Source organism: Seriola dumerili, unplaced genomic scaffold, assembly GCF_002260705.1.
Source record: "Seriola dumerili isolate Sdu_G_001 unplaced genomic scaffold, Sdu_1.0 BDQW01000025.1, whole genome shotgun sequence".
Classification (NCBI taxonomy): domain Eukaryota; kingdom Metazoa; phylum Chordata; class Actinopteri; order Carangiformes; family Carangidae; genus Seriola; species Seriola dumerili.
Window position 1 is genome coordinate 11,041,639 of NW_019174280.1, and position 71,202 is coordinate 11,112,840.

Sequence of the window (71,202 nt, forward strand, 5' to 3'; positions counted from 1 at the left end):
TCTGGGGTGGGAAGTCAGCAACCAATTACTTAAGTTCCCCACGTTCATGTGGGACCTGTCTTGTGTCGATCACATCCCAATACAGCTGAAACCAAACAGAAACGGTTTGGTAATTGTATGTTAAATCATTTAAGAAAGAAATGTGTGTCACCTGTGTGTGTGTGTGTGTGTGCGTGTATGTGTGAAAGCATATGAGTGCAGCTGTCAGTCTAACTTGTTTTTTTTTCTTTCCCTCCCTTCAGGACTTTGTCCGGGAGTTGCTGGGCAGGATAAGGGGAATGAGAAAACTCAGTGCACCAACTAAGAAGGGCCTATAATGGCTTTCACATCAACACCAATCAAACATAAACTAGATCATCTCAGCTCCACCTGCTTAACCCACCCCACATGGACTGTCATCATCACACACAATAACTTATCAAAACATTAGTAACTATTCTGCAACCTGCAAACACACTCCATAAAATCCATGCATATAGCACAACAAGGTGTATTATACTATTTGACTGTTGAAAGGTACGTGAGCGAAACAGAGCCAACGTGGTGAAAAATGAAAATGTCAAACCCTGCAACGTGCCAGAACTGCAAGCGTGCTTTAACATGAATACCACCTAACTCCACATTTCAGAGCCATGTTAAAACTTTTCAAGCCGATGCTGTAATCCCAACAGCCATACAGACTAAAACACTGATAAATCTCAAAAAGGGAGGTGGTGGGGGGAAAAAAAAAAAAAAAAAAGTTTGTACTGCAGTAGGTGTGAAATTAGCTGTAGCACTATGTACACACAGTGCTTCATGGTTTTCTCTTTTTTACTGAGGTGTTTCGCTGTTACTTCTTTTTAAAAATGTACTGTATGTTGCCATTTATTGTTCACGTGATTGAAATGTGGTCTTCAACAGTTTTTATTTTTGTCCTACTTCTAAGTCAACCTCCTTATCCTAACTCCGTCAGTGCTTGCAAGGGAGATGTGAGGGAGATCTGTGGTTTTATTTTCAGCACAAGGCGTTAGTACATCAGTTCCGTCCTTTTGTGATGTGTAAAATCTGGAAAGAGTGGGGACATTTTAGTGTGAAGATTTTTTTTTTTTACTTTTTTCCCACTGTTCTGGTACGCTCTTCATCACAGCGAGGCATGATGGGTGTTGCGGCTCTCTGTATGACGCTACAACACCTGTATGATTGGCAGCCTTTCACTTATCATGTTATGTGATGTTGTTCATTGCTGTCCCTCATCAGAATACATATCAGTTGGTTGTTGAGGTTTAAGCACCAAGCCCAAACATTTTAGTTGTTTCTCACACCCGGCTTCACGTAACTCTGCTGACTAGCCTCTCTAATAGTGGTTGGTGTTGCCTTTAAAGACATTCAGGATCAGTTCACCTTTTACTCAGCACTGAACCTTAACTACTGACAACCTAAAAGGCGAATACGGTTGAGTCAGAACCTGAAGACAACTTGAAACTTTGACATTTAAACCTGTCAGGTCCTGCAAGGGAAGGTGTGCCAAAACTGGGAGTATTACATCCTAAATGTTAGACGTCATGGAGGCGTTAGTGTGACGCAGCGTTTCCACAGAGATTTGTTTGATAGGTTTGTGAAACGTCTTCCGGTAGGATGTTTCAGACTTTTCCAGGTTGCAGAAAATATGTTGTAATTGCATAATCCCAGGTTTAAGAGGTGGATTTAGTTATTTATTGTTGTTAATGACCTTCTCGTAACCAACACACTCAAAAACCTGTAAGCTCTGGTACAATCATGACTCTGTTATGGGGTTGGGCCCAGTTTCATTTCCGAGCAGTCAATCGTGAACCAACAGGAATGGAGCAGAGCTGAACCTGCCATGTGATATAGTATATAGAGATATATACCCTCAGCTGCCAAAGACAAAAGCAGGGCAATGTTTGATTTTAACATAACACTTGCAAAGCACCCGTCTTGCATGCTAACAACAGAGAAAACATTCATAAAGAGTATAGATATTATAAACTTATAATCAAGCAAAAAATACTTTTTTGACTTAGCTACCATGTACGACTTTGTAGAACTTTTTGTGTTGAAACAACGTGACTGTCACGTTGGAGAGAATCCAGGAAATTTTAAAAATGGTGCTGTTTTTGATGTTCTTCCCAGGTTTCGGTTGTATAAAAGGCGTTTTCACTGTCGATTGATGCCAGAGAAATGTGTCTGAAAGAAATGTGTGTGTTCTTTATTGATGGAGTGCAGTCTAGAGTGGCGTCCTCCTTTGCATTTCCACTCCTCGGTCGGAACAGGGCTGGAGCTGTGTCGCCAGACTGGTTGATTTATTTAAAGAGATCATGTGTTTTCTGGATCAGTGAATGGGAAGGAAAAGTCGAAGAGGAAGCCATTATAGGCAGCTGAGATGCTTCCAGGATTCATGTCGAGGTACTCCTTAGGATTTTCTCTGTCAAGAAACAGTTCAGGGGCAATAGGCTGATATTTTATAATTTATGGGATTTCATGTGGAGAGTATTTTGAAAGTGTCCATACTAGAGAGCTTTACATTTGCATGTATTTTTAAAGTAGCATGTTGAAGGGAACATTTTGTTGGCCCAAAGGTTTTTATTTCACAAAATGAAACACTTTCCTTTTTTATACCTTTATTATCATTATTATTATTATTATTATTATTATTAAGACTAAAATATTCAGTTTTTCAGCTGCACTTTTGTTTTTCTGTACATCCACAATAAGCGTTCTTGTTTTTAAAATGTAATGTGATGTGTGGTTTGTTTTTGCTGATAATAAAAATGCAGAATGACTCTGTACTGTTTAAACACATATCCCCCTGTGTGTCTTCATGGATGAAGGATGAGTCTCTCTGGGCTCTATTGAAAGCACTAGTTTGCTTGATTGCTTTCTTGTTGAGAGTTATGCTGCATTCACATGTTCCTCGGATGGTCCCGTCTCCCAAGTTGGGATGTCAACTTCAGTAGATGCTACAAAGAAGATATGCTGTATTTATATATGATAGCTGTTTACAGTATTTGTGTTACTTATTATTGGGGTTACTGCTGATAAATAACTTTCCTAACTAATCTACGTCACTCTACAAGGACAGCAACTAACAGTTACAAACTAACATCATATTACAAATTAATATAAATAAATATTTCTAATAAATTAGAAGAAATTCATATGCATTATGAATTAATAATTAACCAAACGTATTATACCATCAACCAAACATTTACTTTTGTCCACCATATTTCTGCATATATGACATCAAAAACTTGTCAAGTCGTTTACCAACATTTTTTCTGACATTTTTAAATTTTCCCAGTCGGAAACTCATTTTTCTGATGATTCCGCCACCCACTCTTATGTATGGCCGGTAAATACACCATTGGGCTAAGTTACAGGTAAGCCACCAGTTATCTTATAGGCTAGCATAAATACCAGATACAGAGGGAAAAAGTTTTTATGCTAAGCTAACTTAACAGTCAGCTGGCTGTGGCTGCATATCTACAGGACAGATGTGAGAGTGGTATTGATCTTCTCATCTAATTCTCAGCAAGATAGCAAATTAGTGTATTTCCCTATATGTCAAATTCTTCCAAATTAAAAAGGAAGCAATCTGCTTGTATTCGTACAGATGCATTTGTGTGGCTGATTGTGTGCCATTATTCAGATATGTGCATAGTCCACGGTGTGCGAGCGCTTTCACATGCCTGTGTTTCTGCACAAGGGGCATATTAGAGCATCATGGTTATCAATGTGTTCCTCCTCAGCGCCACACAGTGTGGCAGTGGTTTAGTAGGACACTCCTGTGCACTGTCTGATTCTGTAAAGAGCTCATCAGGGTATGACATTATTGCTCATTGTGCGCATGAGTAGCCTTTCTCTGCAGCATGTCTAGCCCCATATGGACTAGCCTACTGGCCTACTGTACATTGTTGCTAGGTAGAAGGTGTTCATTGATCTCTGAGAAAGATTTAACACTTATTTAAAAGGCCATTGTGTGGGTAATCACAATGACACTTAATGTAACATGATCATTACATGTTATTTCTTTGATCTGTGAGGGAACAAGTCGACCTCACGGCAACTCAAAGCTCATATAGTTTTATTTCTAAAGGTAAGTCATGTGGAAGAATATAGGCCAGTTTGCACAGGAGACAGACAGACAGGCAGACAGAGAGAGACACTTGGTGAATGCGCTACAGCTTTCATTCCCACAGAGAATATGATAATGAATGTCTTCTGATTCACTGACACACATTCCCAAACAGCCTTGTGGATTTCACTGGAGGAAACAGAATTGCACCCACACTGCTGCTGCTGCTGCCGCTGCTGCTGCCGCTGCTGCTGCCGCCGCTGCCGCCGCTGCCGCTGCCGCTGCTACTGCAAGTCAAAGTGATGCCAGTGCGACTGTGCAGCATGATAAGGCTCTGTGTGCCTTTAAATTCCATGACCCACTTTTCACAGCTGGAGCTGGCTGGCAGGGAGCGCTCGTGCACGCCGCCTTGAATAATTGGGACTGCAAGGTAAATGTGAGGAGAATAGTTAAGGATGGGAGCCCCCCTCCGCCAGCAAGCGTGCTTGGTTCAGTCAGCTGGCTGCACACCAGCAAATCTCACACCAGCGCAGCCCTCGAGTCGCTGTCGGTCATGGTTTTTCAGAATATTAAAACTGATGTGAATGGAGGCAGTTGTTTGACAGAAGAGAGGAAATTGTATGGAAATGAAATGAGCTTGGCAACAGTGAGGATGTTAAAGCCACTGGAAATTTTAAAGGGATACAATAGCAATACATCATATCTCCTTATGTGGAGTAGCCCAGCAGACCCTACTGTATATTTTATGCCCTCCCATCCCCCTCTTCATTTTACCATTCCCTTTCTTGATCCTATATGTTCCTCTCTGCCCCCCTCCTCTCTTCATCTACCTCTCTCTGTTCCCCCCTCTCCCTTGTGGATGCAGTGATCCATCATGCCAATATTTCAGAGAGACAGAATGAGAGAAGGGGCAGATTGAGAACATAAAAAGACAGACAGACACTGTGTATGACCAGGTTGGCGAAGACAGAGATGAGAGATAGGGTGACACCAGCAGCATCTCAGCTGGAAGATGGATCCCGTCTCGTCTCCACTGCTGTGGAACCCAAGTGCCGTAGCAGACAAATGCTGGGGCGACATGCCACACTGTAATGGCCGGATCATTCATTCACATGACAGGCAATTAAGCCATACAGCATCACTTATTACCCAGACAGAGAGAAGGGGGAGGGAGGAGATGTTTTCTCCTGTCACCTCCATGACACAGGCCTGTGGTTATGCTGCACGCTGGAACTGCTGCATTTTATATAAAGAGGGCACCATTGCCATCATATCCTGAAACTGATCTGCAAATAACATTAGGCTACTAAGACAAGTAAAACGTTATATACAGAGGGTCAGGAGAAGTTACCCCAAATTAATTAATTTCCAGCAAGATTTTCCGTTTTGGATACTGAATATTTTATTCTAGTTCAACCTTAAGTGCAAACGAATCCCTGGGAGCAACCGCCTTTCTTCACTTTATAAATACTATATAACGCACATGCACATGCTCTGCTTACTCAGCTTGCATATGCTATGTGTGGTTGTGTGTGTGTGCGTGTGTGTGTGTGTCTATTGCAAAGCTGCAGTGCATCTCGTGGGAAATCTGTTTAATTTCGCTACACTGAGCCCCTTCAATTTTCCAGCACTCCACATATAAATGTTACAACTCCTGCTCTTCAAGCAAACGAAATATGTAGGCATGTACAACATCACGCGGACTTTGTTGCCAACACTGACTCCCTTACTACTACTATTACTCCTACAGCTGGAGCTGAATACACAGAGAAGATTTGATTGAGTAAGTGGGAATTGCTTTTAAAAGTTCAGCCGTCTAAAGCACTTTTAGTACGAACAAGCTCAAAGCATTTAATATTTAGTTGTAGAAGTATAGTTCCAATGGTAGTTAAACATGAGTTGGACAAAGGAAGAGTGTATCCATTAAGCACTATGTAGTGGTGGAAGTACTTAGATCCTATACTTAAAGTAAAAATACCAACACCACAATTTAAAAATACTCCATTACAGGTAAAAGTGCTTCACTTAAAATCATACTTAAGTAAAAGTACAGAGGTGTTATCAGTAATATGAGCATACAAGTAGGAGTAGTATAAAATTAAAAGCACTTGTTCCAATGTAAAATGGCCCATGTGGTTGATTATATTATTGGATTGTTATTACTGATGCATCAATAGTAGGATTTTACTGTTGCAGCTGCTCATGATGGAAATAGTTTTAACTACCTGATGTACAATTAGTTGATTTAAATCATACAGGCCACGATGATAGATAGGGTAGGACAGAAGAAAAAACAGTTCTGCTCCATAAATGTGAATTAATTTTTAAGACTTTTCTTTAATCTTTTTTTTTTTTCAATTAATAATTGGGTATTTCGACCTCTTTGAACCTCAGGAAGTTATTTAAATGAAGCCTCTGAGAAGTTTAGATGAATAATATCTCTATGGTGGAACTGACAACAATTCATAATTCATGGGTATCAGCTTTAATAATGTTGCATTTTAAAAGGATTAGGACATTTATTGTAAAATCATCTTCATCTAAAAAAGTAACAAGTAACAATAGCTGTTAAGTAAATGCAGTGGAGTAGGATGAAGTATATACAGTAAGTAGTATAAGGTAGTATTAAGTATTATGTAGTAAAATACTGATGCAAGACTCAAAATTGAACTGAAGTGCAGTACTTGAGTAAATGCACTTAGTTACTGTCCGCCACTGTACACTGTGTTATATAATTAACTGAGTAATTAATGAAACATTAGGATCCATAATCAAGTATGCATTTTCGGGAAAGCGCAAACAACCTCGGTTCCTTTGTTGGATTATTATACACATTTGTTGTACATTTACAGTAACATGTAAGGGTAACATGTAGCTACTAAAGAGACTCTTAAGAAGAAACATAATTATAGACATCGTTAGTGCTCATTAGTGTCAGTGTTGTTTTCCCATATCATTAGAATAGACAGGTAGTAGACAGTATCAGCGGGGAGCGATACAGAGCCTACATGTTGTGGATTTAATGCTTTACAGTTTAACCGGCCCGTAAGCCTACCCAGCACAATAAATGCCAGGATATCAGACAGTAAACACTGCTGTTATAAACACTGTGTAGACAATACCACTGTAGCCACCCGAGGGATTAGTTGCAGAGATTTAGAATTAATAGCACTATTTACTTTGGTCACATAGCCATATGTCTGCTGGCCTGTTTGTGTATGAACTCATTGTTTTCGAGGTTTGTTTTCTTTGCCATGATTGGCTCTTTCTGTGCATACCCAGAGGGTTGAGATTGGTCAGCTGTAAAGGGTCTCATACCTAGATACAGCATTACAGTGTACAGCTGAGTGCATGTGTGTAAGTGTGTGCTCAAGGCAGGGCAAGTCTATTTAGACAACATGGGGGGGTGGGGGGGGGGGGGTCCTGGTGGGGGATCTGTCTTTCTGCAGGGGGTGAGTTCAGATCATTCTCCATTATGCCATCTGTTTCTAGTGAATTATGTAGAGATCGAGATAATTAAAGAGGCTATTAGCATCATGCTACCAACACAGACTGCATACTTATGCCTCGTGTACACAAATAGCAACAGAAGTATGTAACAAGAGAAACAGGTTAGAGCTGCAAACAATATTTGAGGTTTGATAAATCAATAATTATCTCATGAAAAGAAAAAAGAAACAAGACAGATCTGTATTTTCAAAGTAGCAAAGCAATGACCAATAGGAAACCACAGAATGGTATTCCCAGGCAGGTTAAAGCATCACGAATCCTCTGATTGGCTGGTTTCCTTTGTTTTATAAATGTGAAATAAACTGGCCTCAGTTGTCAAATCAATGACACGAATGATTTGTTGCTATGGAGAGATGGTCCTGTCTGTCTGCTCCTTAAAAGGTAATATGTGGATAAAGAGACAGGGAGACAGAGGCAGGCAGAGACAGTCTTAAAGGAAAAGTGAAAAGATATAAACACATGAAGTGGAAAATAAGTCCAGGTTACGGTATGTTATATCCAATGTGTGTGGTGCAATCATGGCAATAACAATAATTGTTAATCATCTCCTTTCATCTCTGCTCTGAAAAAAAAAAAAATCCTGTTTCAGAACGTGGGTTTCTAACAGCAGTTAAATCTGTAGCCTACAGCAACGTGCTTCATTATGAATCGTATGTGTGATTTCACCATCATGAGAATGTCTGCAAAACTGAATGAAAGAAAAATCAAACACATTCTCGTCTTGTGAGGCACTGAACACAAGAAAAAGATTATGAGAGTCATGTGAAATCCGTTGCTGAAGTGGATTCACCACTCCACCGACATCTGTTGACTTGTGCTTTCTGTTGATGAGTGTTTTGTAGGTGGTGATGTGTCACTATCGTCAACACAGCGGCATGTCTCTGCAAGCTGGTTTGAAATGAATTTTTGCAGCCTATGCATTGTTTACCTCATTATCTCCTGGATTTTGTTCAGCACCACATAATTAGCTGCGAAGCTGCCTTCACTTGTTGTTGGGAATAATGCAATTACAGGTACAGCGAGATATAATGACCTTGATTACCACGAAAGTTTCATTTTAAATGACACCTGATTTTTGAAGATACGGCATTCTCACTTTCTTTTTATGTTTCTTATTTTGATGTGAATATGTGATGTTACTTAGTAAGATTTGAAAGATCTGAAACCGAATTTTAGATCCTTGACATAAAAACGTGTGATTTGTCTCTGTGTTGTTGATCAGGCTTGTTAAACCAGCCGGCTTAATCTAGGAACTCATCTGACCTATGACGCTTGGTGGCCCGTGCTCTGGGTCCTGTGCGAGAGCGCAAATTAATCCAAATGAATCAGTGAGGAGAAAGGAGGCCGCTTGTCCTCAAAATCAACCCATTCCTCGATCTGCTTACTCCTCAGCAGCCCACCCCCACTCTCAGTCGATTATAGTCTTTCATGAAGAGCCCTGAGCGTTAATCATCAGAGGATCAGCATCCTAAAGTGGAAATGTCTGACATCAATTCCCCACAAATCTTGTACATATTTAGGTCAAGTAACGAAACACAAACTCTTTCAGCTGTCTTCCCTCACCTCAGGTCTGCAAGTAAATACTCTGTGCCATGCAGAGACTCAAGTGTGTGTATTCTTTTCATGGTGAGCATTTATTGATGAGCAATCAAAGCTCTGTTTCTGTATAGGGAAAATCCAGAGATCTTATTCCCTTGGGAACCAATTACAGACAGTTTGGGGGGGGGCTTTCATCACGGACATGTGAGCACACTCAAACACACATGACCCTGAACCTCACTCCAGGGCTTAACCACAACCTACTGACTTAACCCTGCACCTTATGAATAACCTTCAAGGCTTCTGACACAAGCACTAAACAAAAATCAAAAACAGACATCAAGCACAAACACAAAACACACACTAAAGAGGAGAAGAAGGGGGGTTGGCTTCATCTGGAGGGGGTTGTGTCTGGAAAAACAAGCACCACCGTGATGTCCAGAAGTGTGTGTTTGTCTGTCGGTTTGTCAGTGTGTGGGTATATACCTACAGGCCAGTATCTCTTCCCTCCGCTTCCTCCATCGGAGGATTTGCCAAACAGCTGGTTGCCATGGTTGCAGTTTCCTTTGCACCAATCAGTAGCCATTTTACCGGGGGTCCAGGCGGGAGGTAAGCCTGCACAGTCTGGCAAATAGCAACGACATGAGTGGAGATTAGCATACATTCAGCCAGGAACAGTAAATCCTGGCTCATATCACTGGGTTAGTTGAAATAACAGTGATGTGTTTTATTTTTGTCTCACATCTAATTTTGTCTAATTGAAATGCATCTTAACTTTATATTTATATTCATATTCACTCTATTATTCATTGATATTTTCAGCTAAATACAGATTTTGGTGTTTGATTGATAGATTTATAGTCATTTGTGACAGTCTGGAATGAAATGAGAGTTTCTGTTAGTCATGTATAAATATTCTGAGCATTAAATAACACTTCAGTATTCTTTTAACAGTTTTACAATTAGCTGAATTTTGTGATCTAAACATCTTATTGATGTTGCAGTGAAACCTAATGAGAAAGGTATTGAACTCCTATAAAGACATTAACTGTAGTCCTGATGAGTCAAAGACTTTTATTGTAGGAAGAGGGCTCCCTCTGCTGATAGAATAGGATAATAGTAATGCATTCAACATAAATAGTTTGGGATTGGTGGGTTGCCAAGTCAAAACCTCTGGCTTTTGCTATAAATTTGTTTCTTTAGTCACTGTCCAGTGAAAATCATGTGGGCCTATCTCGAAATTTGGTGATTATAAATCTTACATAAAAACAGAAAGATGAAATTCTCCTTTTTGGGTTGAGAAAAAAATATCCAACTTCCTTAACTAAATAATACTTTTAAAAACCCATTGGATTACCAAAAAATGTACACCATTATTATAGGCCTATTTCATGGAGAAATGTTTTAACGTGTCACCATAATAAAAGTATACATTTACATAAAATGAGTGATGGCTGAATTCCATTTGACCACTTGTGTTCGTATTGCACTGGTACACTGTTGGTACAAAATATCACACCTTAACTCGGTGTAATTATACTGTAAGTTGCAGGATGTTATCTAAAGTATTGTGCATGTGCAAGGCCTTCAAGTTAACTATGTCTGCATTTCACTTTCTGGCAATTTTTAGCCCTTTTAATCCCTAGTACCTGTTCTGACCTGGGCACTGGTATGAACAGCTGCTTAATTAGCTGTGTTGGGTGTTAGGGTGTAGACTTCATTGAAATAAGTTGTATCCCATAGTGAACACAAGCTGAATCTTAAAATGTGCATATGCTGACAGAAACTGCAAATTGCACACTAGACTAAACTGGACCAGGAACTGGGCCAGATGGGCCGGTTCTTTTTCCTGCGGAGGCTACGGTCCTTTAATGTCTGTGACACCACGCTGCAGATGTTTCGTGAGTCCTGGCGGTGGAGCTGGACGCTCTGTGTATAGTAACGGAGATGAGGATGCTGTCAAAACTACTCTCCATTGTATCTCTTACAGTGTTCTAGAAAGCCAGAAGAGCATGTTCAGCCAGAGGCTCAGTATGACTAAGTGCTCATTGAACGCCACAGGAGGTCCTGCATTCCTGTGGTCCTGTGTGCCTCTCCTTTCTGCTGTTAAACTAATGCTAATTTACTGTTGACCTACATTACACTTTTCATTCAGTTTAACTTTGCAAATTAAAGTTAACTCACTGTTAATCTGGTTTGACATTTCCATTTTTGCACTTTGTCCATACTGTGATTCTACTTTTACATTACTTTTTTTTGCACATTTGTATTTATAAGTTTTTCTACTTACTTACTGTATATTCATAATGATTACTTTTTTATTGTATAATATAATAATAGCAATTTCACAAAAGTAATTTCCCTGCAGGGATCAATAAAGTTTTGCTAATTCTGAACATTTGGTCATTTGGTTTGTTATGTTTCTCTTGTAGATGTCCTTTTTTTTTTACCTCAATAAACAAACAAAACAAAACAAACCTGATATTCACTGACATGACTGACAATATTACTGAACTTGGGTCAGACTTCAAATCTGTCAACTGACCATGGCAATGATTTCACCATATTGATATAATCTTTTTGCCAGTAGATGTCAGCACAATACTTCACTTTATAGACCTGCAGGCCATGTAGTTTCATTTGAACACCTTGCCCAATCTCAGGATTAAGCATCCATATTTAAAGTAGTAGAAAATTCCTAAAATGAACCAAATTTGCTTTATATAAGTAGATTTCAGCTCTTGCAGGTACACAATTAAGGCCTACATGAAGTTTATGAGGTCCAAACTAAAGTAAATCTAAGGTGTGAAAAGTTTATTCCGCACAGTGTTGTAACTATTATTATCAGCTCGTTTTCTGTTGCTAACATTGATGTGAGCGTGTGGCGCCCCCCACCTGTCCGGGAGAGGGTGCCCGGTCTGTCTCAGGTTCAGTCCAGCAGGTCCCTCCTCGGGTTCCTGCCTCTGATCCCTCTCAGCTGACGTCAGGAGAAATGGCGGACCAGGATGGCAGCGACGCATCTCCTCCCGAGTCCCAAGGTGAGTTCCTACGGACAGGAAACTTAACTTAGACAGACTCTTAAAACGAACAAAGTGGTAACTAAACGATAAGGTGCTTGTGAGTGAGGGGGCTTCTTATAATTGTGTCGGTGTTTGAACGCTGACGCTGAGTTACAGAGACTCAAGTAACTCGGAGCCGGTCGGTCACGGGAGTGGGATTAACTATCAACCAGCTGACTCACCCAACCGGTTTCTTTACGTTTATCAAATACAACCTGCTTTCTAAACTACTCAAATTTGTTTTAGTTTTATCTTTGTTGCCGTTGTTGATAGACATTGTGAGCGCTGACACCTGTTGCTGACATTTTGTCAACTCGTCGAAACGCTCCCTCATTTGACGTGACAGGTGAATTAATGCAAATTAGGAGAGGGCTGTGTTCGGGATGGCACAGCCTAGCTTTGTGATGTGTCTTAGGCTATAACTTTTTTTCTAGATTGTACACGCAATGTAAAAAAAAATTTTTTTACTCGACCCACAGTCGACTGACTTGTTAATACACCCAACTTTTCTGCAACACCGTGTGACCGGACACCTGTGACCCAAACTGTAAACTTATGGTGTCGTCATTTATTATATTAACGTTAGGGCTGAAAATGACCAGTCACAGCCTCCCTGCAATACGTTTTTGAGCTACAGTTTTGTTAGACTTTTGTCTGGTGGTGTGTAATTTTAATCCCAGTTTGCCCTTACATTGTAAAAAATAAACGTTATATAAAAACCTCAAAGCAAAAGTGGTGGTGTGTTCGGCTGTGTGGGAGCCACTGTTAAACTAATAATTTGTTCCAGGGGGAGCCGTAAAATCAACATTGCCAGAGGCGTCGCCAAACTCAAAAAAACGAGATTATTGTGGATAAAAACCTTTTTTTGGATTTCAAAACTGAATTATATAAGGGCTGGACATTTGCCAAGCACAATTATCTGTTGGTTTAAAATTTGCATGTTGCTCCTCTGGCCACACCTCAGTGATGACAGGTGTTTTCCATCAGATGTTAATGGCAAATACTGCTATGACATCACGGATTTGGATGTGAACAGCATGTTTATATTCTAGAAAATGCAGCATTGAATTATTTTTTAAAGCGTAACTCTAACCGTCTGTATGGCGGGGGCTGATTAAACAACAGTTGACAATGCCAAAATTTTCCAACTTCAGCACTGTAGTAGTAAACAACCTCACAAACTTGTTGACATAAGCTGCTCTGTCATTAGATGATCAGTTATCTTTGCTGCAGTTTTCCTTTGGAATTGGTGATGGAAATCAATGACATTTGATAGTCAGAATGTGAGCCTAACCCTTGAATTCATGAATTCAGGTTACAACTTCTGCATGGTCATTTTGCAGCCCGACAAGTTTTCTCTAGTAAAAGTACTGTTTGTAAATGTGTTTTACCTTTGGCATGTTTGGATAGTCTAATCAGGATGAGTTTGCTTCAGGAGTCAGTATACAAAAACAGACTAGTTTAAAGTTTGAGATGAAAGGTTAAGAACGTATGCATTTTGTCAGGGAGTTTTTTCATCTAGATGTGCATGCTTATTGAAGTGAGAAGAGCCATTGCTAATACACAAATTGTGAGGTAAAGCTCCATTATGATATACAGTATTTCAGTGCTAGCATTCACGCAGGAACCCCAGTTCAGATGTCAAAAAAAAAAAACATTAATCCATTGCAAAGTGTCAGTTTGACACTTGTCCGTGATACACGCATCCTCATCATTCAGCAGCAAGTTGCCAAAACTTCCAGATGACTAGTGAAACGCTCTGCTCTCCCAGAGACATCCCATTTAGACGTAGGTTCACCTGCAGTTAGGCTACAGCTAGTTTACAGTTTCATATTTTTACTGAAGAGTTTTTAAAAAGCGATAAGTCAAAATCATAGGCCAAAAAGGAAGCTCACTTTGTTAGCTTTAAACTGTTGATTGAGCAGTTTTATCAGTAGGTGTAGACTAAAAGGACTAACTGTTGTAAAACTGTCAAAAAAAATACAGCCTGTAGTAACAAACAATTTAACATTACCATTGCAGCTTTACTCCCAAGTCACTATTTGTACTCCTCTTCCTTCAGTTTTCCCATGAATGCCTATTTTACCTTGAAATCTAGTATGCATGTCTAATATGTGAGCCCATTTTCTATAGCATGGTGCTTTCAAGCTTTACAATCCTGCTGCTAACATATTATTCATAAACAATCTCCTTCCGTGTGCATTATTTATCTTATATTCCCATGCTGCTGTGAGCTCTACAAGATGCGTGAATCTGGCTTTTATGTTGTGATCACTTTATCCTACAGGACAATCTGTGACATCTCTTAGTTGCCCCACAATATGCCTGCACAAAAATGCTTATTATGTCTTTTCTCACTCTGGAGCAAAATAAATGAACTCCTGACTGGTTTCCTACTGCCAGCATGTTGCCAGGTGCAAATCTATTGCAGTTTACCTCTAATCTCCTCCTTTCAATCCAAATCTTTACTTGTATTCTTTCCTTTACATCAAATGGCCCTTATTTTAATGATAGACAGCATTTATAAACCTTATTGTTTCATCCTGCTGATATATTCATCCTACAGCCATTTCCTTTCTTTATGGGAGTTGCATGTGGTCTTAGGGTTTGCTCTTTAGGTAGCCTCTGGCGTTCAGCTTATTGTTGCTGCTGTCCTGAAGGTATTCACAGTAGTACTGTCCACGTATGCCCCGATTAGCGAGAGGCACAGCCTGTCCTGCAGTCCTTCTACCTACAGATGCACAAAGTCACAGCCTATGTGCATTCACATGAAAGACAATCATGTGCTTTACTGGAAGTAGGCAAATTGACAAAAACAGCTGTTTATCTGTAGATTCAGACTTAATAATAAACATATATAATTGATTTTTTTTTTTTAAATGTATCTGCAGCCAAAATAGTTCATTTGTTCCCATACGTGTGTCTCTCATACACACATTCATTAGGTGTGAAAAGGGTGTGTGGCCTAGCCTATCCGGTTAAAGTCTGAGTGTAGAATTACTCTATCCTGCAGGGACAAAGATCAGATTGCTCTTCCATGACTGTGTGTGTTTGTACAGCATGTGCTCCCCAGGGAGATGAAGTAGCTAATCTTGCCCTGAATTCCTGTATGTACCACGTATGTTTATTAGCACATATTCAGAATGCCAGACTACTCACTGGGCTATTCTCTTTGCAAAAGCTTATGTAAATCTAGGCCAACTACAAGAAGAAGTGCACCTGTAATGTGTTTGAGCCAAGATGCCTATCAGAGGTTGTGTCTGTAATCATTTTATCACCTTGATGTTTTGAGCCACCGCGTCCTAAGTGGCTTTAAGAATTCAAGCTGTCATGCTGGTTGTTTAATCTCCGTGTGTATTTGCTTCGGTAGATGTGAGATAAGCGCACACAAGCACACAAGACTAATACAGGTTGTTCAGGCTGGTGTTTGCATTGGTATTGAACAGGCCTCCAATTATGTGGTCTCTAATTACTGTGGTAACTTAGTTGCCCCTTTATTTCTGCCAAATGAAAGTGAAGCACAACTCAGGTTACTGCAGTGCAGGACGGCAGCTAAAGATGATTTTCATTATCGATTAAATTGTCATTTATTTCTTTGATTGATCAATTCATTTTGAGGATTTAAATATCATAAATCTTCTTGTTCCATGAAACAAGATCTCAGTTGCATGAAACAACTTAAAATGACCTTAATAATAGTCTTAGGGACGAGGGGCGGGGAACAGGGATAATGGGGTTGTTTTTTTGTGTGTGCGTGTTTATATTTTGCTATTTATTTTTCTTGATGTTATTATTATTATTATTATTATTAAATCTTCTTGTTTAAGTTGGTATAAAACACAAAGGTGAATTTACAAATTTAACAAAAGCAGCAAATCCTCATGTTTGAGATGGCGGAAATAGAGAGTGGTTGGTATTTTTGCAACTACTGCTGTGCAGCTGCAACAGTGCTCTCCAGATTTTCTGTAAATACTGCCTATGCTTCATGCTCATTACATTTGTGTCACTCTGTAGCTCTAAAGACCACTCAGACATAAATTGAAGGATTTCCTTATTTACTATACAGCTGTGGTGTATCAAATAGCTGATGGCTCTTTAAGTGGGGAATGGGGTGGGGACCTATACCATGTGCTCTATGAGCACACCCCTTCTACAGATACCGCTCCAGTACTGCATTGTTTGGCTTAGTGTGTGAATAGGCGTGCATCCCAAGTTTTGTGTGTGTGTGTGTGTGTACGTGTGTATGTACGTACACATTTCATTAAAATGTGCCTGTCCTCTGCTCTCTCACTTCCACTCTTCCACTGCGTCATTGGCCCATGTGCTGCTGTTGTTAGGGTAACCCTTTACCGGTACCGGCTCACCTTCCACCGCTGGATACTCACTGAATTATTTAACAACCCTGCTGCTCTCTGTTACCCGTGTATCTGTGGGCCGGAGTGTATCTGTGTGTGCTGTACAGCCTGTGCTTGCGTGATGTTATTTTTCTGACAAGTTTGCATTTGCAGAATAGACCTAGCTAAGGGAGAGTCGAGGAGGGAGGGACAAGTGGGGCTGCAGCAATAATAGTGACAGCAGCAGCATCTCTTGAGGAGTGAAGGAGTCAAGAGAAGTGCAATCCTTCCAGCTCTTGGCCGAGCCAGTCTTGTGGATTAAGTCTTCTTTTCTAAGACAGACTACAAGAGCTCATCCTCAGACTCTGTCGCACTCTCTGTCTCTTTCACTCTCCTCTCTATGCCTGGCACTGCCATCGCAGGCAGTATGGACATGGCACAGTGAGCTGCTCTGTTTGTCTCATTCACACTCTCCCTCAGCATCGCTCTGTACTTTATTCTTTGTTCATCACCTTTACCTTTCTCCTTTTTCTCTCATCTACCACATTTTATCTCTCTTGCTGCTTTTATTCTGTCCTCCCCTTCTCTCTTCCACTCCGTCTTCTTCCTGCTGTCTCAGACACAGAGCTGCAATGTGCAGCCAGAAGAAATTAGCTGTTAGCATTAGCTATTAGCTATTGGCTATTGGCTATTGGCTATCTACTTCTTCACTGAGAGGAAGGCTTTAAGGGGTGACCCCATCCTCCACCATCCACTGGGGTCCATCATTGACCTGCCACACCCACCCACCCACCCACCCTCCGCTGCAGGGTGGGATGGGCAGGGGCTGGGTGAGTTAGCCAGGGGCTCGAGGGTTAGCAACAGGGCGGGCGATGCCAGAGGGTAAAGTACCAGGACAAGGAGGATGTGCAGGCGGGTGCTCGCGGGGCAAGTGGAAACTAAGGAAAGGAGGCAGCCGCTCAGCCATCCCTGCGCTATTCACCATCACTGAGGAAGAGGAGGGACAGAAACGGAAAGGTGCTTGCAGGAGGAAAAAAAAAGGTACGGGGGGAAAGGAAAAAGAGAAACTGAAAGTGGAGAGCACAATGAATTTGAATGCTTGGGTACTTTGTGCTGTCAAAGCTACTAGATTGTGTGTGTTTGTGCACATGTTTGTGTGTCCGTGTGTGAATGAGGACATTAGTATCTGGGACGGAGAGGCTACTGGGGCAGATGGATGTTTAACCAGTCTCTGGAGAGTCACAGCAGCAGACGATTAGAAAAAGATCTGAAATTGTGGGAGCATTAAAGACGAGACACATTGTGGTGTTCCATCAGTGTGTGTGTGTATTTGTTTGCTTGCTGTTTATTTGTGTGTGTGTGTGTGTGTGTGGGTGGGTGTGTGTGTGGGGTGTTTGCAGTTGTGGAGGAAAAGACCTCTCAGCCCGTCATGCTCAGCCATCCAGAGACAGGTGGCTGACGGGTTTGATGAGAAAGCACAGTTTCTGTGTGTGCGTTTGTTTGTGTGTAGAAACCAGCTGACAAGGCAAGATTAGGTGAACACAAGGGCAACAGATGAGAGTGAAGGTGCAGTCCACTTCACGCATGTATGTGGTTTTAATGCATCAGTGAACAGAGCCGTCAGTGCCTGGCAGTCAGTCAAGAGGACGGTGTCTGCATTCATTGCTGGTATAAATGTGCAGCACACTCAGTTTTAACTCTTCTCTTGCTGCATTCGTCCTGTCTTCCAGAACTTCAAACATCTGACTGCCTATATAAAAGATTTTATTTGTTGTTGTTATTTGTTTACATTTTCATTCATTCATTTCATACCTTCTTGTTGTGTCATATTTCCAGGGAGAGATGGTCTCAGGAACCTGTTTCTGTCTGATTTGGGATTAGATTCTGAAGACCAAGTAGAGAACTAAGGGGAGTGGAAAAAAACATGGGCAATGCTTTATGGGTATAGTATTTCAGAGTAACTTTGACCCTTCAGACCTGGCATAAACATGCGTCTTGGGTGATCCGATCACAAGTGGACAGCTCTAAGCACGTCAGTTCACACCTGGCAAAGAGAGAGAGAGCAGCGGGCTGCCACAAATAAATAGATATGTGGGAAACACTGTGAGAAGTGTAAAAGATTTTCAGTTCATTATGAAACTGGCAGGACTAAGTAGACTGTGGCAAAGGATGTCAATTGAGTAGCCCAGGATACATTTGCATTCACACTCCTAAAAGAATGTGGCAGCATGTGGCCTAGACCACCTCCGAATGTTGTCTCAAATGCGTCCTCAATGCATCTTGGGTGCATTCAGAACTGTACTTGGAGCTTTCCACTTGTGATCGAATCACTCGAGACGCATGTTAATGCCAGGTCTGAACAGGGCCTCTGGAACTCGAGGGCGTCAGGGTCTGGACAAACATGGGTCAACGGACGAGAACGAATTGAGCTTTTCAGGCTGCTTCTGAATTGGCAGCACACTGTTGTTGCTCTGAGAACAGAAGAAGTAAGGCAGTACTACTGTTTAGTCAGCAGAGTTTTTTTATGACTTCCTTTCACTTTTATGTCATCTCTCTTGGTTTTAGTGCTATCAGAAGGTTTAGCTTGAATAACAGATTGATTGCGGAAGAATGACGTCTTTTACTGAGGGAGACAGAAAGGCATATCAAATATTAATGTCATGTTTTATGAATTTCACCCATATTATCTTACATACAGTCATACATACAATAGCACTTGAGTTCTGCTCTAGTTTTATATTGTGCAAAACTAACCTGACTCCATCTGACAAATTATTTGTGTTTTCATCAGATATATGACATAGAAACAACAATATGACACAGAAATTGGTCTGATTTATAAATAATTACATTTCCTTTTAGTGGATGACATGATTCTCATACTAAGGGTTTCCTCATGAGATGAGCCTGCATGTGAAGCTCACTTAAACCATAAATAATAGAGGAGTAGACAGAGAGAAGGAGGAGAATGAAAAGATAACTGAGAGCTCTTGCAGCAGTATGCTCTATGAAGTATCAGCTAAGTTGTGTGACACGTGTTTATTTTGAGGATGCCAAGTGTGGAATTGAAATCAACATGTATCTGCACTTGTTCATTCTGTGTTCTGTTTCATTTACAAAGATAAGTTCGGTGGGTGGAAGATGTCATAATGAATGAATTATTTGATGAACCTAGATGGAGTTTTGACAAACATTGGTGGAGGAAAAGTGCTTTTCGCTAATCCTTAATCTCTGAATGTCATCTCAAATTGATTTGGATACAAACTCTAAACTGATATTAATGAAAGGTTGCTAAACAAAGTTTTGATTAATATTACAACTAATTAAATAACATCAACAAAATTTCAATATTGGATGGAAGCAGTTTCTATTATTCATGGCTCTTTTTGTCAAACGTGTTGTCAGAAGCCATAGTAAGTGATGACGCCAGACATTCCTCCCATCAACTGAGCTGAAACTGGGACCTGCAGCGCCCAATCATTGCAGCCTAATGTGCTGAAAAGTAGCAGCCACCCTTCTTGCACCTGTTATCCAGGCCTCAAAGGCCTCTGCTGTCTGGAGCTTAGCGTTTAGCTTAGCATTAGCAGCGGCTAATCCTCTCAGGCCGCAGGGGAGGTAGGAGACACACAGCGTGCTTGCCTGCTACCCACTGGCCTGGACAGCACAGCATTAATCGCTAACTCTGACCATTTAATCTGACTGCCAATGAATGCAGATAGATTGGGGGTGGGGAGCGCACACACACACACACACACACACACACACACACACACACTAGCGCGAGGGGAGGGAGGGCCAGATTAAACAGTCACACTCTCCCTATGTCTCACTCTCCGTCTCTTTTACACACATACATATACACGCACACACGGACAAAAGGATGGGGGTTGGAGAGTCACCACAACCTGTCTCACACTCAGTCGGCTCTCAACAACAGGGACACCGACTACAACTGACCTCTTGCTCTTTCTCCCTTCCTGCTTTCCCCTTTACTTTAGAAACAGTTGAGTTTTGGGTGGTCCCTTTTTTGGCTGTCTGGAATTTTGTCTTTTTGCTGTTCCTCCACCCACCACGTCTCACTGCACCATGGACTTTGGATTTGAGCTTATCTTGCCTTGTGTAGGATGTTTTCAGGAAGTAGGAACGTTGATTTTGGCCCTCTGGTCTGACTTTTCGAAGTAGGAGTTCAACAGGTCCCATCCAGGGATTGACTCTCCTGGAATCATGAACCCAAATCCAGGTAATGACTTGTGCTGAGACATGGGGACCTCTGGAGCTGTCATTTATAAATCAACACAGATTGAACAGGTTGCAGGGTGGCAATGAACACGAGCACAGTGCAGTCTGAAGGTATCATGATAGCTTTGCTTTTGGTTTGTACCCCGGCACACTGGATTGTATAATGACAGTTACCATGAGATTAAAGTGCTGGCTTGAGTCCTACATTGTTTACCCAATAGGGATTTGAACGACCCTAAACGACCTTAAAGCCATTGCTTCATTTGGATTCTGGCCCCAGAGTAGAGCCAGACATGAAAAACTTATTTTCTATGTATGGCTAGAGTTTCTCTAGTTTCTTTCCCTCATCAAAGAATTTGCAGTTCTTCCATGCTGATGCAGCTTGTGTTCTCTTAGTATTGCGTAGTTTTGGTAATATGAAGATGGCTCATATGAAAACATGGCAAAAGGTGGTCAGGGTCTTTGGAGGTTTACTGGTGGACATTTATTACTAGGATCTAGCACTATAGACCAATTGAAATTGCCTTTGGTGTGTTTTCAAAGGCTGTTAAACAGCTGTCTAGTGAGCATGAGCAAATGTACTCGCTGCTATTTGAGGTTTGTTTGTTTAATGACCTCTACAACAGATGGATGAGCCCATGAGGCTACACAGGAAGACACAACTGCACCAGAGATAAAACTAACACATTACACTGTTAAACATCACAGGTGATGGTGTTTTAGGAGGCAGTGCTCCTGTGTAAAATTTCAGTTGAACACCCTGTGCACAATGCAATGATCAAAACTCCGTCATAACTCCACCATTTTGCTTGTGCAAATCATGATGCTGGAACAGATGAGAGGGCAGAAAAAGTAGGGATAATGTAGAAAAATGTAAATTAGGTTAGCAACCCCTTTGTGGGGATGAACACTCACATAAAAAAAAGTGATGATGTGAGTTTACACAGTCCGTTCAGGACTCATGCAGATTTCAGGGTTTATTCAGAGATGGGAGCCAAAGCAGCAGCTTCATTAACCACAAGTCCTATATCAGTCCTAGTCTAATCATCTATCCAACCATTCATCTCCATCTTCTTTTCCCAGTCTCCTCCTCTCTACAAGGCTTTATTTCTTCAAGTCATTCCCTCTGTAGGGTAATAGTATAGCCAAACTAAGACCCAATGCTGCCCTGATCTGCACACAGCCTCATCTGCAACTCTGAGCCACTGGATGCCCTTTGACCCCAGCTGACCTCTTCTACTACAGAATGGCTTCTGTTGCCAAATTGCACTCTAAATATATAGACTTGTTCTTGGCTGGACCATGCAATATGAACACAAATATTGTTGACTGAGTGAGTGACTGACTGACTGAGGGAGGAAGTTACACAATTGATCAACCAAATGCCACGTGACCAAGGGATAAGGTTATACCATTGGTTGGCTGACTGAGTGTTGGAGTTTCTCCATTGGTTGTAGCTCTTTCAAATAGTGCGAACAAGCAATGTTGACAACTTAGCGCCTTTTGTAACTAGATTTATTGACTTTTCAGAAAAGTACCTACCTTTTTGGACAAACCTTAGACACTGTCTTTAGAACAGAGTCACCAGCATTGCCCTGTGAGCGTGAGGTCAGGCTTTCCCTCCATAGGGACACATCTCTATGTTGACTGCACAGCAGCTGATGTGAATGAGCTTCTAGTTTTCTCTCTGAGTGATCATTTCAAGTAAATGAATATAGCCACATTAATGTACAGCACAGTCATATATATATGGTGATTTTGTCAGATGAAGTTGTGGTTATAAAATCAGGATTTTAGCAGTGCAGAGCAGCAGCTTGGAAATGGCTTGGAAGTGACTCCTGGTCAACATGTAGTCTTAATGGGCCGTGTTTCAGTCACTATTTCATACTCCGTTGTCTGATAACAGAAACAGAAAAAACATGTAAATGAGAACAGCTTCATTGGGAATTCAGCTGTATTAAAATACTGTATGTGTGAGCACAGAGAGTAGAAGAGACTGTGTAGAACAAAGCTGAAATGGCTGTAGGGGTTATTAATGAGAATTTTAGATTTGCTGTTCATTCTGTACATGTTTTTTGTAATGTAATATGGGTTCATGCATATCTACACAAGTTAGAATGAATCTTTATATTCTTGGCATCATCAGTCTGCCCATAAGAACTAAGAAACATTCACATGCTACTCACAGAGTGAGTGTTTTATCATACACACACACATGCAAAAACACCTCTGACATGGCATCATTTGACATTCTTTAACTTGCATATTATAGTTTATCACAGAATACAACGTGTGACATATATGCAAACACTTTGATAAGGGGACATCTGGCTGTCATTCAGATTGCACTGGTAAAATATTAAGAGTAATGTGAATATGGGCCACATTTTATCTTGCACACCTACTGTACTTGTATTCACGCTTAATGCACACACCTGTTTTCATGGCTATTTTTTTTCTTGATGTTATCATGTTACTGCTTTGTGCTGCAGTAACCCAAGTTTCCCACAAGAATCATTTACAGCCAGTTTCTGTTGAAGTGGGTATTAGATTTTATTGATCAATCATTAATCATTTCAGTGGTAGATGCATGCATTCTACCTTTTAAAATTATGGTTTTATATATTTTGAATTGCTAGTTGCATCTTTGTTTTTCTGTGCCAGTCTTTTTTTAAAGAAGGGAATTATTTCTTATTTGTGTGGTCAATAGTGTTTCCAGGTCTTTTCAGTGAAGTGCTCCAGTCACAAGCTGTCAAATTAAGGAAAGCGCTTCTGCCCCTTTGCCCGTCACCACTGGCTTATTGTGTAGTAGCCCACTCTGCCTGTCAGAGGGTCCACTCCATCACCCTCCAGAAGTTAACTTGCATGAAATGAGCTCCCTCTTTTGTCTTTTTGATTAATAGCTATATGACCTCTCATTCAGAGTTCATCTCATTTATGCTGTTATTGTACTTAATCTAATGCCCATTCACAAATTCCCAGTTCAATATTTGGCTGCAGGACATTATCCTCCTTTGTCAAAGAGCCAATCTTTTGTTTGAGGAAAATTATTTTAGGCGAAGGAATAGATAGACTAGACATTATTGTAACCTGGCCCAGCCATGCCTTTCCTGTTATAACAATAGCCATTATGAAACCAGTTCCAAGGCCCCGGTGCACCTGAGGCAGGGTAGGCTTGTTAATACTTGTGTACACACCTCTGTAGCTGTCCCATAGACTGACATGCAATACCTCTGCAGCCATGACCTCATGTCTTTGTCCAGCTTGTCCTTTGTGAACTACGTAAGACATCTGAATGTGTTAGGGAGGAGGCAGCATCAACAGTTTGCATTTATATATTTTTCTGCAACATCTCAAATCACAAAGTGTAGAAATAAGCAAAAGTCACCATACTATATTAGATGTGGCAACATTACATGATACATAAATGGAAGGATGCATTTGTTACATTTAAATGCAAAGTGCACTCAAGTGTGTTCATCAAGGCACAAGAGAGTCCACTTGTAGCATAGGATATGAAGTCTGTACTTTGTTCCTCTCTTCCACTTACATCATTAATCATCTGACTGAGCTACCATGTCACTGAAATGAAGAGATAAAGAAGCCATGTAGAAAAAAAAGTGAGAGAGAGAGTGAGAGAGGAGAAATGTGGAATCGGCTGGGTGGCCTGTGCTATTTCAGGTAGAGGCCATCTGTTTTAGTTTGTCAGTTTAGTCTGGATCAGGGGGACAGATTTAATTTGGTCTTCAACTTTCTGGGACAGATTGGTCTCTGTGGAGACTCACTCACTCACTCTTCACCACACTCACACACACACACACACACGAAGGAGCATCATATGTTTTGTATTGAATGATTATTTTGCACATCTACCTCTGCATATAGTATGATTTCCTTTTCATCTTGTGTGGTAACACATATGAGAGTGATTTATTAAACAATCATGTCAGTAAATGATCTTAACATTTGCAGCCCTAATACTGTTTGTCCTTGGGTCCTTGACTAATTAAGCCAGCCTTCCATCCCAAAGCACAAAGGCATGTGCATGTTTTCATTTTGGCACATTTGGGACAGGCCCATCTGCTTCTGCATAAAGCCCAATGTTAAGCTCTCTGTCTGTGTCCAGGAGGCTGACCTGAAAGTGCTGAGTCACCCTGAGCCTGATAGTGCCATTAATCAATAGCCCAGCTCTGAGCTGAGTCGGAACACGGCAACACACTGCTCACATTTGAGAATACAGGAAACATGGCATATATTGTTTCAGCCCGTTTTGTTTCCTGTCGGTCTGCACTGCAGAGAAAATGCTGCAGGGATAGCAGGAACTCTGTCAGGTTGTCAACCCCCTCTTCATACATGTCTGTCATCCACATAGTTTTTTTTCTTAGGAAGACAGAGATGAAAGATTGATTAAAAAAAGAGATGAAAAAATTATTGAAAGAAATAGTGTACACTACTGACTACACTATACTGAGACGGCTAAAATACTGTGTGGGTGTGTAGGTGCTGGGGGATTATAAACCCCTCCAGCAGGGCTGCTAGTGGATCATTGGACATGCATTTGTGATGCATTCAAGAACATGTTTGCATAGTAAATTGTTATTTCTTTTACTTTGGGTTGAATTTGAACGTTAGAAGTTTGTTATGGACACACTATTCTGTTCTTTCCTTCCAGCATCTTACTCCCAGTATAAATCGGAGGATGGAACAGTGTCTTCAGCCACCCGCCCGAGCTCTGCGGGCTCCGGACAGACCTACACTCCCACCCTGACCCCTACCCCCACTCCAACCCCTAGTCGCACCACCACCAGCAACAGTCCCAGTAACAATGCTGCTACCAAAACAGGTAAGTCACACAAAAAAAAACCATGATGAGACATAATACAGGATTAGTTCTGTCCTCAGTCTTTCAACCCAGAGTAGTTTATTCTGCTGTTTAACTGTTGTTTGTGCTGCAGACTCGCTGCTCTTTAACAAGATTGACGAGAGACAGAGGTTGGCCCGTGAGCGGCGGGAGGAGCGTGAGAAACAGAATGGTGTGTATTTTTTTAACGTGTGTGTGTGTGTGTGTGTGTGTGGGGTTGGGGGGTGGGGGGCTGGGGAGGCTGTACAGCAGCAGTTAAAGGCGCTTTAAATGCATCCCTCACTTTCTTTTTTGTCTTTTCCTGCAACATATCATGACTGATCTTGGTTGGTAGCTGAAGTGCTTGTTTCTCTGGTTGTTACATAAAATCTTGGCCGAAGCCCGGCACCCCCGTTGCCATGGCACCCATGTTACATAATGGGGTCAGGCCATGGGACAGGTTTTAGGAAGGCTGGTGTCTTGAATGCATGTTCTTGTATGAGTGTGTGAGTGACATAGCGCAGCAGATGGGTTTTAGGGAGTCATGGCTTGTTTGCGTTGGTATGTTTGTATCACTGAAGTGTGTTTGTGTTTGTTGTATTGCACTGTGGTCATACCTCTGGCCCCAGCTGAGGGGCTGAGGGATTTGCTTTGTGTTGAGAGCTAAAGCCTAATCACATGATCTACAGCTGACCTATCACACTGCTGCTGTAAGCCTGTGTGTATCCATGTGGCATGTGTATGCATATGATTAGGTATACATGTATATACACTTGCATGTGCATCAAGTCATTATTAAATGTTTGTGTGTGTGTGTGTGTGTGTGTGTTTGCGTAATATCATGCCGCAGCCTTCAAGGAGGCTCAGTGGCAGGCACGTGAGGAGCGAGCCAAGCAGTACTATGAGAAGCACCTGGAGGAGAGGAGGAGAAGGCTGGAGGAGCAGAGGATAAAGGAGGAGAAGAGGCGGGCTGCCGTGGAGGAGAAACGACGGCTGAAACTGGAGGAGGACAAGGTTCTGACACACCTGCGCATCCAGATCTGTTCACGCCTTATATAAGCACACAGAAACACACATGTATGCACGCTTCTCACTCCAAGATCTGAGTGCAACATAATATAATATTCTCATATTCTCATGCTTCATCTCCTACTAATAATATCCTCATAAGCCGGCTAATAAATATCTCTTTTTAGTAAACCATTTACACAGTCTGTGCCCCTTCCTTCTTCTGTCAGTTGGAGTTTGAACTCTCCTGCTATCTCCTGTCCACACACTCAGACTGTCAGGATGTAGTGTCATGGTTAGGGATTCGGGTTTGCTTTCTTGGTGGAAAATTTATCCTCAAAATTTACCACCAAGATACAAAAGGAAAAAAATCTTTCTTATAATTGTACCATCTTGTGGAAAAAAAACATTTACAATATTCCAAGTGAGAAGTGGGGAAACTTTGAATGGAGTTATGTTTACAGGGTTTTCTTTTTGGACCAACAAGTTCTATGTGTAATGTCCTATTAAAGGAGTTGCACTTTACAGTGAGTTGGATTTCAGGCTCTGATTAGGTCATTGATTGAATGAACATTGGGACAATAATGAGTCAGAAACCCACAACATGATTCTGAGGCAGCTCATGTTGATGACTTTGAACACCATCCTCAGAGGGTTAAAAATCTTAAAAATGTTGAGTCCCTGTGGTCAAGTGGTCCATCATGTAATCACAATCTCTACCTGTCTCAGCAGTGTGTTATCTAAACAAATAATCTTGACAAGCTTTTACTCATATGTAGCTCTAAGTTCTTACATTTGTAAATTAAGTTTGGAAAATGATTTTTGCATTTTTTCCTTGTTTAATAGTGACCATGGAGATACAGACCAGAAATGCATGAAAAGAGAAAGATGGGGGCATCACATGCAACCTGCCAGAGCTTGACCAACCCATTAGACTTGTTTTTACTTCACATTGTACACATGTTGAACTTTCAACGGAACACAAAGAGTTCTGGCGTTGCAGCAGCCCAGAAAATATCCTCATTTCTGGGATATTACAAATTCTCAGTGGACTACTTTAAGATACACAGAGTAGTTTTGCTTTCATTTTGAGTGTTCATAAATAGAATTTTGATTTTATCAGTCAAGTACTGGTACAACTGGTACGCATAAAACATACTTCATGACTGTAAACTAAACAAGTCCATTCAGAGCAAAAAATGGTCCAGTGTTGCGGTACTATGTGGGGGCATTGTTTTTTTTTTTGTTTTTTTTTTAATACTGATTATGTGACAACATTGTCGTTGTTTTTGTGACTGAAGGTTCGTCATGAGGCGGTGATCCGTCGGACATTGGAGCGGAGTCAGAGAAGCCGACAGAAGCCCAACCGCTGGTCGTGGGGAGGGGCTCTGCACACAAACACTCCCAGCACACCAGCCGGTACTTTGACGCGTCACACACCTACACACATTAGCTGCACAAACTCCCAGTACTCTCCCAGTAATTACAGCGACAGGTAAAATTCTCATACCACACAGGTGGTATGAGAATGATCAAGTTTACTGAGCACTTATCTCCCTGTTGTCTGACAGCATGCCTCTTGTGTGAATATGTCTGCCTGCCTCTGCGTGTCAGTGTTGTTCTGCCATGTTTATATTTGAACTTTTCAGATCCGCTGCCCTCTGTTGTTACTGCTGACTCACACCCTGCTCTGCCTCTCCCTCCCTCTCTCTGTCTCTCTCTCTCCCACTTATTCTCAAACTCAACCTCTCCCCGACTCACTCTCTCTCTCTCACTCTCTCACCCTCGCCCTCGGATCTCCCTCCTCTCTGCTCTTTGTTTCTCTGCCATTGTCCTTTCCCCTCCTGGTCCAGGTTTTGTCGAGTCGGCTTTCCTCTATCCACTCGACCTTGCTGGACTGGAGCACATGCAGAGTGCTTTCAGTCTCTACCGCAGATACGGAATGACCTCCCAATGTGAATATTATAGCACTGTGTCAGTTAGCTGGCTAGCGTTAGACCGCTGACTCTAGCACTGTAACTGTACAGCACTTTTTTAGCACACTGGCATTAGTGTCAATGTAGGCCAATGTGAATGGCATGTTTAGTGTTTGTTGTTTTATTTGCATGTAGCAATCCGGTTTGTGACACACAGGATCATTCATTCAAACCATTGTAGCCTCATTTTTAGATGAATTAAGACCCATTTAGCACTAATTCATGTTTTAATATTTTTCCCCTTTTAGCGACATATTTGTAGTTTTTTCATTTCTAATCTGACTTAACCACAACTCATAGACTAGAATGCTATCTCCAGCTCTCTTTCTCCTTTCTGTCTTTAAGTCCCTCACTTCTATGATATACCATTAATTTGCTTTTGATTTGCTGCTTGTTTGTTAGATGCTGACAGGCGGTCAGTGTCCACGATGAATTTATCCAGACATGCAGACCCTGTCATTACCAAGCGCCTCTCCTCCTCCTCTGCCACTCTCCTACACTCACCAGACCGAGGTAATGAAGATGAACATTACACCCAAACAACAATGTTATTCATTACATTATTCATTTGTGATGGTCTGCCTTTGGCTGAATCTTTATGCCATTTGTGTCTGTTGTAAGATAGACTCTAAATTTTATGTCTTATAACCACTTGTTGTTTTCTTTGAATTACTCAGTGAGATTTAGGAATACAGTGACACTGATGACTTAAGGAAAAAATGGGAAACACACTTATTTGCTTTCTTGCCAAGAATTAAATGACAATATCAATAGTCCTCCCATGTCTGTATGGTAAATATGAAGGTATAGCCTGCAGACAGTTAGCTTAGCTTAGCATAAAGACCAAAAACAGGGGGAAACAAGCCTGTCTCTGGCTAAAGGTAACAAAGTTAACCTACTAGCACCACTAATTAACACATTATATTAGGTTTAACACATAAAACCACAATTTATTATTTTCACACTTCAGTGCCTGTATGGATTGTACAAAAACAGAATGCATGACTATTTTGTTGATGAGTTTCAAACACTTTCTGTAATAAAACATCTAAAAGCAAAAATCTTATCAAATAGGGGTCCACGGTCCATATTTGTGTCAGTTAAGAGGTCCTTGATGTGAGGAAGTTTGAGAACCACTGCTTTAAACTATATATTTTTAAGTGTTAATTGAACATTTGTCATGTATTCTTTGATGTTCATATGTTGCTGACAGGCTTACAGATGAGAACAGCCTCCACCCCTGTCATTAGCAAAGCTCTGTCCAAACCGCGCCTACACCAGGGAAAGACCACCCAGCACAAAAACACAGGTGTTTTCTGGGAAATTTTTGCAATTCGGTCCCTCATTTCATACACTATGCACTTTGTTGCAAAGCAAAAAAGATCATGGGCTGGAAACTGTGAAGGAATTCCAAAAATAAATAAATAGTCTCAGTGAAATCAAGAAAACATGGACGTCCGTTAATAATGAAATGTGTAGCGGAACAGACCTCGGCCATTTAATAGATGACATTTTGTACGACTAAATTTTGATTGAGATGTGCTATTCTTATGGGATTTTGAGACTATTGAATGCTCACATTCAGCTAACAGAATGTACTGTATATGTGCATGTGTTTGCACTTGTGTGTTTCATCAGAGGGATCAAGATTTTTTTTCCCCCCCTCTAGCGTGACCCCTTTCTCTAATCCTCTGTAGGATAATCTTTTTGTTTTTGTGGGAACACTGTATGCCATTTTTATCCCGGCTGAAAAATCGGCACCCACTTTTCCACCAGGAAACATAGACACTGTAGAGGCACACTCGAACAGACACTGTGAGAAACGTCACACATTTACTGGGTCTAACATGAACTCTAAAACCACACACTGTTTGAATAGAGAGTGGTGTATTTCAGAGAATCAGATTCCTTTGTACAGTTTCCAGCCTGGTTGTATCTTTGCCCCTCACTGTGAAACCTGCAACCTTGTACTCTGCTTCATTATCAGAGCGAGCAGTGCTGCATGTTTTGCCTGATAAACTGTCCTTTGTCTCTTTTAAGCTGCAAATCAGGTTATTATAAAGATTAATTGTTGCATCATTCCTGCCCAGGTACCGAGGACTCTGCATGGCCCAATATTTAACTTACTTGCATAAAAGCATTCAGCACTTTTGAATAATTTCATTTATTGGTTAAAATGTAATCTTCCCTGTTTATTTAAATGTTCTCTTCTCTGTGTTTGCTCTTGATTTGTGCTTCACTTCAGGCTGATTGCTTCTCCTCATAATTAAAAGTCTGGTGCATGCAGGTGTAGGTGTAACAGAACAGCCTGTGCATGGTTATGACTTCACTTTAGCTCTCGCCTACACTGCTGTGCAGTGTGAGGGAAGGAAATGGTAACAACTTTTGTAATTATGCATCATTTATAATCTACTTTGACTGATTGCTTCGGGTAATCAGTGGGTGGTTAACAGCTTTAGTTGTTATCAAACCTCAAATGTTACGTATGTGTGTTCAGGCCTGCGCCGTCTTCCATTGACGCCATGGGAGAGCAATGTGGTGAACCGCCTGCAGCAGCCAACGCACTCCTACCTGGCCCGCAGTCGCAGTGCCATGAGTCTGTCTGGAGAGCAAACAGGTAACACACACACACATCCCTCATAAGAGACACCCACTCACCCCCACCTCCAACACACGAAATGATAAAAAACTGCTCATAGTGCTCAAAGTATTTATGCCGTTTATGTCTGTCTCTTGGCCAGAATAGTTTCAAATGTTAATCAGATTTGGCCATACTTAAAGCATTATACCATCTAAAACTTCCTTCACCAGCCTGTATCAGGCACTCAAAGCTGTCACACACACACACACACACACACACACACACACACACACACAGACACACACACACACACAGGGGTCTAAACACGTTAGCTTTTCAGGAAGTATTCTCCCATTGATATCATTCCCTGTCCTCCTCTTGTTACCACTGCACCAGTGATTTAAGATTTTGCGTGTGAATTGTGAAGTTCTACTTTTCCTGACTGATTTTACAGCATCTTGTTGTTGCCCAGCAACTCTGGCCCTCTGGCCTACTTCTTCCTTTTCCATTGCTTATAGGAAGCTTGTTTTTCTCTGTTTTTTATGTTTTTGAATAATCGTTCTCTTGCTCACGCTCACATACACAAGCACTCACTGACCGGCACGCAACACAATCACTCTGTTTCTTATTTTACTTTCTTTTACCCTGCACACATTTCTACATTCAGTGTTGTCCACAGTGTTTGATGAGTGTACCTGTTGTATGTGTTTTGCATATCATGTTGCATGCTCAGTTCCTGTGTGTGGTGTTGAGTCTAATGTGTCTGTTAATAGTGGTTTATTCTGACTGAATGACAAAGTAGAAATGCTTCCACCGCTGGGACTTCTTTCAGCAGGGAATGGTTTACCCAAACACCCCTGTTTAGACGCGTCTAGTATAATACGAATGCAAAGTAAATATAAACTATTTATTTTTCTGTATTTTTTGAGGATTTATAAGTTGTTAAAGTTTTTCTTTTTCTCAGTTTCTAACCTGATCAATCAGCGCCACTAAATCTTTCTCTTTCTCATGAATTGACTTTCTTTAACGTACAATGCTTAAGTGGTCGCAGTATGTTAACAGCCGTTCTTCCAGTTAGCAGCACTAATACTTTCTTTCTCTTCTTCTCTTTCCACCAAAACCTCTCTCCATTCCCGTCACTCCTCCGCTGGTCTTCCCAAACCTCTTGGCTTCTCTTTATTAATTTATCTGACATCCTTCTCATCCCTTCCTCTCCTTCCTCATCTTTTGCTCCTGTTTACCAAACCCTTACCAATGCTCCATAAATCCACACGCTGTCCTGGTCCATTACTGTCCTCAAAACACTCCAAAACTCCCACCTCGTACATCACCGTAGCCATGCCTGTGTGTCCTCGCTCAGTGTCTTGCCACCCCATGGGCTCCGTATCCTTCAAGGCTCTGCAGGCCCAGCCGCTCCCTCACTGCCGCAGCCAGGAGAGGAGCCTCAGCAGGGAGACGGCCTCGTCCTCCTCCACCACCCCACGCAGGAGGACCACCGGAACCACACAGGTAGGTCATGTCATTCACCTGCACGTGTTTGACTGTATATCTAGAAATAGTGTTTAGGATACTTTAGACAACTGCAATATTGTCAGAAATGTAAGTGAATAATCTACTTACTATAATCTATATACTTATCTTTGGTTGGTTGTTTTATTAGGTTCAAGCACATAAGTCATGCTCCTCTTCCTCATCTTTTTTTATGTTGATGATGTTCCAGATCAGTCAGACACAATATATCAGAGTATCTGTCTTACTCTGCTACACACACTAACACACACACACACACACACACACACACACACCACTGCACCCTCTGTCCATCTGTCTGCTGCTCTGTCACAGCTTATGCCATTAAGGACTTAGAAGGAGGGCATCTTCTGCACACACCGACCCACAGACACATGCGTGCATGCACCCACACGCATTCACACCAGACACAGTCCAGTCAGATACAGTTATACGTATGTGTTGTAGTGATTTTTATCTTAATCACAGCGTTGTTGTCCATTAATATGACGGTGCTCTGTGAGGGTTTGGTTTCCTGCACATCAGACTGTCATCTAAAAAAAAATGCAGATGACAGACACCTTCTTAGTTGGTTTGATTTTTAATTTTGGAGGTTATGCAAAGGTCAGAGGTAATGCACGGCGACAGGAAGGCAGTCTGAGTCTAATCCTGTTACTAATCATCTTCTACTGCTGTCAGTGGGCCTCCTGGCTCTGGGCACTGTCTGTACCACCTGATTACTTAGCGTGTCACTAAGGGCATTTTTTGCAACGTGCTATTTCCGTAACGTACCTGGCTCCTGATTAAGAGGGAAGAAAATCCAGTTTCCAGCTTGAATAATAATTTGTTTCCCCTCCATCTCCTGCACCATCAGCGAAAGGACCGGGACAATGTCAGGAAGTCGTGGAGCAACCTGTCACTCCCACTGGCCCCCATTCTGACTCTGCCCCCCAAAAAACGCTCATCTTCTCCAGGCAAGAAGAACAGCAAAGTGACAGCACCCTCTCCTGGCAGGTGGGAGAACTGTTTCTCTGACAGCTCATGAAATAAGGAGCACAAGCAGATTTGTGACAGATTGGACAACACTTGGTAAGAGAGCAGCATTTGCTCTTGTTTGGGCCAGCACTCTGTAGCCAATCGCTGCTTTTCCTTCCTGCACACAGGCCTCCACAGAAGACAGCAGGGCGTCCTCCGACCCCCAAGCTGCTTAAGTCCCCGGGGGCGGAAGACCCCGGAAACCTTCGTCCTGTCAGAACCACACCCGAGAACCCCAACTCGTCAACGCCCACCAGAGCCCAAGAGGACGAGGAAGAGCAGGTCCTCAGTCCTCCTCAGCCTCGACCGCAGCCGCTGGGTCAGAACAAGACCGCGAATGAGCAGACACCAGCAGCACCAACAGCAGCCAGCGGTCCGTTACCACCCTCCAACCACTTTGACGTTCACATTATCATGCAGCCTGGATGGTTTGCAGTTTTTTTTTAATGAGTCACTTTATAAGATACACTGGTCAAATTTTCATTTATGCCCTCTAGAGAGTATAAGCAGTCCTCCAGCCCACAAGCCTTCAGCAGGCACCACAGATCCAGAGGAGGCGAGTCGTATCCTGACTGAGAAACGACGGCTGGCCCGCGAGCAGAGGGAGAGAGAGGAAGAGGAGCGCAGGCTACAGGAGGAGCAAGGAAGGTATGTGTATGATCTCTAGAAAGCTGATGGATAATACTGGAGGAGTGTGTGCGTGCATCATTGACTTTAAATCATTTGTGTGTGTACAGGTTGGCAAAGGAGGAGATGGCTCGCCGAAAGGCAGAGGAGCGAGCGAAGAGAGAAGAAGAGGCTCAGCGGCAGGTGGAGGAGAGGAGAAGGAAGGAGGAGGAGGAGAAGAAGGTGGAGGAGGAGAGACTTCAGAAAGAGAGAGAGGAGGCAGAGAGACTCCAGAAACAGGTCAGAGGAAGCGTACACACGGACCCACGATTTCTGAACTAAAGACTAAAGACCCATTAAAGAAATCAGTTGATCTCACAACATAAAGGTGTATGTGTGTGTGTGTGTGTGTGTGTGTAATAGAAAGAAGAAGAAGAGTCTCGACAGAGAGAGGAGGCCGAGCGACTGAGGCAGGAGAGAGAGAAACACTTCCAGAAAGAGGAAGCTGAACGCCTGGAGAGAAAAAAGGTGACACATGTTCACACACACACACACGTCATTTTCATAATATCCCTCATGTACAGTGCATGTGAAAGCTCTTTTTTTCTAATCACTAGCGCCTGGAGGAGATTATGAAGAGAACAAGACGTTCAGACACAGCAGACAAGGTAAAGGCTAAAAGAAATGTGGCATCTGACTAATAGTGGAGAATCACTTTTGTTTTTGAGTCTTAATTCTCTTTTTCTTCTGTCCCACTTGTAGAAAGTCATTCCTAACAGGAATGGAGACAATGCAGGTAAATTAATACCTGTAAATGAATAAAAAGACCTTTTTTTTGTAATCATACCTTTTATTGTTGGAATGGCCACTGTAATTGTTCCCATAATGCTGTTTCTGACTGCTGTGTGTGTTTTCTCTCATCATCATCAGCCTCTCCTGCTCCATCTGCAGTGACTGTGTCACCGACACACAATAGCAACGGCAACAGTCGGCAACCCGAGCCCAACCCAAACCCCAGCGCTGCAGCCCTGAGCCATCCTGACGAGAGGTACACTTGTTGGCCAGCAGCACAGCAAATATGTTAGAATTTGTCACATTATTGTTATCTACGACTGTAACAAGGAGTACATTTTTAAAATTCACTTTTCCGTCCCTGTATTTCTCTTCTTTCCAGGGAGAACGGGGAGTTTGAGGAGGTGATCGTACTGCCTTCACATTCCAGGTTGTCTCCTCCTGAGGGAGAGGAGGAGCAGCATCAGCAGCAGGAGGAGGAGAGAGTTCCTGTCGTAGCCTTCAGGGAGAACGGTCTCCTAAAGCCTCTGAGTGGAATAGAGGATATATCAGCCCAGCAGGGACCAGGTCAACAAGCATCCTCTTTCTGCTTTGCCTCTGGTTCTTTTCTTTGTCTTCCTTTACTACACCTTTTTCTTCCTCACTTCATTCTCTCGATGAAGTTATAGAGAATGTCAGTCACTGTGGTCGATCATCTTACATTACAAATCTGATAAAGTTGATACTTCTACTCAGCACTCGGGAAAGTTACTCCTCAGTCTGTGAAAAGTGTTATATATTGTCTTCTGTGGCTCTGGAGGGAGCTCTTTGAAGCCTGTGAAAGTAACCCTGATCAATTCTTAGTGATCACATTTATATTGATTACATCAGTGGGTTTACATCAGCTTGAGTTTCAGAAAAAATCCATAATACTAACTTGTGCCATGGAGTTTGAAAGATGTGGGCATTTACCAGGTAGGGAGGGTCTAACGACACGTTACAGCATTGCATTGTGGGGAAATGTAGTTGATTAAGAATCAGGATATCTTGGCCTCTGCTGCATTGATTTAAGTCCCCCAACTTTTACTTTCACAGATTTTGTATATTGAAGCACGAAATAAGAATGACAGTTGGCAGCAACAGAAATGTGGCATTTTAATATGATTGAAAATGGTGATTACAAGATCTACCTTGTAATGAGGAAGTGTAGGTGTGTCATTTTTACATTCTGTGATTCATCCATGTTTATATTTAATTATCCACAGACCCAATGAATCTGCACTTAAGCCTATGTTTTTATTGCTTTTCTGAAGATAACTGCAAGTTTCTACAGCAACTTTATCACATTTTCTGTTTTCTCATGTATGCTGCCTGACTTTTATTTAATTGTTCTGTGTCTTTCTGCTCTTCATCCACCCTTTACTCTCCGTACGCTGTACCCTGACTGTCAGCTGGAGTGGGCAGTTGGCTTAATTTACATTTAGATTTACATTTATGACTTTTGGTAGACGGCTCCACTCAGAGCAACTTGAAAATATTAGTTTTCAGTCTCATGAAAACACCATCACACCAATTCAGAATAGATTTTGGAGTAATCACATCATCAGAATGAGGGACTAACTAACTAACTGATACAGATTTGACATTTTCCTTACTTTACAGAGGTGGGTCTTTTTGTCAATCTTAGCCTTCACATCTAATGTTTTTTTGTTTTTTTTTCTTTGTTTGTTTGTTGCCCTTGGTTTTTAGATGTTGCCTGATCCCCTGCGAGACTGAGATTATTCCCCACCCAGAGAGACAGGAAGAGAGGTGGTCAGAGAGAGGCGAAGAAACACAGAGCTGTTGGACTGAATCAAAGGAAGGACTCACAGCACCAGAGGTTTACTTTCTCACCCGCCCGCGACAGCAGAGCACCGCAGCCATTTCCCAAAGATGGTGTCTCCAAAGATCTCCCTAAAGCATCTCCAGAGAGAAGTTACTTTTCCCTCATCAGACTCTCTGCGGGAACAGATCGTCTCTCTGTCTTTGACCATGTTTACACTTGGTCATAATGTTTGTTCTGTGTACAGCCACAACTACCCGATTCTGAAGTGAATGTCCTGAAATCACGGGAGGGCATTGAATCTTTTGACTCTCGTTGTGTGTGTGTGTGTGTGTGTGTGTGTGTGTGTGTGTGTGTGTATGTGTGCGTGTGTGCGTGTGCATATATGTGTATGTGTGGATGACAGACTAATAGTAATGTCAGTGAGATCAGTCATGATACTTGAAGATATTTCTGTAGAACTATTGTAATCAGACTGACTGAATCAGCAATGTGACGTTATAACTGGAATTCGCACGGCAGACTCAGAATTTTGAGGTTTCATTAATTCGTGTGCTCTCTTTAACTGGAACCTCATTATTCTCACGTTTCAACGTCTCTTTTGAAATGTTGCAGAAGAGATGGGATGTAGGAATGATATCAGTGCATGAAGTTGTATTAAGACTACAGGAAAGGCTCATGTGATGTAAAAATATAATTTGCTGTGTCTACAGTGTTTAAAACTAGAGGTTATTATTGGGGTGAGGCAGCAGTTTTGGGAGTTTAAGTTAAATACTGTTTTCTCAGACAACTGAGAATTAGGGTGTAAACTACTGATTTCTTGTTTAGTTTTATTTAATTGCTGTACAGATAAAATGTGATTCTTTGTTTTGTCCTCATCCTCGTCTTCACTTTCTGTTCAATTTGAGAAAAAAAAAAAAATCTGCTTTGATGTTAAGTACTGCCCTTTCCTTTCACTTGTTTACCCTGTTAAAGCTGCATCCTCCACCCTGTCACACTGCCAGTGAGCAGTGTCAGAGGACCTCGCTGTAGCTTAGCCACCTTGTGTTTGAAGTTGTTCTTTGTTCTGGACGAGTACAAAATGGATGGAAATAATTTACTGGTGATGTTAATTTTGAAATAATCTCATTAATTTGATCTTTTTTTGAATAAGAATTTAAGAAGAAATGCTGCTAATTATGATGTTCCTTTGCCTTACTGCATTGTAGAGGATGAGGTGACTTGTCTACACTGTCTCACTGAAATGAAAATATGCATTCCCTTTATGAGCTTTGACATTCTGGCCACACACTCAAACTCTTCCATTTGATTTATGTTAAAGTAGATCATGATGAAATGTTGTCAGTTATGTGAGTTATGTGAGGAGCTCTAATGTCAAATAAATGGGTCTTTTCACTCAGGAAAGACAGAGGTGGGATTTAAGTAAAACACTGGAACTCAACCTTTATACCAACGTGATCCCCACTTCAAACTTTGTCATACAACTCCCAATAATGCTGCTGTCTTTGTATTTGGTTCTCAAACCTTTGCACTTAGTTTCCTTTGTTTGAAATCTTGCAGTACCACCGAAATAAAGGAAACTTGAGATTATCCATATCTGGGTTTTGAAGAGCTGGTTTCTGCCAGTAGTACATAGCATGCTGTTATCAATATGGTAACTTGATGTAGCTTGCGAAGAAATTGCTTTAACACAAGCAAGATCTCTTGTAAAGTATATTATACATAGATATCCTATAAATTATGTATAAAAGGTTGATATATTTTATTAAGACTGACCACAAGGTTTTGAAAACTAACAAGCCCTTTACTTCAGATGACACGGGGCAGTGGGATAAGATCTTTGAACAACTGTAAAACTGAAATCTTTGTACAACTGTTCCAGCTGAAATGTTTGGCAAGAAAATAAAACTTTGAATTGATTACCTGTTCACTGATGTGATCTTGCAATTTTGTTTTCCTTTTCCTGAGACAAGGATGGATAACAGCAGAGAAATAACAATTGCAGTGCAGATGGACATGTAATGTTTTGTACATTTATTTCAGGATAAATCAATACAACTACTAATAAACAGCAGAACATACAGAAAAGTACTTTTCCAACTATTAAAGAAAAGTAGCAAACACTTCTATGCCTTTTTTTTTTACATGTAGGGAGAAAATGGACAGCTTGGACAGAGACAGATTTGGAGAAAACATTTACACTTAACGAGAACAATAGATAGAAAACAGCATTAAGTCCAGAGAAAACAATGTTTCTTAAGTGTGTGGGACTCCATTCATTAGGATAGAACCTAAAATCTGAAGTGCTTCTGAGCATGTTGATACTTTGAAGTTCTGACCTTGCACACAAAGGCAGGTTGTAGTCCTGCATGTGCTCACATCCAGTAATGTCCACTCCAGTAACATACTCAGCAGTAGGGAGCAGTCTTTAGCACAAATCTGTGACACTGAGTCTCAGAATCAAACTGCTCCAGTTTCACCAGTAGAAGGTTTTTGTGAGGAAATTGGCAGCAGCGTTGAGCCAGTTCCCACTGGAATCTTCTTTAGCTGTAGTGCGGGAAATTGCACGGTCAACCTCCCTCTCTGGGCTCTCCTCTTCCTCTGGCAGGTAGTCTGGTAGAGCTGAGTTTTGCTGCACCTTCACCCCAGATGTGTTTAGAGGGATCAAAATCTGAAGAAGGCATAAATAGAAGATAGAAAATTATTTGTTTAAAACTTAAATGTGAACGAGCACCCAAAATTGTTTAGCTGTTTTTCAGTGGATCCTCAAAATGTGTGCTCAGTGTTCACTACCCACCTCTTCTCCTGCTTCATTCTTCACCACCTGTTGAGCTGACATCACCTTAGTGGCAGCGATGGCTGAGGCCAGACTCTGCGAATGAACAGAAGTCAGGGAAGATAGTGTCTGGGATTAATGGACATTAATCAGACAAGATGCACAATTTTTTATGCCTGATTTAATGATAGCAAATGTTCATCTTTGTTACCTCAGTGGACAGGTCAGAGCGGATACGGACAGTGCACCTCTTTGAGGCCATCTGGAAAGTGAAGCTTATCACTCCTTTCACCTTCAGAAGAGCGTCTTCACACAAGCCTCGCTGGTCCTTGTTAACAGGAGGAGACTTTTATTAGTTAACTTGCTGGAAATAATAGCAATAGCAACTGTCATGCATAGGAGTATGTGATTGACATCCAGCCTACTCACAGTGCTGTCCAGCCCCTGGATGTGCAGAGTGACAGATTTGGCCTTATTGTTGGAGGAGTTGATAAAGAACTGGGATTTCTTTCTCCTCTCCCTCTCAGGTATGTGGGACACAGGATTAGCAGGTGCACACAAAATGTCATACACCTCCTGGGCCAGGGCTGTGATGTCAACAGATAGGCCATCCCTTTATGGAGAAACATATTTAATCATGTCAGAGTTGACTAAATGTCACATGTAGACAAATGTATAACTACAAAGTTAAAATACTACATTTTTTTGACAATAACATGAAATATTAAATGCATATTACAAAAACATGTAGTATTATTGGAAATTGCATGTAGAACCACGAAAAAACACTAAACAATTGTTCAGGAAACGTATACTGACCAACATGTAAGAATCACCAAGAAAGCCTGAAAAACATTATCTCCTCACCTTGCCATGAGATTCTCCAAGCTCACCATCATACCCAGTTCATTCTTCATGGTGGGGATGTTGGGAGGCAACTCAGCCAAGTAACGCAGGGTCTGAGGACACAGATGAGAGACAGATCGTGGATTGATATATACACAAATACATCGAGTTATCCTGTTCTAACTTATTAAGTAAGTGGTCCCAACTTACTAGCTTCATTATTTTCAACTGTATCATACTAGTGTTTATGAATGTTTTCATTTACTAGAAATAGTGTTACATATCATTATCAAAGACTATTTTCCAAAGCATGAAATAAATGCCAATTTAAATACGTGTATGAACTTTTCATACTACCTTTTAAGCTGTCATTCTTTTGTTTTGTCTTTCAGTAAAGCAGGAATGATCAACTTACTATTTATTGACTTTGGTATGGTATTGTTACTGGAGAACGGTGACATTATCTGAGATCTGTTGCATGAAGAACAGCTTTGCATTCGTAAACTGAATAACGCTGAAAAAACCGATCAACTGAGGAATCCAGTTGATAAACTGATCAGTCATCATTCTCTAGTTGTAGCTTCTTCATTGTGAAGATTTACTGCTTTTCTGGTTTATGTGATAGTGTACTGAATATTTTTGGGCTATTGACTGTTCGAACAATACGTTATAGGATGTCACCTTATGATTTTGGAAACCGCACCAGATCAGCCTCTTCCACCCACCTGTAGAGTTGCGAGCAAAACTTCAGGGTTCCTGTGGTCGAGGAAGAGAACCAGCCCAGGCAGACAGCCCTGGTCCTGGACTATCACTTCTCGGTTCTGAGGTTCGGAGGCCAGGTCCCGCAGCTGACTCACCACTGACAGTGCGTCCATCATCTTAGTTAAATGGACCAGGCCTGAAATTGGAAGTGACATTTTTAGTTCAATTAACACTTAACGTTAAAGTCATGGTCGATAAAATATGTGTTGGACTTAATTTAAAAGTGGGAACGAAGCTAGTTAATAAAAGTTACATTAAAGTTAGCCTGTCAACTTAGCGTGTTTGCTAGTGCTAACGTTGTGGCTAGCTAAATAAGCTAACTACTTTTGGAACGTTGGAAAGCGGAACACTGCACAAATGTCAATTTACTGTGTTACACCGTTTGGACTTAAAACTGTGAACTTACTAAAAATTGTGTATTACAAGTACCATAATAGTACGATAAATGTAGTAGTGTAGCAGTGATATTCAGTTTACTTACTTAGGAAAAGAAGAAGTAGCTCGTGTACAAAAATACAAATTTGGTGGTAGGTTTTCACGGCACGCAATTGGTCGGCTAGCCGTTGGCCACCTTGCACAGTCCTGCGCTCCTATTGGCTTCTCGTACGGGCTCAGTATCAACAGCCAATCAGAGAAGGCTTTGCTGCTGCGGCTTTATTTGACTTCACAGAGCCGGTCCCTGGAAGCGTGAGCTGAGAGGGAAGCTGCGAGTTATTAGTATTCATCTGCAGTTATAGTTTATGTTGTTGACTGTGAGGAGGGTTTCGGATAAATGTAGCTACTAATGCGCGTTTTGACACGACAATGAGTTCACTGTAAGTATACATATTTCCGCTTATCCCGCATGTTTCACCGCTGCATGCTTCTTATACTGCGGTGCCTGTGCGGAACTAATGTTGCCTGCACCGTCCTGAACAAAAGGTTTCTGTCCTTATCTTAAAACTAAAACCCACTGTGAACCATTCGTAATGCTGATCCATTACGATATCGCAGCCGAGTCAGCATCCAGCAGTACAGAGGGAGACAGCTGCCTCCCTGAGCATCAGTGTGTGTGATGCCACCAGGTGACAGTTTGACAGTTCGATCAGTAATGGCTTCCAGGGACCGCGTAGAGGTTTTGTTTTAAACATCACATCCATATGAATTTTATTTGAATTTAGAGCCTCCAGCTCTAAAACTGGCCCAGTAGGACTGCAATGGGCGTTTTTCTGTGCGTGCAGGTTTTCCTATTATTAGTTAACTGTCTAATGGGCAGATGTTCAGAGATTTAGCTGAACATTATCATTTTGCTTTGCATCTGTTGTAGGTTGGATATCTCTTACAAACCGACATTTAAAGACAGTTTGATTAACCTGTATTTATTAGTTGACTAATCAATCAGTCGATCAAAAGAAAATCGATCACAGACACCTTGACCAAAATCATGATTCCATAGTGATTTTCCCTCTTTTACATAATGGTAAATCTAATGTTTTGGGGTTTTGCACTGTTGGTCATAAAAAGTAAGATACTCAACAATGGTACCTTGAGCAAAACAGTTTTCTGATGTTTTATACACCAAAGAATTACGGTAATCGAAAAAAAAAATCAACAAATTATTTGATAAAGAAAGTAACGTTGGCAAATCAAGTGTATTTGAATAGCAACTTCCAACAACAAGGCAGTTTAAAGTGTTTGACATTAGGGAGGAGAAGGATTAAAAGAAAAATGACAATATAAAAACACTACAGTCTTAAAATAATAAAATAAAATGGAAGATAAAAAAAACACAATGAATAAGAAAAATACAGCTTACTCAAAGTGCAAGATGTGATTGAATAGAGGCGAATTTAATTAGAAAAAATGGGAGTGCTCAACAAAAATGGTAAGCCTCATGCCTTGATACTCAGTGCTGCCTCTCCACTTTCAGTTTCCACTTCTGAGTATAGTAAGCAGACCTGTTAAGTTTAAAGGTGGCATTCAATTGATTATTATGTAATTGTCCTAATGTGGATGTTAGAATTTATGTCCATTACTACATTAAGATATTTGCCTCGATTTGTGGCCTTAAATGTATAAGATTCAAGGTGATTATTGACTATTAAGTGTTCTCTTTTATAGCTAAGTGTTGTATGTTTTGTTTTGTTTCAGGTGTTAAGTATGTGACTTAGTCACATCCCTCTGTGTTGGCCTCTTACCAAGTCAGTCAGCAGAAAGAGGAGCTCTGCAGTCGTCAGCTGGTGCCGGGAAAAAGTCCTTCCAATGTCTTTAGTAGAGGATATTCTGGATGTGCTGCGCATGGTCCTGGAGTACTTTGGAGTGCCTCCAGACATGGTAAGTGCACAGACACCCTTCTGTTATAACTGCTACTAATTCTCAAGATTGGGCCCAGGGACATCAAGGGGCTCACTAGTTGTTTTTCATATGTGCAAAGAAAAATCACTAATAGAGTTACTTTACTTCCTAAAAGTTAACTGACTGAGTTAATTTGTAAGGTTGGCAATTTTCAGGCAAGGTTGTGTTTTATCCATTTATTTATCCATCTTTTGTTGTCTCGTCTGTAGCTGGTTCCCGTGTGGGACAGTCAGCTGTGCGGTCAGTATCGCAGCATTGTGCGGATGATAGGGACAAATCTCCCACTGACACCAACACCACGTGTCCATTTTCAGGTGCTGTACGACTTCCTAATAAACTGAAGATTATTTCTCAAAATCATTATTTTTTTTTCATTTTCTACTAGGCAAATCAAGTGGAACTATGTGCTTTATATTAACAATGTTAAAGAAAATATTTGATTCTGATTTATCACATTAATTATAATTCCTAACTGACAAAAAGTATAGACAATCACCTAGTCTATACTTTTTGTCATGTAGTCAGTGTCAGAGTGTGTAATCCCTTCTTGTCCTTGTTTTGCCTTAGATCCCTCTGCTCACCTACAGACCCTACGGATATGTCGACATCACCGCGGACACACCAGCCATCCCTTCATTCGCTGACGTCCTGTGGGTGTTTGAGGATGAGGGGGAGAGCTTTGCCAAGACAAGGTAGGCATATTAATAGACACTTTTTCTATTTACACACCACCTCCTCTTCCTGGTTGCTATGAAAACACAATGTAAACTTAATTTTAGGCATCCTGTCTGAGCAGGACAACGCTGATCGTTGTAAAGAAAAAGCTTTTTTTTTGCGTTTTTGTAAACTACAGAGGAAAAACAAAATAATATGGTCAGAAAGTTGTTGTTTTTTTTTAAAAAAAAAGGGCAAAATGTCTATGTACAGGAACCATTTACCTCCAAAGAAGCCAAGTACGGTAAATCGAGAAGTGGTGAGATACCCAGGTCTGGCCCCGAAACAAGCCCAGAGAGGCGGCAGACCTATAAGACAAACAACTGATCCAGATGCCCTGAAGAAGATCAAAGCATTGGAGAGTGAGCTGCTCAACCTACGAGCCCAGATAGCCATGATCGTTACTGCTGCTCCAGCCTCAGGTACACACTCTTTGTACCTTATACTTCAACTTATCACAAAACAAATGTTCTCAGTTCATCAAACAAGTGCGATATTCTGTTTTTTGTCTTCCAATATGTTTCAGGTCTGACTGAGTGTCAGAATACCCCAGGCACACCTTTGAGGTCTCCTCACCCTCCACCAGCCCTCACCTCCACACCTCACAGTGCTGCTCCTCCACCACCACCGCCGCCTCCACCTCCACCTCCTCCTCCTCCTCCCTGCTCTGGCTCCTCCACTGAGACTTTGTCTGTATTAGAGGTGATCCGCCAGCGCAGGAAGAATGAGAAAGACCTTGATAAGGGTCAGCTCAAGCTCCAGGGTTCAAGCCTCAGCGAGGGGTCAGACGTTAAAGGGATGCCCTCCATGCTGGAGGTTCTCAAGGACTTAAATCAAGTTAAATTGCGCTCTGTGCAGAGGTAGGCATCAAGACTGACAGTCAGTCATTTTGATTGTTATGTTATATCAATATTAATATTCTAGAATATGATGGTTTATGTCTTAATGTTGCATAAATCTCTCCTCAGTAACTGTCTCATCACAAAATATCTCTCTGTCACTTCCCTCCAGATCACCAGGGGGAACACCAGTCAGGAGGAGACGCAGTAAGGGAGGAGCAGCGTTGCTTAATGACCCAGCGGCTCTTATTGCAGAAGCACTAAAGAGAAAGTTCGCCCAGCACCGCCACAACAATTCCTCTGACAAAGAGAATTCACTGGAACTCTCACCTTTCGGCAGTCCAGATTCACCTAAGGTTTGTTTTCCACCGAAAACTCAACTATGCTCACTATTTTTCGCAGAGTAGACAATTTGCTTCCTGTTCACATCAGCTTGCGCATGCCCAGTGTACGTGATTGCTCACGTATTTATGCGTTTTCAGGTGTGATAGTATGGACGGAGCGAAAACAGTTGCTTGGACAGAGATTGTTTTTGTTCGAAAACACTTTTTAAAATGAAAACATACTAGTGTGGACATTGCCATAGTTGAATACCGGTCACTGTGTCTTTTGTCTACGAAAGACTTGTCAGCTAATAGATGTACACCAGGGCCAGATACATGTCTCTGTAGCAAAGTGCCTTTTTTTAAATGTTGTCCACCCGCTTATCGTGTGGCTAAAACCGAGCTTGCAAGATTTGCCCTGTCTGCAGTGCTGCTAACCTGACTCTTCTGTTCCAGGTTCCTCACCACACCAGGCGCAGTCAGGGACGCCGCCACCTTTTATCCCATTAAATGATGACTCCTCACCCCTAAAGGCCATTCACAGCTCCCACAGATGTGCCTCACAGATGGATTACTACTGCAGCTATTCACATTTCATTTTTGTCTGTCTAATCTTTTGTTCTTCTAAAAATGTTTGTCTCACAGTGAACAAAGTGCTTGATACTGTTAAGTTTTTCTTCTTTCTTTCTTCTTCTTTGGGAGGTTTGAATGTATATGTATATTTGTTAAAGCTAATGCTGTAAACAAGGATTTTGGTACGGCCGGTTTTGTTTTTGTAAATTGGTGTCTTCTGTTTTCAGTGTTATTCACTGTGATGTCTTTGTGTGCAGAACTCCTTTTTTTAAAGTAGATAATGTATTTAAGTAGGTCTGCACTGTAGCGTGTAGCTACTTGCCTTCATGTTTCTAAAATCACTTTGTGAGGTCTTGATTCTTACCTCAATCAAGTGAAATGAACAACAATGTGTTTTGAGATTCACATAGCTCTATTCTATGCAACGGCTGTTTCAGGTTGTTTTATTTTATTAAAGTGTTCAAGTGCACTGATCATTTTTTGTTGTTCTCTTTTCATGTTCTCCGATAGTTCAGTTTGTGTCCAAATCCAGATAAAGTTGTAATTTTTGCATTTGAATTAGAGCTGAACAATATAGAAAAAAAATTAAATTACAATTATTTTGCAATTCCAATTTCAGTTGGAATGGTTGGTTTTGCATTTCATTTTCACTGTAAAAAATGATGTGATTTGCTTGGGTCCATGTTCCTTTACATCTGAAGAATATGATTTGTATGTTGGGGCATCTCTGTAGCACCGCAATGCTTCATTTATGGTATGTTGTGATACATCTGACTTTTATCAAAAAAGATTGTGCATGTCATTTCACATTGTCGTTTTTAAGAATATGTATGAATAACCAGATTACTAAAGTTCCATACAAACATGATATGAGCCACACTGTGAACAGAATTCAACTGGGATAAGAAATACTAGGTGTGCAGGACATCCATAATTGAAAGTCTTACATAATACCTGCACCTCAGGACAGAAATGACAGACTGGGTTGAAAAGGACACTCAGAGACACTCCTTCACAGATGATCGGAAACTTGACTTGACTTGATAGAATCACACAGGGATATTTATAACCTAATGTTCTTATCAAGCAATCAATGCTTAAAACCAGAATTGATTAGGTGTCATGTAAAGGTTCTAATTAACAGATGATGTGATACAGACAGGAAGTTGAGTGAAACTGAATAAAGTTGAATTTAAAATAATGAAATTATTTGAATTGTTATAAAATGTTGTAATGAAACAATTATTCCCCTAAGCGGCACTATTAGACTCTTGCCTGGGCACCAAAATGTCCAGAAACAATGCAGGTCTGCAGTAAGAATCAGTGATCATGGGCTGTGAAGTTAGAAAACATGAACCGACGGATTAGCAGTTGGTTTTGATCTTTTCATGGGATGTGTTGAAAAAATGAAAAATATTGGTGATGCAGATGTTACACCACTCAGACCGCAACGGTATGGTGTAGAAAAAGTTCAGTCTTTTATTATTCACTGGCAGGACTGGCAAAACATACAAGCTGTCAACGCAGCATCGGGCACACACCTTTTTTTCTTAAACAAAAGAATTGAATATTACTACATATCACTGAATGGCATGTTAAACAAACTCTTCTAAGAATGCACTATAACAAAACATTCCTTTCAGTTGCTACACAGACATTATCCTTAAAGATGTAAAGGTTTCTGACTAGAAGTATTAGAAATTTGATATTTTTTTGTTGTCATTTGAAATGTAGTACATAGTTTAGTGTAGGCTTAAAGGATTAGTTGATTCATTGATTAGTTGATTGAAAAAATCTGCAACTATTTTAATAAACGACTAATTGCTTTCATTTTTTAAACAAAACTGTCAAATAGTCTCTGTTTCCAGCATATGAAATTTAAGAGTAAATTTAAGTACGCCTTTACGATTTGTGACACTAAGGTACGCAAAAAGCCTGTTGAAAAAAAGAAGAAGAAGAAGAGTTCGACCAATCGCAGCGCCGGATTCGTTTCCCTTGGCTGCACCGGCTGCACTCACCTACGAAATTACTCATTGTGTAATGTAATTTCAAGTCACGTTAGCTAGAGTCCACAATTCGTTAGCAACGTTGTTTTGGTTTTGACCCTAACTGTAACCCATCTCACTCCGACTGGCTGCTGAGGACTGTTCTCTGAACTCCTTTGCAAAGGTAAACGGACTGGGGGAGATGTGCGAATTTGAGATTTTGAATTAAGTTAGCGTTAGCCATGTGATGAATGTGTAAAGCTAGCTTGCTTGTTCATCAGTCAATTATATCACGCTTGCTGTTGCAGGTGAGGCGGACCCTAGAAACTCTGCTATGTTTACTGTGTTTAATGCTAGTTGTGTCAGTAATTTAGCTGTACAATATCCCTACGATGTGATAACTTAGATAAATATAACAATGTTTCTCTTTTTTGTGGTTCATTTTCAGGTCTCCAGAAATGATCCTGAAGGCCCCGTTCGCCGAGGCCATCGACATGGAGTCGTCGGGCTGTGTCATGAAGGCAGTTGTTGGAACTTTGCTTTTCCTTTAGTTCACTGAACATAACTTGGTAAGTAATTTATTATCACTGGACCCTGCTGGCTTTGTATACTGTCCCTAATAGATCTAGAACTGTTGCACCAGCCAGTCTCAGATCACAGGTCTTTGGTTTTATTTCTGTAGTTTCGTCCATCATTCCTACCAGTTGTTTTCTGCGTCCATCACAACTTTAACTATCTTATCAATACATAAAACTTTTTTTTTTCTCCTTATGTCTGATTTATAGTAAGTCTTGTCTACTGTTGTGCATGACATGCTGGAAAAAGTTATATAGTATATTGTATAGAAAGACTTTCATATAATTTCTTTCTATGAATCAAGATGTTGACAGTGACAGTTTAAAAATTCACTGTATTTAGATGAGGAGGACCAGACATGGGTTATTGATATATGGGGGTGTGTTGAGCCCTTGAACGGGATGCTTAAAATGGATCCAAGAGGCAGGATTACCCCCAGTGAAGTGAATTTGTGTGTTTCTTTGTATGTTTAGATATGACTACTGACTATCAGAACAATAGACAAAGATTTGAACTTTGAGTAATGATTGTTTTATGGAGGATGTCCTGTTATTTAGCCATAACATTACGGATGTATTCAACAAAATAACACTTCAACTCAACATCAAGCATTTTTTATTTTAGGCTTTCATCAAGCAATAATATTAACATTAATTAAAGTGAATGTAAGCACCATGTAAATCTGAGAAAGGTATTACCTGAAATTTTTGTAATTTACTCTTTGCCTATAAAAAGCACAGCGATGAAAGACCAAACAAGAGTAGACTGATTAGATTAGAATAGAAGTATTTAAAGGACCAGTGGGTAGGATTTAGTGACATCTAGTGGCGAGATTGCAGATTGCAACCAACTGAATACACCTCCACTGGTGTAATAATTACTAGTAAATAATAATAATTCCTATAAAATGCAGATACTTTGCCTTTCTTTTGTATCTATTGACAAAATATTTTCTCTCAGCTTTCTGATCCATCTTAAGTTGTTTGTTTAAGAAAATTTATGTTTATTATTTACAGCTTATGGGAATGAAGTATCTCTCTTTTTGTAGTTTTTATCTGCCCAAGTACTATTAATAGTATTGAAATAAATACATGAATTTAACATTTCACAGATTTCAGTAAGTGATTTAGAGTTAGTTTAAACAAACCAAATCACAATAAATTCATTAAAATCCAGACTCAAAATGAGATAACAGCTATTGAGATCTGTGAAGCTAGCTAACTTTAGAGGGAGCTGTTTAGCTTTATTTGTTCATCATGAACTGATTTAGCTGCAGTCTTATGCAGCAGCAGCACTAAGAGTTTTCTAAGAACATTAATAGGTATACAAACACATTTCTGACCCTGAAAAATATTAGTAAATGTTCCTGAAAGAGAAATCTTTGGAAACAGTTTTTGTGCCTTTGATTAATTGTGGTTATGTCTTCTTTCATTAGCTCTGATGAAATCTTCTGGTGAACGTTCCCTTCAGAAGATTTCCTGAATAACTCCACCAACTCAGACTGCTCTGTACAAATTTGGGTGACAGCAGAGGAGGAAGTATTCACTAGCATCACCAGGTAGGCGACACACTTCTCACCATGTTTTTACCTTACTTTATTATCATCAACAAAGCCATCATATCTTCATGAGGCACAATCACATGTATACATGAGTTTTTACTGACTCATTGTAACTGTTGGTTTTGATTGACAGACACTCTGTATTGCATATATGTTTGAAACTGAGAGTAAGTGGTTTTGATGTCACAGCAGCCAATTGTGCCCATGATGAACAATGAGGAGCTGAGCTGAATAGAAAAATAAAATCAATTGATAAATCAATAAATTAAAAAAAAAAGAAAAGATCTTTGGAATGAATGTATTAGTAATCATAATTTTCCAATATATAAATAGTTACTGGCTTGTGTAATGTTAACCAATTTTGCACATTTTGTTATTTGTATAGAAAAATATCTATGGATGTATAATGAATCCAAATGTAAACAAATAAGTAATTTTACCACCAAAATTTAAACATTTTATTTTATTTTTTTTATTTTTTTTGTTTTGTGTTTTTTTTCCAAGTACTTTTTCTAAGAATCAGACGAACGGGATGAAAAAACCAAATCTAGCCCTCTGATTCAAGTTGAAGAGGTGTTTTCTCTCGTTGATGTGATGAAACTGCTCCTTGAAGGAGGAGTAATGTAATAAGTTTTCAAAAGTCGTTTTGTTTTTGTTGTTTTTATTAGGGCACCTCAAGCATGTGTATGTACATGGTTAGGTGCTTGAACTGGTCTTCCCAATGCATTAAGCATTGGGAAGCATTAACAGAGAGTTTTTTGAATGGGTGGACTGGATGCCTGATGGTTGTAGATGCCTCCAGTGAACCCTCCTCAAGACTCTGTGAAATAAAACAGAAGTTTAGAATGACTTAATTGTGCAGTTTCCAAGAGAAGGCAACAGTGATGAAGTCTGTGTATGTTTTACAGTTTTGAGAAGAGAGATCTACATGTATTACACAGCCATCACTCAATCCTTGTATTCACAGTGGTAATTAATGGAAAATGACTTAAATGCATCATTAACCAACACCCTGTTATAGTACTGCAATACCTCGCCAGACTGAAGTTTTTCTTACTCCTGCTGGTCTACCTCCATGGGAACTTCTTCATCAGTGGATATATCAGGTGGTGCCACATTGCTGCAGGAAGAACATATCTGCCTTTGATAAGTCATTCATGAATTGCTAAATTCTTTAGTCATGAGAGCACAACACAGTAATGCTGTATTCATGTCAGACTGGACTGGACTATAATTACCAGTTTCTGACTTTGACATAGTGTCCACATCAGTTGTAATAATGGAAGATTTCTCTTTCTAAGGGTTATTATTAAGCCTAAATGTAATGCATGAAATTTTGTCAATGCACAATATTTTTTACCCTCACAAATCCATTCTGTGGTCATATAATCATTTTGCGTTGTCCAGTGTGGTGGATGTTGCTCTTTTCTATTCCATATGACACAGATATGGCACAAATGTCTTTGAACTTGCTCCTGCCCGCACACCTGCCTTCCTACCTCTCTCCCCTTGTTGTTTACCTGTTCTGATTGCGTGTTCACCTGATTAAGCTGTGACCCTGATAATTGAATTGAAATTCCCTTAACTCAACTAGCCCTGCCTAAGTGCATGCAAAGGGACCTCATCTCTATTGTTTTGATCCTAAACCATGAGACCAAATTAATTAAATAAAATTGATAAACTAATTTAATAGCGTAATTAATTAATTTTTTAATTAAGTTAAATTTGAATAGGATAAAGATAGTAATGAATGACAATGGATAAAGAATTTACTTACGTTAGAGTCATGCTACATAATCAATAAAGTGACATGCTGTAAAAACATAGGCAATGCATTGTGGCTTTAACTCGTTCTTTGGCCTTTTTTTTTTTTTTTTTTTTTTTAAAGAAAACTTTCTGATAAAAGCATCTGCTAAATCAGTAAATGCAGGTCTATAAACAAAATCGAAGTTTACATTTTATTTTATTTTTACCTGCTGTTTGAATCCCCGATGGTCTCTGGATCTGCTCCATGGTGAGCACATTGGAACTTTTCCACTGAACTACAGTAAAACAGTAACAGTAAAACTTAAAATAAGTAAGAAAGTCAGTTCACATATTGCATATCCAAAGTGTAGTTGGTGAATGAAAGAAGGAAACCTGTGAGGGCCTTGTCCATCACGGGAGGCTCTCCCCTGTGTGGCATCGAGGCCAAGCAGCGAGTAAAAACAAACAATGAAAACTTCATAAAAATGGATCCATTGCAGAAAATCAGATTTGTAGTTCAGTTTTGAATGTGCATTTTAAGATATCTGATAGTAACGTCACCTGATGGGAAAAAATGGGGTATGTTCCTTTTTCTGTGACGATGACGCCACCAAATCCATAAGGATTATCCACACATTCTGTGGAAAGCTGTAATATCATCAGAAATGAACTGTGATTAAATGTTTCATCTAATGGCCCTGTTAAAATACCAAACGGTACCACTTTAACTGTACTTTAACGCTACATGCTAACAATGCTAACGTCTCAAACAAAGGAATACACTTGCTCATACGTGCACACTCGATTGTGCTTCAGTCAATTCACCAAGTCAACCTACAAAGAAACTTCCTAAACAGCAGCAATTCCATATACTTTACCAAATACTTGGACAACTATGTTCATTCCAGCCTAAAGTGTTTAAACTTACACAAATATTTTCATCTGTGGTCGCCATTTTTTTTTCTCTTTCCGTCAAACGTACTTGGCCGGAAATACGTGACACCAATGTAGTTTGAACGTACCACATTTATGTAATCCGAGCTAATAAATGTTCAGCAATATTCAGCATTTCTAAGTAAAGTTATTCAAATAATTATATGAAACACTTTGCTTGGCTTAGGTTATTTCTGATAACTTGTTAGGCTATTTTTAAACTAAAACATAATTTATTGTTAAAGTAACACTAAATGTGAAAAGTATGAAAGTACCTCTTTTCCTCTATTTAAAAAAAAAACTACCAAAACTAACTTTGAAGCACGTTTCTTACTAGACATTCCCTGTATGCTGATGACACATGATTTTTCCAAATTGAGTACAAACAATTGTTCATTCACTCCAAAACTCTAGAAAGATCATACCTTATTTCTTGAGGACCTTGTATAAAACGTGGATTATTTCGATTTTTCCTCTGGTCAAGTTAGTTCACATTGGTCCAAATAGAACAGAACAGAAAGCAGATAAATCACATTCATCCTTGTTGGTTGAATTGCAGATGCCTATGTTTTTTAGGTATCTAGATGTCTTCTCAATTATACCATCTGAGATCATTTCACTGCCCAAAAAGATGTCAGCTTTCTCTATGATGAGGAACAAAAATGTAACTTCTGTATAGTCCCTTTTGCATACCACAGATGAGCAAGTAGGGCTGTTTCACTTTTCATAGGAAACTTTGCATTGCACAGCCCAACGCCCACAAAACCAGAACGCTACGTTGAAGTTAGAGTTTTCACAGCTTTTGCAACGTATGGCAACTTCATGCTTCACTGATGTGGTAGACAGTTGTCAGTTGTATAACTGAATTGGTCGCTGGTCAGAAAAAAGCTAAAGGCTATAGTCTAACCATGATAAGTTTGAACATACACAAACAAATGCTTTCTACATGAAAACAATTATTGATTTGTTTTTTAAAGCAATGTAATTAGTTTTATTTAGAAAAATGGGTCAACAACTCATTGAGTAAGGTATAACATTGTGTGTTAGTGTGGTGTATGTTTTAATGTATTTAATAGTGTTTTAATATATATTAATAATAAATTATGTTATAAAACATACAGCACCATCTATCCCTATAGTGTCAAATACATAGTTGTCTACTTATGGTAAGAATGGCAAACTGTTAATAAATGACAGATGCATAATGGTGCATGGAGTGCAGATGTGACGATGATCTCAGTGCAGAACTAACCTGTGGTTAACCTAATTCTAACTCGAGCTTAATTCACCTCACTATGTGTTGAATAGTGTGTATGCAAAGCTGACAGTGTGAGAGATGAGACATTTAAATTTATCACAGTATTTACTCTTCTTATTTTTACCAAAAGAAACTAGGACTTGGATTTATGTTTTTTTTTTTAGAAAATTATAAGCCCACAGTGTCCCTCTCAGCATGTTATGGGCTCTCTGTGACCCCTTATTTAATTGATTAAAACTTTCTCACAGGGTTTATCAAATGATCACTCTTAAAAACCTCCATATTTGAAGTTTAAAAGATCCTATAAAATTGTACTGCTACAGCTTTTCTTTGAATTTCTACATAACAGGATCTATAATACGACATAAAATCATCGGCAGAATGTTTTTGCAGGCTGCTGTTACCACATCCTGTTGCAGTACAATAAAGAACAGAGAAATGTAGCATAGACATCCTGCTAAATGCTTGTATCTTCTATCATTTATAGAATGAGGATAAAAAGAGAATGAAATAAAGCTTTTTATAGTCTACTTTATTATCCATCCACTACTGCTGCCGTAGTGCAACATGCAGTATGTGCTGTACACCACCAGGTGTAAGCATTGCCTTTTAAGATAAACATTTTCGTATAATTTCAATTGGCTGAATTTTGTCTGAGTCCATTTTACAAATTAAAACTTTTAGTAATTATTTCAGCCAAAGTACCCTATTCTTAACGTCTTGTTTTATTCTGAAATGCTGACCACAGTGTGGGTGTGAGCAGTTTTTTTTGTTCCTCATGGTTACCACATGTATGTTTTTTAATATTTGCAAACTCAGCATATCGTGGTTTATTTTTTACACACAATGAAAAAATGATATAAATAAAAGGAAGTAATCACATGCTGTTTGCTTTCCAAATGCTCATGATTGCTGCAGTGTTGCTGTGTTGCTGTTGAGTCTGTTGAGTCCTGAATTTCATTTTCATCAGATTCTGCAAAGGTACAAACATGTAAACTATATGGATTTTTTTTTTCAGTCAACCACCTCCAGTGTAAGTGGACTGACAGCATGCGCACACACAAGCTGGATGGTGACATTAGGTGTATTTGTTGTGAGCAGCATGACACACTAATCTCTCAGCACTAATCAGGGATTACACTGTACACTGAGGTCAATAGGTCTCGGGAAAACACACATGCTGCACATATATGGGGTTAAATCCATTTTGTTACACAAACAGAAATGTATTCAGATTTGTATCTTCTCTGAGACTGAAGAAACAAAGTTTTCTACATCTAATTGAATGCATTTTGCTATGCTCATGTTGCATTTGCAGAAATGTTATGCAACAGTTATGAGGTATATCTATATCCTCACAGAACAATACAGACAGACAAACAAACACACATAAATATGATCTCTCTTTCTTCTTATCTGCAAATGGTCTAAATGAGTGATCAATAACTGCATGTTGCTGGTTGAGTAAATACTCTGCCCCACACAAGAATGTAAACAGTTACTTTCTGAATCAGAGCCTGTACGTCACCAACAGGCTCTGGTGATTTTCAAATGAGTCTTGAGATGTGGCATTTGAGTCTGTATTAACACATTTTGCAAGAAGTCTAGTTTTTTTTCTTATATGATGATGAAGGGAGGGGGTTTTTCACTAAACCTTGACACATCCTCTACTATCTAGTCTACTATAGAATTAATACTGCCAGAATTTTTGCATTTTCTGGGGACAAAACTGATGACATCTGCCTCCCAAAGATTTGCAACACTTGAATGCTCCCTTTGAAATTACCTGAAGATCAAAGTTGGGCTCAAACACTAGACTTTTTGTAATATCACAGAATAAAAATCAAAGGGAGAGTTTAACATTGTTGTGAGTGATTTGGATGCAGGAATCACAGATTTTCGTACTCAGCATCACATGCAAAGACGAATGTGTATGTGTTTTGCACAGTGGCTACTTGGACCGCCTCAAGGTATTAATAATTCACAATCGTTTTCTAACCATAATCAAGTGTTTATTATTGTAACCATTATGACAAAGCTCCCCTTACCTTTATTTAGGTAGTCATTTTAACTCAAAATCTGATGTTTCCCTAAACCTGACAAAGTTGGTTTTGCATAACATTAGTCATCATGTATTTTCTTGTAATGCATTATACAAAAAGTTTTGCATAATCAAATTACCATCAATAAATGACATATTACTAACTAATGCATATAATCACTGAGTACTTCATTAGGAACACCATACTAATACTGGGCGGAGCTTCCCTTTGGTCTCAAAACAGCCTCAGTTTTTCCTTTGCAAGGATTCCACAAGATGTTGGAAATTTTCATTTGAGATTCTGCTCCACGCTGACATGATTGCATCAAATCATCTCTGCAGGTTAGTCAGCTGTCAGCTAATCTGTTCTACCACATCCCAAAGGAGTTCAGTTGGATTCAGATCTGGTGACTGGCATGGTCACTGAAATACACTAAACTCACTGTCATGTTCATGAAACCAGTGTGAGACAACTTGCTCTGTGACATGGAGGGTTATGATGCTGAAGTAGCCATTTGAAGATGGTCAGCATCAATACCCAGATAGGGTGTGGCATTCAAACCATGATTGATTGGTATTAAGGGGCATGAAGTGTGTCAAGAAAACATGGCTCTACAACCTCAAGCAGTCTGGACTGTTGACCTGAGGCAGGTTGGCTCCATGGATTTATGCTCTTGATGCCAAATTCTGACCATCTGCTGCCTCAGCAGAAATCCAGATTGATCAGACCAGGCTACGTTTTTCCAGTCTTCATCAGTCCAGTGTTGGTGAGCCTGTGTCCACTGCAGCCTCAGATTTCTGTCCTTGACTGACAGGAGTGGAACCTGACGTGGTCTTCGGCTGTTAGCTCATCTGGCTCAAGGTCGCATGTGTTGTGGATTCTGAGATGCTGCTCTGCTAGCCACTGTTGTAAAGAGTGGTTATCTGAGTTACTGTAGCCTTTCTGTCAGCTCCAACCAGTCTGTCCATTCCCCTCTGACCTCTCATCAAAGCATTTTTGTCTCCATAGCTGCTGCTCTCTGGCTCTTTTTTGTTTTTTTCGTCATTATGAGTCAAGCTCTGTTGGGTGTGAAAATCCCAGGAGATCAGCAGTTTCAGAAATAGTCAAATCAGTCTGGTACCAACAGTCATGCCACAGTCAAAGTCAGTGAGATCACATTTTTTGTTCATTCTGATGTTTGATGTGAACATTTACTGAACCCCCTGACCACATGAATGATTTTATGCATTGCACATGCTGCCACATGATTAGCTGAATAATTAATTTAGCGAGTAAACAGGTGTGCAAGTTTTTCTAACACAGTGCCTGATGAGTGAACAGAGAATCTGAGAAATGTGGCGGTCAAACTATCTCCTTCATTCTCTGTCTTATAGTAAAATATTCACAATTAAAATAGTATTCAATTGAGGACAACCAATTATACTCAAATCAGTGATTTTATCCAGCGCTGATTGGTCTATTCCCCACATGTCCCACCTCTGTGATGCGCCAACCAGCCCCTCCCCTCTCCTCTCTCTGCGGCTCACAACCAAGTCATACACGGCACGCGGAAAGGGGCGGCGGGGGAAACGGAAACTTCACCTTGCCTTTTAAAAAGCCGACGATGTCCGTACAGGGCGAGTAAGGTCAGACACAACCACGGGAGGAGGATGAAATTGTTTTTTTGTTTTTTTTGTTAGTTTGTTAAAAAAAAGAGAGCAAACAAACAGGTGTCAGCCAGCCAGGGCACAGTCACCTTTCATCCCGCCGTATGAGGTTCTGTCCTGCGCTTCCCTTGATATGAAAACACTCAGCACGCGCCAGGCTCCGTCGCATTCACTCGCTGTCCACGAGCAGCCGCGATGGTTAAATGTCCTGTTTAATGGTCGAGGTATGTAGATTGTGACTTAACAGCAGAATGTGCTGCGTGCCTCCTCCACACACACACACACGCACACACGCACACAGGACTGGTAAGACCCAACGAAAAACCTGTGTTACATTCCTATAGTGTTACTGTTAGAACCTATGAAATGTCTTTAGTGCTCATTAGAGCGTTAGACCATATTATAGTCTGTTTTGTGTATGCTAGGGTTTTTATAATACTCTTATATGAGTGTGGTTGTATTCTCATAAGGGATACAATATTTGCATTCTAGGTAGAGAGTTAATGGCGACCTTGGGGTCTCATGGTAAGGGAATAGTTTGTTTGGTCCAGACCTCTCCTCTTCATGTATATTCCATAAGCTGCAGTGTTAGCTACAGTATGCCTCGTGTATTATTGCATTGTGTCACGTCAGTGTATTGACAGCTTTACAGCAGTCAACCAGCAGCCTGGACACTGCAGACCACATGGAGACAGGGGGCAGGTGTGCAGCAGAGGGAGCTATGATAACCTACATTATAAGGCAGGTTTGCTGTTGGTGTTTGGTTTCATGTGAAAGTGTATATGTTAGAAACAGAACAGTTTATCTTAATATATACAGTATGTACAGGAAGTTGATATTGTCATGATGTTGGTTGTGAAAACAAGGGGAGTTTAGCCTATTATTTTACAGTTATGGTACATGAGTGGATTTCCAATGTAAACAAATTTGCCTATTCTTGAGTTCATTCTTGAACTTGGAAACTGTTTGACAAAAAAGATTAAGTCTACCAACTACCTTTTTGCCAGAGCTGGCTAAGATATATCATGGTTTTCCTTAGCGCATGGAGTTTGCTTTATTGTCATTGACACCAGTCAGTTTTCATCACTTGCATATTGTATATCATATGCACTGTTTAATATTTTTAAGCACTTATTGCATGTTTATTGCTGGAGAACTTGTTTCCCTACTTCTTTTGTTGTTTTGTTCCCTTCCTGTTTCTCTGTCCCTTACTATTAAAATTGTATGCAACATATTTTCATTTCTTTTCTGAAAAACTGAAACGGTAGCTAAGTAAAACAGTATTTTAATCTCCTTATATGCACTTAATGTATTTTTTTTGTGTGTAAATACTTTCATATTATTATGTATAACATAGATATCACATCAAGCATGTGTAACAGAAGTACACCACTACTCTGCAGAAGTTGGGCGTACAGTGTTTATTTTTGTGTAACACACATTTTCTCTTATGTGTGATTAAAGTGCATTACTGCAGTTGATACTTGCACAGCAGCATTTTATGTGAAATATTGTATCTCTGAAACTTTTAAAACTGTTTCCAAATCCATTTTTCCCCATCCCTGGTAAACATAAAAGGGTCGGTGAATAGACCTGCTCAAGTTAAACAATTAGGCAGCAGGTAGCCATAAACAAACAGATACGGAGACTTGACTGGAGAGTCGTTCAGACAAGGTGAATAATGAGCACAGAGCTACAGATCATGGAAAACAAATGACGAGGGCATCCTGTAAACAGGCGATAACCATGTGGGTAGGATGAGTGATCAGCCTTTGCCTCTAGTTTGACTCCATCCACCCGTTTCCTGCCCGCCAGTAAACAGCAGTGAGCTAATTTAGATGTAAATCCTCCTACTCAAGGTACTTGTTTATGACTATTTTCCTCCAGAGATGTAACGCTGAACACTATGTAAAAACAGATAACAGATGATTTGTTATGTGTCTAGCAGGTCAGCTAGGGTACCTGATTTCTATCAAATATGTGCGTGTGTGTGTGTCTTGTTCTCTAAACCAACATTGCTTGGTGCACTCAGTCAACTCAAACTTGTGTCCACTATGCACACAGATGTTAAGCCATTATAACTATTATAGCCATTACTAGCTATTATAAATAGATTACCTTAATTGGGAAATGTACCGAGCTCAGTCTGCCTGAACTGCACCACAGTACTTTGGATTGTAATTAGGCTTCAGACCTGAGCTCAGGTCAGGGTATGGTGGCAGGTTGCAACACAACTAATGTACTTTATCAATTTTAGCTCATCAGACAGAGATGGGTAAGGTATTGTTGGTGCTGATTCAAAAGCTGGGCAGAGCGGATGATGGAAAATATTTGTCTGTCAAGACTCATATTACTTTGCAGGGGGTTGGAGTGAGGCAACAGAAGTCTTGATCATTAAGGATTCACAAATTGAGGTTTGACATTAAGCAGAGGTGAAACAATTAGTCAGTTAATCTATTAGCCGGTCTTTGGAAAATTAATCAGCAACTCTTGATAATCCAGTAATAATTTAGTTAGCTGAATATTTTTTTGTTTTGAACTGTTTGTCGAACAATGAAACAAACAATTTTGAGGTGCTACCTTGGTCTCTAAGAAGTTGTGGTTATTTTCACTAATTTTGAATGGTAATGTTGAATGTCTCACTATTGAGAGGCTTTTAATGGGTCAGGTTATGATAGAAAAAATATATTGAGTTAATCTAATGTGAACCAATCCACCACAATATGTCTGCTTTATCAGTTTTTCTAAGAAAGTACTACAAAAATATTTGAGTTGAACTAGATACAAACACACATTTGATAGAAAATGACTAAAAAAAGATGACTTAAGGCCTCTGACCATGAGGACCAACCATGTGGAAGCATGTGATTAATGTGCAAATTGTTGCCAGTTTATGCCCGTTTGCTTCCTGACCCACTTTTTCAGTGTTGTTGTCCAACATGCAGACATGCTGCTATCGGTGCAGTGTGTATTTTTGGGTGTCGTAATATTAATCTCTCTCTCTCTCTCTCTCTCTCTCTCTCTCTCTCTCTCTCTCTCTCTCTCTCTCTGCCACAGAGGTGCGGTGCTGTCACATTTAAAAGGTCGGAGCAGAATGCCATACACGTTCGCATGCTGGGTAAGAGCGCTAACTGACCTGAATACCTCGGTGCTAAAGATTTGTTAATAGGTGTAGTCAGCTGCAATTTGGTGGTGGAGAATGTTTCCAAATACTCGGTATCTCTGCTTCAGGCCTTCACTGGTTTAATCTCTATGTCAAACAGAGAAGCATTTTTCTACTATCTCTGTATACACTCTGCACTGTCTAGTTGAGTGGCTTTTGTTCAACACTGTCGGTTTCACATTGTTAAAAGTCATGAGTCCACCTTGCTGAGAAACCTCTAAATGTTCTAACAATGTTAAATTTTTCCCAGTCCTGTTTTTTGAAACATTGTCTGCACTGGAGACAGTAAAAAGTAGCTGTTTATCATAACTACAGTCTGAGACCTTGATGATTCAGACCTTGAAATGTAGCCAAAGCTGGTTGTTTTCCAAATGAATGTCAAACTTTTGTTTAAAAAAAGGAGAGTGAAAGTGTGAAGCAACCTTAAACACATGAAAGAAAAGGTAAGGCAGACATGTAAATTACACACGCGTCCACACACTTTCACATGCACAAAGACAAACAAGCAGAAACGTAGATACTAACACAAATACAAACAATTGCCACTGTTTTCTCTAGACAGACCATTTCATTCGCTGGCTGACCTACTTCTCTACAGCGACCTGCCAGAAAACGTGACCAGTGGCATCATTAAAAGAATCAAAAATAAGAGTCTGTTACTCACAAGCACACATACAACTCAGAGAGCAGAGACTGCGTGGTATCTCAGTCGTACTGGATACTGTGCATCGTGTGTGTGTGTCTGTGTCTGAGAGGGAGTGAGCGATCATTTGGAGCCAGCAGTCCACAGCCTGACCAAGTTTACTCATCAAGACCCCCACCGACCTCTTCGACCCTCTTATATCTTTCTCTCATTCTGTGACATCGCCACTGTTTTGTTTGTCACATGCTTCTTTTCACATATTCAGACAGTTATGAATCTTTGCTCTGTTTGTTTGCTGCTATTATTCTTTTGCAGCTTTATTCACTTTTTCATCTGTTAAAGTCACATATGATTCAGCCCTTGGAGTATGCGACCGACCACTGTCAGTCTCCACAGATCAATTTGTTTCAAGTGCCAACAACGAGGACAGCTATCTGTCTTCATTTTGCCGCTGTTGCACTTACTCATAGTGATGATGATAAAGGCTCTTTTAAATGCTTTATGATTGTGGGGCTGGTGAGACTTATGATTTGGCACCATGACTGAACATACCAAGATGAGTCTGTTATAGCCCGAGATAAACATCATACAGTGCTTGGTGTTTCAAGATTTTAATAATTTTTGCCTTGTGATTCTCTCATTCTCTTAAAACACGTCAGATTTTTATGATGAGAGGAGGCAGAACAGAGTCATGTAGCAGGGGAGGAAAAATGGTTCGATTGCAGAGCCACAGCTCACCTAAAGTTCACCTTGTTCTTACACTCACTCTACTGCAGTATAATTTAGCAATACAATACAATCAATTTTTATTTATTTTTTTTGCACTGGAACATGTAAGAACTGAGCTGTGTATGTTTGTGGGAGTAGGCCAGGGTAAGGTGAGGTATCTAGTTGTAAGTTTCAGTCGTCTTCCTACATGTTCCTGACCTAAAGGAAGAAACTGGGGAAGAACTTGACTGTTTCTGTTCAACTAGTCTGAAGACATCAGGTTCTTGTTGTTGATTATAGAGTTTACTTAATGAGTACGAAATAAGAGACATGCTTTGTTCCTCATGATGTCACTACACCCTACAAGAACATAAAAATTTTACACTAAATACCAACTGCTCATGACAGCGACAACAAAACAGCTATACTTTGAGTACATAGTCATGGCGCATTTTCAACCATCTGTACATTGTCTCACTAACTGAGACTGTGGGAAACTGAGAAGCAGTGTCTTTTATCGTAATGCTCTTTGCCTCGTGATTTCTTGCAATCAACTTCTTGCATCTGATATGTGACATTCAAGGCTATGTGCCTTTTCTGTGCCTGTGTGTGTGTGTGTTTGTCTGTGTGTGTGTCAGTACTTTTGTCAGCATGTGACTGTTTCTCAAGGGAACATTTCAGTGGAAAATGAAATGGTTTTAGCTCTGCATCTTCCATGATCACACAAAGATCTACTTACATTCACTTAATTGTAGTGTCATAATTAAAGTGTGGTTTTCAGCAGCCACAGGGAACCCTTTAGGTGTTTATTCTATTTAAGGGTGACATAGATAGAGAGCGGTTTCAGTCCCAAAAGGAGGTTCAGTTCTGCACAGTTCATCTGAGTTAAAGCTGCTTCAGTTCAGACCATTACAATCATCTTGCAGAGCACGAATAGTAGATAAGTGTAAGTAAGATTTTAGATGTTGGAACTGATAGACAGTGAGACTCTGATTACTTTAGGTAAGTTATGGACAGAGTTGGTGTTTGCCTTAGTCATCATGAATTTTCACCTTGACGTTTCTTTGAACGTCTTTCAAGAATTTAATGTTTCGAACAAATCCTGTTCTACTGCTTTTGTCTTCTGAAATCCTGCTTGTGTTCAAGCCTAAGGCTGGTTAGTCACCTGAACAAGTGACAAATAAATCAAACAAACCCGCTCAAGCGCTACTATTCCATAGAAGCCTCAATGAGGAGTGACTCACTGCGTGCTGTTCACCTTGTTTTACCTTCAAGAAGTTCATTATCTTGTTCTGTCAGAGTGGGAGCTCGTATTCTCAAAGGTTAAACAAACTCTGCACACAGTTAGTACTGAAACAATTAGACAGTTAAATGATTAGTTTATCAATTCCAGCTTCTCAAATGTAAGGATTTGAATCAATATAAGTTTTGGTTGGACAAATTATGGACCTCACCTTTGGCTCTGTTTAATTTTAAATTGGCATCTTTCTCCATTTTCATTATTTCTTGGCAATCTATAAATCAAACGGAATGTCATATAAAATAAAATAAAAATACTAAAAATAGCCCTGCATACAATCTGCTTTAAATTAAAATTTTAACAAATAGGCTAGAGGATAGTAATTTTAATATTTTCTAAAGAAATGTGTGCATTTCATACAGCCCTGTTTCCTCTGGCCTCACGGTGAGACAGAGGATGCGTCTGTGAACCCAAAGCCCCATGAACGCTTACACAAATCCTATTGGTCTGTGGTTGGGGTAGCAGCATATAGGCAGAGTGAGAGAGTGTGTCAGTGAGCTAAGAGTGGGGAGAGGAGGGGCTATTAGACTCCATAACAACACTGGCGCGAGTGAGACTGTAGAAGGGAGAGAGAATGCGGCAGAAGGAGGCAGCAGACTGTCAGTGGCTGAATCTGGGAGAAAGGGATACGGGCGGATTCTCCTCTCTTTTTTTCTGGCTTTCCCCAGCTTTGCATTTTTAGTTTCATCTTTTTTATCACTCTGCAACCCTTTGCTCTTAATCTTTCTGTCCTTTTATCCTCCCTGCAGCAAGTTCTGTTTTTCCCTGCAGTCTTTATTCCTCTGCCCTACATCCAGACTTGCTACTATCTCAATCTGTCCTCCTCTTTCTCACCCATGGCTACCTGACAGTGAGCTTCTCCTTCCGCTGTCTCTCTTCCTCTCCTTGTTTCTTTGTCCCACCATCCTTCTTTCTCTCCCCTTCCTCACTTACTCTCCCCTCTTTACCTTGATCTCTCCTTTCCTTGCACTTGTCCGTCATCCATCTATCTTTGTGTGGTGTGAGGATGCCAGTATTAGAGGGGCTCTGGGGCCCAGATCTTAGGATGCGGGACTCTGGTCTTGGTGTCGGGGTTGACGTTGGCGTCTGTCCAGATGAGGCTTCCCGCTCACCAGTGTGGGGTCCTCTCAGGACTCCTCCAGTTACTTGTGGGGGCCTGTCGCTGGCCCTGGAACTTCCGGCTCTCATACGGCAGCTCAGGGCAGCCTGGAGGGCGCGCAGGGGAGGCCCTCGGGGGTCTGAGAGAAGTGAGGCGAGCACTTGGGTGGAAGCAGAGAAGGAGGAGGTAGAGGAGGGGAAGCAGGACATAGAGGACAGGAGCATACATCTGGAAGGTAACTTCCACATGATACATGTTTCAAGTACAGTAAAGCTCATAGGAGTTTTCTGATAAATGTTTAATGTGTCATGTATGTTGTCTGTTTATTTTGACCCAGCAGCTGTGTGTGCTACATGAAAAAAAACATTTATAACAGAAACCCCATAGTGTGTGACTTTACATTGCATTTTTTTGGGCACATTCTGTCACAATGTGTAATGATTTGTGCAGAATTTGTTCTCTTTGTAGTGGTGTTTGTGGTCAACTTTATGAATAAGGGTGTCTGGGCTTGTTTTTGTCTGTCCTTGTGCATCCATTTTTTCATTTAAATATTCAACTTTTTGACTACGTGTTTGGGTTCACGTTTTAATTTAATAAAGTGCATGCATGTGTGCATGTGTGACATTATCTTTGACAAGCACGCCTCTGGCCGCATGTTTACGTACATGTGTGTCCGTAAGTGACGTGGGTCCAGACGCAGCTCAGAGCAGTTCAGACAGCCGGCCAGAGTAGATGGTGAAATGAGGGATTTGGGCTGTAAAGCCAGAGTGTCCATTAAATAAAGCTTTGTAACCATCTGCTGAGCTGCAGCTGTACTGATGACACTGATGTGACGCCATCAATCGAGCCTGTGTCCGTCTGTCAGGAGTATAACACTGATGACGCAGAGTAACATTGTTGCCAGTTTGGTATGAATTACTTTAGTGGAGAAGTGATGATTTGACAATAAACCAATGTTTAATGTCAATGACAGGAAATAAGGTGATGAACAACAGTGACATTACATTGATATTTAATAGGCTGTTGACTATGGTAACACTAATGCTGACTTTAGGAGAGGTGTTTTTGGCCTTAGGCTTTCTCTCTTATACATTGATATCATTTTACTGTTAATGTTAGATTGACAGAAGGCCTGACTAACTGTCAGGTGTTTTTTGATAACGTTGATCTCATTGTCATTTAGTGATACAAGTATGATGCAGTGAAAGTCTTGACTTTGATATTTGCACAACCAGCTGATCAAAAAATGGAACAATGTACATTTAAATCTTTGTGTGTTTGTGCTTTTGAAAAGTTGAGATGATTCACACTGTGGGGAATTACCTGTGTGCAGGTAGTGACTCATAGGGGGGAAAATGGACAAATGTATGCCCTTCACTGCCTGTGACTTTCCCGGTTGAATTGTGATGATCTCATTCATTTGATGACTTCCATACAGAGGGTGAAAGTCTGTCTGCGCATTGTTTGATTTCACCACGTGTGTCAAGACACTGAGATACCTTGTCTGTGGTGATAGTGAGTCATTCTGACATTTAGCACTATAGCAAAGACTGAAAAGGACTGAAAATATCAGAATTACAGTTTTTTTTTTTTCTTTTTATTAAATAAAAGGAGGATTATCTAGCAGTGCTAACTGGCAGTGTTTTAGAGTTTGGTTTAGAGTATTTTACCGAAAACTACTGATCATTTTAGTACCTGAAATGTAATTAACAATTGTCATATTTTCCTTTTTTGACAATTGCATATAGAGAGCTATCATACTCTTAGTTTATATGATATTGAACAAAATTTGTTTCGAATTTGGGCTGCTGCTTGGACAAAAAAAGATATTTGAATATGTCAACATGGGCTTGAAGAGTTTCTTTTGCTATTTTCTGACATTTGTATAGACAAAATAATTAATCAGTTGATCAAGAAAATAACTGGCTAGATTATTCGATAATGAAAATAATAGTTACTTGCTGCCTTAGGTCATGTCACACATCTGTCTGCTGTTGCAAACACACAGAAACAGAATGTGTTAGCTCTGCCACTGAGTTAACTGTGTCTGGACATCACTGCCAGCTGCATGGATGCACTGTATGTATTTATGTATCCCCATAAAGCAGTTGCAGGCAGAAGGAAGCATCATCGGCCACTGTGTGTTTAAAACACATTTGTATTCGAGTGTTGGTGCTGCGTATGGCATCGATGTGTCTGACCGTCTCTTTCTGAGAAGGCAAACAGCCCCAAAGCACAAGTTGTGCCATAAACACCGAGAGATTCAGTGAAACCAAGTGAACATATTCCTACCAGAGCTGTGTGTGTGTGTGTGTGTGTGTGTGCACGCGTGCGAGAGTGCGTGCGCGCGCCAAGTGTGTGATCTTGTTTTTCGCATTTTGAAATCAGGGATTTGGCCTCATTTGCAACTGTGTGTGCGTGCCGTGAGCGTTCGCGCACAGGTTGATGACAAGACGCGTGTGCGTTGCCACATCTTTAAACACCCTTTCCAACTGATTCACATTTTCATCCTAAGTGACCCAGTTCTGCTCAGCATGGAGACAATGACCTATTTACCACACAAAGAGTTAAAAGAAGAGAGGGAAAGAGGAGAGGGGCGGAGGGGGGCGAGACGAAAGGATGGATCAGATGGGGAGAGGGGGTGTTGTTGTCGAACACGAAGGAATGAAGGATGATGGGAAGGTTGAGGGGGTGGTGATGGAGAGAGAGAGAGAGAGAGGAGGATGTGGAGACGGGATCCAGAAGTAGGGGAGGACAGAAGGATGGAGTGACACATAAAATAGAAGTATGGGGAGATAGCTAGAGCGAAGGAAGAGAGCCAGAGGCTGGTGTGTATGTGTGTCTGTGTGTAGGGGGTGATCTGAGTGTTACTGCGGTGTTTTTTCCAGATGGTGTATTTCCTCCTCTCCTTCCCTGCCAGTGCGCAGGATAAAAAAGCAAAGAGGCTTTCCCCCTTTTCTTGCTCAAACTAGGCCAGCAGGACTTCTGCCTCACTTTAACAGGCTGAGTCACTTCCCCCAAGTGGTTTATATTTGTTTGGTTGACTATAACATGCATAAATAGGGAATGATGCCAATTTTCCTCCATATGTTTTATGTACAGCCACCTTGCCTACACTGCACACACACTTACCAAAACCACAATGCCTGCCTGCAAACTCTGGTACTTTTGGCAACCCACACTTGCAAGGGAAGATCTGGCAACCTGAGGGAGTTACCACAGTGACTCCAGCCCCATTAACAGATAGTTTAGCTGCTCTTACAAGCGGGAGTCACAGAGGTGATGTGAATTGGCAACCTCTGGGACATAATACGCTCCAGTTCCTCACATCTGATCTGTAAATTATTCAGTATTCCCATAGTTTGGAGCTCATTCAAGTGTAAATTTCATGTGTGTGCATGTAAGCGGTGACCTAGAGCCTAGTTTTGTTGTGCCTTGTTGTCACTGGCCTCTTGTGCATTTTAATAGAGGCAGTATTTAGTGTTCAAGGACCTGTTATGCTGTTGTGTTCCCGCTCCATCTGATAGGTGCTCACACAATGAGGGTTACTTTTGGGACTCTTCCTGTGGAAAGAATTCATACAGTAGACAGGAGACAATGTGCTGTCAGCATCTCCGAAATAAATGGGCACTTCAAAAAATGGGAGAAGTACACGTTTCCTTTTTTTAGATTCAGAGTCAAACAGAAAAGCTTTGTTTTGCAGCAGAAACAACATTTCCACTCCTTCTGCTCGGAGCACAAGGGTTATGAACGACCTTTGTTTAAAAAATTTACCACATCAAACGATCAGCGTCAGTGTGACACTACAGTAAAAACAAGAACAATTATTGTATGAACGAAACGCAGCAACAGTCTGGTAATTAATAAGTGTTCAGACATGCACCATAACAGCTGCACCGTGGCATGAAATCCATTCTCCTCAGGCAAACTCAGACCAGATGCATGATGTCCTGGTGGTTCAGCGAAGTCAAAGATCCTCTTGTTTAATAGAAGCTGATTTAAAGACGACTCTAAATCTGCTTTTATGAGGCTGATCATGTTGAACATCTATGTATGGCACCGGGGGAACACTTTGCTCTGTTGTCCTCCCGTCACCCCGCTGGCTGCTCGACTTATCCTTCTATCGCCTCTGCTCTGCTGAGTCTCTACACTCCCCTCATCTGTCTCCTCTCTCCTTGAATGTTTGATTCATGGATTTTTTTGAGGGGGGGGAAGCATGTTTACCAAATATGGCCAATACAAAACCATCAATAAAACCACCAAATATTTATATATTCCATCCTCTCCTTATTCTCCCTTCTTTCTTTCCCTCTCATGTAGCTGATGGCAGACTGAACACTGGTCATGCTGGTGTGTTGCTGGCTGAGAGACGAGGCTCCTACCCGCTGATTGACCTGCACATCCTGAAAAGTAAGTCTCCTTACCTATTTAAGTAGAACACAGTTGTCAGTCCCCTAATAAAACCCTTATTTATTCATTTACTCAGAAATCACCTTTGTTGTTAAAAAAAAAAACTGAATATGTTTCCAGGAATTCCAATCAAAGTTTCTAATGGTGAAAGAAATGGTTCTATCTGGTTATACGGTAACACACAAAGGGTAATCATTTTTGTGACTACCCATAACAGGAATAAGTGTTCATATAAATGTGATACCTGCATAAAAAGTACCTCAGTTATATGAAGAAAATACACTAAATGAAACTCGTACTCATTTCTTGGTTCACGCCCCATTTTTCAAACAAGACCGAGGCTTTGTCCCAGTATTTGCACTCAGTCGGATGTGATGAGTTTCTGGGAAATGACATCCGATACCCATTAAGATAGCAAATGTGTGGAGGATTTTCAGAGAATGTCTCGAAACACGTGGTTGATGAGGTCATCCCACCGCTCACATAAATAGATGGATATGTGTCGTTCTAGCCCTGATCCTTTTTGATTTTAGTTTCATGTAAATGGAGGTTGCAAGAAATAAAGCTGTTACACTGGGTACTTTTTTCTGCATGAATTAGGAGACATAAGGTGATATTATTTCAGGATTTTTTTTTAAATCAAACTCATTGTCAAAATAAAAGAAGGAAGCTTATATGATATGATATAGATTCATGATATATTTATGATATTCATGCTACATCATTATCATTTATACAGATGTGGTATTAAGGTTGATTCCAACATGTCATGAACTTTAACTTCTGTGTATTTGTTGATTATTGCCAGTGGTAGAATGATGAATTATGGGATACACTTGTCTCTGAATACAGCTCAGAGACAGAATCAGGGTAATTGTGCATTAAATGTAGGTTAAGTGTACTGTGTGTTTTTTCAAAAGTGGGTCACACAGATGTCTACTTACCTGATGGGGCAAGAACTCTCACTAATTACTCAAGACCAAGGATTTGGGTGTTTGGACGGATCTGCATACAATTCAGGAAATCCTAAAACTGCTTTTATTAGATGTGTATCCGTCACTACTGCACCACCACCATTTGTCAGGTCCTCTGTTTGCTAATGATAAAATAAATTTTGTGTCTTTGTAATTTCAGCCAGTGCCCAGCAGGGGGAGGTAGAGTCCGGCAACAGGAGAAAGGTGAAGCGTCTGCTGAGCTTCCAGAGATACTGTCACGCCTCCAGGCTGCTCAGGGGTTTAGTGCCCCACACCCCCGGGTCCCTACACCTGCTGGACGACGACTATCTAGGACAAGCTGGGGTAAGTACACACACTCACATGTACATACACTCAGAGGTGCAGACATACAGGTATCCTCAGGTCTCTGTATCACATATGCACCGCATGTGAATCACAGATCACTTCTGATAACTTTGTCCTTTTGTTACAGCATATGCTATCAAAAGTAGGCACATGGAACTTTGACATTTTCCTCTTTGATCGTCTTACAAATGGTAAGATGACTTATCAACATTATTCACTTTCTTAATTTATGTAAAATACAATCCTGTTGTTGTCACGGTGTTATCTACTGCCCATTTCCTTACCTTGTTTTTACTGTTTTGTTTTAACATGCAACTTTAAAAGAAAAAAAAAATGTTCTCACTGTTATAGTCTGCTACCACATCGAGCTATAAAATTTAATTTTTGTAAAGTTGACATTACTGTATGTGTCCTCTGACATAGTAGTATTTGTATGTGTGTGTGTGTGTGTGTGTGTGTGTGTGTGTTGTAGGTAACAGCCTGGTGACGCTTATGTGCCATCTCTTCAATGTCTACGGTCTCATTCATCACTTCCAGCTGGACATGGTCAAACTGCACAGGTTTCTGGGTAAGCTGCAAGAAAGTGGCAGTAGTTCCCATCAACCCTCTGTCCTCTGATATTATTGGCTACTGACTTTGATTAAAAAAAAAATTGTCGAACAAATTACACAAGTATAATAATTTTGTATCTTACACAAGTATGATCATTTTCTAAGAATGTTTTATAACATCTAAATGGTAAGGAGGACTGATATGATCA

At 40.5% G+C, this 71,202-nt stretch overlaps 5 protein-coding genes and 1 long non-coding RNA gene across 8 annotated transcripts in view; 4 read left to right on the forward strand and 2 right to left on the reverse strand.

Annotated features, from left to right (window-relative positions):
• The window catches only part of ppp1r14c (protein phosphatase 1 regulatory inhibitor subunit 14C), a 21,859-nt gene extending 21,140 nt beyond the window's left edge, over positions 1-719 (forward strand). Inside the window, exon 4 of the mRNA XM_022738010.1 lies at positions 243-719. Coding sequence (XP_022593731.1) covers positions 243-317 — 75 coding nt within the window. The 3' untranslated portion in view covers positions 318-719. The remainder of the gene's footprint in view (positions 1-242) is intronic.
• An 11,383-nt stretch (positions 720-12,102) lies between these two features.
• On the forward strand, positions 12,103-38,914 carry map7 (microtubule associated protein 7). Its single transcript, XM_022770471.1, has 18 exons — positions 12,103-12,162; positions 25,429-25,599; positions 25,712-25,789; positions 26,447-26,610; positions 27,906-28,023; positions 28,983-29,093; positions 31,078-31,197; positions 32,522-32,670; positions 33,545-33,684; positions 33,834-34,078; positions 34,203-34,353; positions 34,443-34,611; positions 34,735-34,839; positions 34,929-34,979; positions 35,074-35,107; positions 35,242-35,359; positions 35,486-35,670; positions 36,832-38,914. Exons 1-18 carry the CDS (start codon positions 12,117-12,119, stop codon positions 36,840-36,842), a joined length of 2,166 nt encoding a protein of 721 aa, XP_022626192.1. The 5' UTR covers positions 12,103-12,116; the 3' UTR covers positions 36,843-38,914.
• A 3-nt stretch (positions 38,915-38,917) lies between these two features.
• Positions 38,918-41,821, reverse strand: LOC111240451 (armadillo repeat-containing protein 1-like). Its single transcript, XM_022770472.1, has 7 exons — positions 41,770-41,821; positions 41,252-41,424; positions 40,548-40,639; positions 40,110-40,293; positions 39,892-40,008; positions 39,702-39,776; positions 38,918-39,575 (listed from the first exon to the last, which is right to left on the reverse strand). Exons 2-7 carry the CDS (start codon positions 41,402-41,404, stop codon positions 39,381-39,383), a joined length of 816 nt encoding a protein of 271 aa, XP_022626193.1. The 5' UTR covers positions 41,405-41,424; positions 41,770-41,821; the 3' UTR covers positions 38,918-39,380.
• A 142-nt stretch (positions 41,822-41,963) lies between these two features.
• On the forward strand, positions 41,964-46,544 carry mtfr2 (mitochondrial fission regulator 2). Its single transcript, XM_022770391.1, has 8 exons — positions 41,964-42,103; positions 43,419-43,601; positions 43,832-43,936; positions 44,190-44,314; positions 44,550-44,758; positions 44,863-45,196; positions 45,348-45,531; positions 45,955-46,544. Exons 2-8 carry the CDS (start codon positions 43,530-43,532, stop codon positions 46,006-46,008), a joined length of 1,083 nt encoding a protein of 360 aa, XP_022626112.1. The 5' UTR covers positions 41,964-42,103; positions 43,419-43,529; the 3' UTR covers positions 46,009-46,544.
• A 4,183-nt stretch (positions 46,545-50,727) lies between these two features.
• On the reverse strand, positions 50,728-53,560 carry LOC111216336. Of its 3 annotated transcripts, XR_002664908.1 has the most exons (7): positions 53,475-53,560; positions 53,298-53,347; positions 52,501-52,587; positions 52,333-52,367; positions 52,167-52,235; positions 51,226-51,313; positions 50,728-51,013 (listed from the first exon to the last, which is right to left on the reverse strand). It is a non-coding gene; the product is annotated as an uncharacterized LOC111216336 (long non-coding RNA). The 3 variants fall into 3 exon arrangements; XR_002664906.1 differs by having other exon boundaries at positions 50,730-51,013; positions 53,298-53,555; XR_002664907.1 differs by lacking the exons at positions 53,298-53,347; positions 53,475-53,560 and adding an exon at positions 52,868-53,079 and having other exon boundaries at positions 50,730-51,013.
• Positions 53,561-64,638: 11,078 nt separating this feature from the next.
• Positions 64,639-71,202, forward strand: part of pde7b (phosphodiesterase 7B) — an 11,764-nt gene continuing 5,200 nt past the window's right edge. Inside the window, exons 1-5 of the mRNA XM_022768586.1 lie at positions 64,639-64,966; positions 69,052-69,141; positions 70,276-70,439; positions 70,570-70,633; positions 70,915-71,010. Coding sequence (XP_022624307.1) covers positions 64,639-64,966; positions 69,052-69,141; positions 70,276-70,439; positions 70,570-70,633; positions 70,915-71,010 — 742 coding nt within the window. The remainder of the gene's footprint in view (positions 64,967-69,051; positions 69,142-70,275; positions 70,440-70,569; positions 70,634-70,914; positions 71,011-71,202) is intronic.

Bases quoted from the DNA above. Each gene is read 5' to 3' on its own strand.
- LOC111240451 (XM_022770472.1), bottom strand. From the start codon at position 41,404: ATGATGGACGCACTGTCAGTGGTGAGTCAGCTGCGGGACCTGGCCTCC. The intron at 40,294-40,547 runs GTGAGGAGATAA...TTCTCCATAAAG, and splicing joins TTGGAGAATCTCATGGCAAG to GGATGGCCTATCTGTTGACA. The intron at 39,576-39,701 runs GTGGGTAGTGAA...TGCCTTCTTCAG, and splicing joins AGAATGAAGCAGGAGAAGAG to ATTTTGATCCCTCTAAACAC.
- map7 (XM_022770471.1), top strand. From the start codon at position 12,117: ATGGCGGACCAGGATGGCAGCGACGCATCTCCTCCCGAGTCCCAAG. The intron at 28,024-28,982 runs GTACTTTGACGC...CTTGTTTGTTAG, and splicing joins CACTCCCAGCACACCAGCCG to ATGCTGACAGGCGGTCAGTG. The intron at 33,685-33,833 runs GTGGGAGAACTG...TCCTGCACACAG, and splicing joins ACAGCACCCTCTCCTGGCAG to GCCTCCACAGAAGACAGCAG.
- mtfr2 (XM_022770391.1), top strand. From the start codon at position 43,530: ATGTCTTTAGTAGAGGATATTCTGGATGTGCTGCGCATGGTCCTGGAG. The intron at 44,315-44,549 runs GTAGGCATATTA...GTCTATGTACAG, and splicing joins GAGAGCTTTGCCAAGACAAG to GAACCATTTACCTCCAAAGA. The intron at 45,197-45,347 runs GTAGGCATCAAG...ACTTCCCTCCAG, and splicing joins AAATTGCGCTCTGTGCAGAG to ATCACCAGGGGGAACACCAG.